The sequence below is a fragment of the Arachis stenosperma genome, chromosome 4 (assembly GCF_014773155.1).
Source record: "Arachis stenosperma cultivar V10309 chromosome 4, arast.V10309.gnm1.PFL2, whole genome shotgun sequence".
In the NCBI taxonomy this organism is placed as follows: domain Eukaryota; kingdom Viridiplantae; phylum Streptophyta; class Magnoliopsida; order Fabales; family Fabaceae; genus Arachis; species Arachis stenosperma.
In genome coordinates, this window is record NC_080380.1 from 129,356,305 (window position 1) to 129,428,393 (window position 72,089).

The 72,089-nt window shown below is 36.6% G+C and overlaps 2 protein-coding genes across 2 annotated transcripts; one reads left to right on the forward strand and one right to left on the reverse strand.

Moving 5' to 3' along the window:
- Positions 1 to 26,112: 26,112 nt before the first annotated feature.
- On the forward strand, positions 26,113 to 28,765 carry LOC130975500 (uncharacterized). Its single transcript, XM_057900291.1, has 3 exons — positions 26,113 to 26,725; positions 26,806 to 28,608; positions 28,713 to 28,765. The coding sequence occupies exons 1-3, from the start codon at positions 26,113 to 26,115 to the stop codon at positions 28,763 to 28,765; spliced, it is 2,469 nt and encodes an 822-aa protein (XP_057756274.1).
- A 13,032-nt stretch (positions 28,766 to 41,797) lies between these two features.
- Positions 41,798 to 49,959, reverse strand: LOC130975501 (phospholipid-transporting ATPase 1-like). The gene is made up of 8 exons (XM_057900292.1): positions 48,168 to 49,959; positions 46,096 to 46,441; positions 45,126 to 45,909; positions 44,882 to 45,005; positions 44,505 to 44,724; positions 43,752 to 44,210; positions 43,338 to 43,652; positions 41,798 to 42,186 (listed from the first exon to the last, which is right to left on the reverse strand). Exons 1-7 carry the CDS (start codon positions 49,957 to 49,959, stop codon positions 43,454 to 43,456), a joined length of 3,924 nt encoding a protein of 1,307 aa, XP_057756275.1. The 3' UTR covers positions 41,798 to 42,186; positions 43,338 to 43,453.
- Positions 49,960 to 72,089: the final 22,130 nt, after the last annotated feature.

Consider the following 72,089-nt stretch of genomic DNA (forward strand, 5'->3'; position numbering starts at 1 on the left):
AATCACAGTCAATCCCTGACAACGGCGCCAAAAACTTGGTGCGGTATTTCTAACCACAGATTAACCGGCAAGTGCACCGGGTCGTACCAAGTAATACCTTACATGAGTAAGGGTCGATCCCACGAGGATTGATGGATCAAGCAACAATGATTGATTGATTGATTGGCTTAGTTAGGCAACTAGAAAAGGGTTTTGAGATATTCAAAAAGTTTAAGTTCGAACTCAGAATATCAAAAGGAAAAATAAATAAGTTGGGAATAAAATATGGAGAAAATAGTTAAGGCTTCAGAGTTATCTATTTTTCCAAATTGATTTTTCTTACTAACTATTTTAATCATGTAGGATTTAATTTATGGCAAACTATATGTGACTAGACCCTGTAACACCCTACCATACAGAGTCTTATGCTTAAGTCATAATTCAGAGATGGCAAGGTATTACGACCTCTAAAATAAAAATTTAGTACGTATAGTAGTATGAATGATTGATTATAACTAGGAGCCTTTGTAGAAAAAGGGGTAAACAAAAATCGCAACTCAAAAGCGCAACACTCCGATCGATAACGTAACGAACAAGGATAACCAACGCGAGATTATATATATACAAAGGAGTGTCAAAAACAGGAATATCAAGACTCAAAATCCGGCTACAAAGATAACCGGTCCGAGCATAACAATATATACATATGATAAATAAGGAAAACCCCAAAGGAAACCCAAAGGGACACAAATACATAAAACCTATTCTCCAAAATCTCCCATAAGAGGAGTCATCACAGTTTGTATTATTTAATGGAGATAAAAGTATCTACGCAAAACATATAAACTAAACAGAGTCCCCAAGAACAAGGAATCTTCGCAAATCTAGAAGTCTCCAGCATGCCTCAGTGGGAAACCTCACGTCCTGCATCTGAAAACCACAAAATCCGCATGGGTGAGAACCAGAGGTCCCCAGCATGGTAACAGCTTCCACATATATAATACATAATAATAGAGGAAAGCCAAAGGCAATCCTAGAACTTCCTCCAGATAATATCAAGGCTTATAAACAAGCTAAACCATATAAGGGCATCTGACTAAAGATTCTTCAGTCTAACTAATACTTTCCTTTCCAATTCCTTCAAACCTCCCCTCCACCAGCAGGAGTATATTATAGCAAACACAGTTATATCAGACAAAGAATATACAAATAGGAGCAGTTAAGACATTTAGACAATTAGCAAGTAATATGCAGTCAAATAGGCAATCTCAAACAATTCACATAGTATGCATATGATGAATGCCTGTCCCTAGTGGCCGATGATATCATCTTGTCGGTTATAGAGCCAACCCGACAAGTCCTGGTCGCTAACCATTGGACTGTCCCTCTGTCGCGCATCCCCAACTCGAGTTACACTCGTTATAAACTTGATCATAAACATGATCCATATCCATCACCCTCACCGGTGAATGTTTCGGGGGCGAGCTCATCCGGGTCTTTCACAGTGCCCGGCCACACTTACGACATAGGGTCAACAGAGTATCAAGTCTCAACCTGAAGCACGTGGTGGCTAGCCACTGCTACTACCCAGGGAAACTCGTATCTCTGATAGTGGAAGTGAAATTCACAATTATCAATAATTCAGCATCAACATGCATGAATTCACATCCATGGATCAACATCCATATCAGCCATCCGGCTCACGGTTCAGTCCAGAACCAGCCAATATTCATAGCATACACAGCTATTCCGGCTCACGGTTAAATCCATAACCAGCCATTTCATTAACAATTACAGCCTTTTGGCCCCTGGCATAACAAGCACTTCCACCACCATCCTCCGCATCTCACATAATCATCTTGATCCTCATTGATCATTCATTTTTCCTGCTTCACTCGCAAGTTACCCACTAGCTCCTTTCTAATAGCTAGGAATGTCATAATGATTTAAGACATAAATGGTGAGATCGGAGGCTTAGAAGTATGAGATTTGGCTTTTAAAACTCAAAAATCAACTTTGGGATGAAAACAGGGCCACGCGTACGCGCACTCCACGCGCACGCGATGGGATCAAAAACTCTCGACGCGCAAGCGTCATGCACGCTAACGCGTGGATTACAAACTTGCCAATCGACGCGCACGCGTCAACCACGCGTACGCGCGGGTGTTCTCGTGCCCCAGGCACAACACTGGCACAGTTCTGGCATAACTCTCTGGAAAATGGCTGGGCATTGGGTGCAGCACAATCGGCGCGCCCGCGCACATCACGCGCACGCGTGGATGACGCTTTCTGGAAGATCGGCGCGTACGCGCCAGGTGCGCCCACGCGCAAAGGGTCATTCTGCTAAAAGTTTTCTAAGTTAAAAGTTGCAGAATTCACAGATTTAAACCCCAATCTTCCAACGGACATAACTTCCTCATTTTAAATCGTTTTTCACCTGTTCTTTGAACGGCATGGACATCCCGGATCCAATTTCATTTCTAAATAGATTTGGTACAAAACGGAGATCCGTAGTCCAAGTTATGTCCCATCAAAGTATGCCCAAAAACCATATTTTTATACAAAACCACAATATGCCATTTTCAAAACAAGCAATTTTCAACTCTTTTCAAAATCAACCAAAACATGCCATTTTCATCCCTTTTCTTTGAAATCAATCAAAATGTATCAAATTCAACATCAAGCCTCCTCAACTCACATTGACATTACCACAATTTACCAAAATCACTATCTCATCATTTTACCCCACTTCACCCAAGTGGCTCAAACTCAAACACATTGACATATCATATACTATTCCTCATGCCAATTCTCAACAACACCAATTCCAATAAATCATTATTGTACACAATCAACATCATACTCACCATCAACATGGTTCAACCCACAATTCAACCATAACTAATCATCAAGCATATATCACAACATGCATATTTCTCATACATCATACCACCAAGGCATCAATAATCATCATCACATATATGACCATCATATCTCAATCATTCAACAACATCACAATCAATGCCTATCTTAGGGCCTAGCCTAAGTATTTACCACATTACATATTAGATCGGGAAACCGAAACCATACCTTAGCCGATTTTCCCAAGCTCCACCGGAGCACTTCCAACCCACTCATCCACAAGCTCCCAAGGCCTCAACACCTCCAAGAACAGATTTTTCACCACCAAACCCTTTCCAAGCTTTTCCAAAGTCACCAATCAAGCTCCAATATCCACACATACACAACCTAAGCCACAACCATCATACCCATACACAACATCAAAACCCAAACATCATAAAATCACAAATTACACTAGGGTTGAGAATCTTACCACACCCAAGGTCCAAGGAGACAAGATTAACCTTCTCCTTCAAGAGAGTTGGGTCCTATAACATCAAAGAGCCCAAAATCTCAACATTTTTGCTCATAAAACTCGAAAACAAGGCTGGAATTTCGAAGAGCAAAACGTGGCTTACCTCAAGATTAATTGTATGGGTTTTGTAGAGCTTTCCGCGGTGAACGCGTGGCCACAAACGGAGCGGCAATCGGAGCCCTAGATCAAAAGTTATGGTGGTTTGAAGATCAAGTGAGAGAAAGAACTTGAGAGAGTGTTCTTCCCCCCCATGGCCTCCATTTTCAGCATGTGAGTTTGTTTAGTGAGGAGAGAGAATGCTGAAAACTAGGGTTTTGGTCTACTTATGTTGGGCCAAGGGCCCACTTTAGGTCCAATTGGCCCGTTTGGTCCAATCTTGGTCCGAATTCTATAAAATTGGTACCAAAATTCTCGTCTCAATCTCCTCTATCACATTTAGCCATAAAAATCACATTTTAGGCTTTCTAGAATAAATTCTAATTTATGGGTTAATTAGCCATTAATTAACCGGGTTTTACATTCTACCCACCTAATTGGGAATTTTGCCCACAAAATTCAAATGCAATTACCTGAGAATAAATGCGGATAGTCTGTTCGCATCTCCGACTCAAGTTCCCAAGTGTGTTCCTCAACACCGCCTCGACTCCAAGCCACTTTGACTAATGAAACCTCTTTTCCACGCAACCGTTTGATACTAGTATCATCAATTCTGACCGGAGCCACTGGAAGCGTCAAATCTTCCCTTAACTGAACCGACTCAGGTTCCAACACATGGCTAGCATTAGGAGTGTACTTCCGAAGCTGCGACACGTGAAACACGTCGTGCAGATTCGAAAGATGAGGTGGTAGAGCCATCCGATACGCCACCGGTCCAATTCTCTCCAGGATCTGAAATGGACCAATGTATCAAGGATTCAACTTCTTTGCTTTAATCGCCCTACCTACTCCTGTAGTCGGAGTAACCTTAAGGAAAACATGGTCTCCTTCCTCAAATTCTTAGGGCTTTCGCCTCTGATCGGCGTAACTCTTTTGACGACTCTGCGCCGTGAGCATCCTATCTCGAATTTTCTTGACTTGATCGGTGGTCTCAGCTATCATTTCCGGCCCCAACAAGCTTTTCTCTCCAGCCTCATACCAACATAGCGGAGATTGACATTTCCTCCCATACAAGGCCTCATACGGAGCCATTCCGATGCTCGCATGATAACTATTATTTATGCAAACTCCCTATCTCGAATTTTCTTGACTTGATCGGTGGTCTCAGCTCATTTCCGGCCCCAACAAGCTTTTCTCTCCAGCCTCATACCAACATAGCGGAGATTGACATTTCCTCCCATACAAGGCCTCATACGGAGCCATTCCGATGCTCGCATGATAACTATTATTGTATGCAAACTCCACCAATGGCATATACCGATCCCAACTCACCGGTTGGTCCAAAACACAAGCTGTTTGAGGATGGTAAGCCGTGCTCAAGTTTAATCGGGTTCCAAAAGCCTTCTGAAATGCACCCCAAAACCTTGAAGTGAAACGAGGATCTCTATCAGAGATTATAGTAGCAGGTACACCATGAAGTCTCACAATCTCCTTTATGTATAACCGTGCTAGCTCCTCAAGGGTGTAAGTCATACGAATGGCAAAAAGTGAGCTGAATTCGTCAGTCGGTCCACACACCCAAACAGCATCAAAACCAGCCCTAGTCCTTGGCATCCTGACACAAAGTCCATTGCATACTTTTCCACTTCCATTGTGGAATCTCTAAAGGTTGCAACATACCGGCACGCTTTTGATGTTCAATCTTTACCTTTTGACAAGTTAAGCACTTTGAAACATATTCCGCCACATCATTCTTCATACCCGGCCACCAAAACATCGCCTTCAAATCATGGTACATCTTAGTACTTCCCGGTGAATGGAGAATCCGCTTTTGTGTGCCTCCTTTAAGATATCTTGCCTCAAAGTGCCAACATCCGGCACAATGATTCTACCCTTGAATCTCCATAACCCATCTTTTTCTTCCGACACTCTCCACTGTTTTCCTTGCTCAATAGCCGGTAACACCTTCCATAAGGCTTCATCATTCTGATGAGCCTTTAGGAGTTCAGACTTAAAGTCACTTGAGATTTCTAATCTGCTCAAACATAAGGTTCCGGATACTTTTTGAGCACCAATTTTCAGACTCTCGAATCCCTTGAGCAACTTCTCCTCTTGAAGCATCATCCAAGCCGCATATAATGACTTCCGACTTAACGCATCCGCCACTACGTTCGCCTTTCCCGGATGGTAATGCAACTTGAAGTCGTAGTCCTTCAACAATTCCATCCACCTTCTCTGTCTCATATTAAACTCTTTCTGATCAAAGAGGTACTTCAAGCTCTTGTGATCAGAGAAAACTTGGAACTTAACCCCATAGAGATAATGCCTCCACACCTTCAAGGCAAACACAACCGCAGCGAGTTCCAAATCGTGCGTAGGGTAATTAACTTCATGAGGTCTCAACTGTCGTGAGGCATACGCCACCACATTACGATGTTGCATCAGCACGCACCCTAGACCCTTCAATGAGGCATCACAATACACCTCAAATGGCTCATTCGGCTCGGGTAACACTAACACAGGTGCAGTAGTCAACTTTTTCTTCAATGTTTGAAAGCTCTCCTCGCATTCAGGAGTCCAAACAAACGGAGTGTCTTTGCGGGTTGACTTTGTCATTGGCAAAGCTATCTGTGAAAAGCCCTTGATAAACCTTCGGTAATAGCCAACTAAACCCAGAAAACTCCTTATCTCTGTTACGGTGGTTGGTTGCTTCCAATCCATTACAGCCTCCACCTTAGTTGGATCTACGGCTATTCCCTTCTTACTCACCACATGCCCCAAAAACTTCACCTCACTCTTCCAAAACTCACACTTAGACAGTTTTGCATAGAGTTTCTTCTCCTTTAGAATCTGCAACACGGTCCTCAAGTGTTCCGCATGCTCTTCTTCAGTCTTGGAATAAATTAGTATGTCATCAATGAAGACAACAACGAATTTATCCAGAAACGGACGGAAAACTCTATTCATGTAATCCATGAATACCGCAGGAGCGTTCGTCAACCCAAAAGACATTACAGTGTACTCGTAATAACCATATCGAGTCCTAAAAGCGGTCTTAGGGATATCCTCACCCCTCACCCTTATCTGGTGATAACCGGATCGCAAATCGATCTTGGAGAAAACTCCAGCTCCTTGTAACTGATCCATGAGATCATCAATTCTCGGCAATGGGTACTTATTCTTTATTGTAACCTTGTTCAACTGCCTGTAATCCACACAGAGCCGCATACTCCTATCTTTCTTCTTCACCAGTAACACTGGAGCACCCCATGGAGAGACACTTGGCCGTATAAAATTCTTTCCCAACAAATCCTCTAACTGAGATTTTAGCTCGTTCATCTCTAACGATGACATCCTATAAGGAGCACTTGAGATTGGTCCCGCCCCGGGCACCAATTCAATAGCAAACTCAACCTCTCGGTTAGGTGAAAACTCATCAACATCATCGGGAAACACTTTCGGAAACTCACACACAACCGAAATCTGTTCCAACCTTTGATCATCTCCCGAAACGCCCGCGGTTAACAACATGATACCCTGACATTCGATTCCAGAACAGTTCACCATCATCGAATTCAAGTAGTAATTATTTACCACGACCGGCCCTTCGGTATCTTGCGGCATAAAGTACACCGACTTTGTAGAACAATCAAGCAGGACATGGTTCTTAGATAACCAATCCAATCCCAAGATAAGATCAAGACCGATCATCGGCAAGCAGACTAAATTATGAACAAAATCACGCTGCTTGAACCTAAAGGAAACTTCCGGGCATTCTAGCCTAGTTATCGTAGCTTCATGGGTAGCATTGTACACTTTTAGGTCATAACCTAAGGTTACAATCTTCAACCCTAACTCATGGGCTTTTTCAAATGAAATGAATGAATGTGATGCTCCCGAATCAAATAAAGCATTTAAAGTCTGACCAACTATTTCACAGTTACTTCGAATGAGTGTCTCAGATCCCTCAGCACCTATAGCTGAAGTGGTGAACACCCGACCAGTCTGTTGTGCTTTCCCAGCACCTTGTTTCTGCTTTTCCGGGCAGCTTGCGATCTTATGCCCTGCTTTTCCACAATTGTAGCACAAGTCCCATCCGGCCTTGCATGGTGCTCCCGAATGGTGACTCCCACATCTAGTACAAGCTTGATCATTCTGAGGCTGCTTCCTAAACTTCTTCCCTTGGGAGTTGTTGTTGTTGGGCCTCCTGAAAGAGCTTCCCCTCTTGAAAGACGGACCTCTAGGTGCAAAGCTCTTCCCTCGGTTCTGTGGGAATGATCCTTTGTGACTCCCTTTCTCAGCGGTTGCCCTTCTCACACACTCTTCAGCAACTCTACACTTGTTCACCAATTCGGAGAAAGTCCTAATCTCCATTGGCCCTACTGAACTGAAGATATCACTCTGGAGTCCTCCTTCATACTTAACACACTTCCATTCCTCATATTCTACCGGAGTCCCTTGGCACATACGAGAGAACCTGAACAGCTCCTCAAACTTGTCAGTATACTCTGATATGGACATAGTACCCTGCTTCAGCTGTAACAATTCAAGTTCCTAGCCGTCTAGCAGAAGTCGGAAAGTACTTCTTATAGAACTCTTCTTGAAAGACATTCCAGGTGATATAGTCATCACCCTGCTGCAGAAGACGTCGGATGCCTTGCCACCAATGCGACGCTTCACCGGTGAGCATATAAGTGGCAAACTCGACACGCTGTCCTTCAGGTACCACTTGTGCTTGTAATGCTCGCTCTATAGCCTGAAACCATGTATCAGCCTCAGTCGGACTAGTAGTCCCCTTGAACTTAGGCGGATTAACCTTCAAAAAGTTTGCCAGTGTCATCGGGCCTTGAACTCCACCTGCATCATTACCATGGTTGTTCATCTGTTGACCAAGAGCCTCAGCAGTGGCTTGCATAGCAGCAGCCATGTTCTCCAACGTAGCCATAAAGTTCACCGGGTCATTAGGGTTATTCTCCAGTGCACGAGCATTCGTACGACCTCTCACACTACCTCTACCGCGTCCACGAGGTGCCATCTGGTTCCTATACATACCAAACAATCGATATTAAGTTGATCAGTCTCAATATCGGAAGTCTAGTACTTCAAAGTCCCAAATGCATGCTCATGAACGTTTATGCCAATTATATCAAGCAGATATACTAATAGCACATAACACACACACACAGAAAATGCACAGAAGCATAGTCAGTCCATTCCTCAGGCTCTACAGGAACGAACTGCTCTGATACCATAATGTAACACCCTACCATACAGAGTCTTATGCTTAAGTCATAATTCAGAGATGGCAAGGTATTACGACCTCTAAAATAAAAATTTAGTACGTATAGTAGTATGAATGATTGATTATAACTAGGAGCCTTTGTAGAAAAAGGGGTAAACAAAAATCGCAACTCAAAAGCGCAACACTCCGATCGATAACGTAACGAACAAGGATAACCAACGCGAGATTATATATATACAAAGGAGTGTCAAAAACAGGAATATCAAGACTCAAAATCCGGCTACAAAGATAACCGGTCCGAGCATAACAATATATACATATGATAAATAAGGAAAACCCCAAAGGAAACCCAAAGGGACACAAATACATAAAACCTATTCTCCAAAATCTCCCATAAGAGGAGTCATCACAGTTTGTATTATTTAATGGAGATAAAAGTATCTAAGCAAAACATATAAACTAAACAGAGTCCCCAAGAACAAGGAATCTTCGCAAATCTAGAAGTCTCCAGCATGCCTCAGTGGGAAACCTCACGTCCTGCATCTGAAAACCACAAAATCCGCATGGGTGAGAACCAGAGGTCCCCAGCATGGTAACAGCTTCCACATATATAATACATAATAATAGAGGAAAGCCAAAGGCAATCCTAGAACTTCCTCCAGATAATATCAAGGCTTATAAACAAGCTAAACCATATAAGGGCATCTGACTAAAGATTCTTCAGTCTAACTAATACTTCCCTTTCCAATTCCTTCAAACCTCCCCTCCACCAGCAGGAGTATATTATAGCAAACACAGTTATATCAGACAAAGAATATACAAATAGGAGCAGTTAAGACATTTAGACAATTAGCAAGTAATATGCAGTCAAATAGGCAATCTCAAACAATTCACATAGTATGCATATGATGAATGCCTGTCCCTAGTGGCCGATGATATCATCTTGTCGGTTATAGAGCCAACCCGACAAGTCCTGGTCGCTAACCATTGGACTGTCCCTCTGTCGCGCATCCCCAACTCGAGTTACACTCGTTATAAACTTGATCATAAACATGATCCATATCCATCACCCTCACTGGTGAATGTTTCGGGGGCGAGCTCATCCGGGTCTTTCACAGTGCCCGGCCACACTTACGACATAGGGTCAACAGAGTATCAAGTCTCAACCTGAAGCACGTGGTGGCTAGCCACTGCTACTACCCAGGGAAACTCGTATCTCTGATAGTGGAAGTGAAATTCACAATTATCAATAATTCAGCATCAACATGCATGAATTCTCATCCATGGATCAACATCCATATCAGCCATCCGGCTCACGGTTCAGTCCAGAACCAGCCAATATTCATAGCATACACAGCTATTCCGGCTCATTGTTAAATCCATAACCAGCCATTTCATTAACAATTACAGCCTTTCGGCACATGGCATAACAAGCACTTCCACCACCATCCTCCGCATCTCACATAATCATCTTGATCCTCATTGATCATTCATTTTTCCCTTGCTTCACTCGCAAGTTACCTCATTCACTAGCCCCTTTCTAATAGCTAGGCATGTCATAATGATTTAAGACATAAATGGTAAGATCGGAGGCTTAGAAGTATGAGATTTGGCTTTTAAAACTCAAAAATCAACTTTGGGATGAAAACAGGGCCACGCGTACGCGCACTCCACGCGCACGCGTGGATGGCCTCAAAAACTCATCGACGCGCAAGCGTCATGCACGCTAACGCGTGGATTACAAACTTGCCAATCGACGCGCACGCGTCAACCACGCGTACGCGTGGGTGTTCTCGTGCCTCAGGCACAACACTGGCACAGTTCTGGCATAACTCTCTGGAAAATGGCTGGGCATTGGGTGCAGCACAATCGGCGTGCCCGCGCACATCACGCGCACGCGTGGATGGCGCTTTCTGGAAGATCGGCGCGTACGCGCCAGGTGCGCCCACGCGCAAGGAGTCATTCTGCTAAAAGTTTTCTAAGTTAAAAGTTGCAGAATTCACAGATTTAAACCCCAATCTTCCAACGGACATAACTTCCTCATTTTAAATCGTTTTTCACCCGTTCTTTGAACGGCATGGACATCCCGGATCCAATTTCATTTCTAAACAGATTTGGTACAAAACGGAGATCCGTAGTCCAAGTTATGTCCCATCAAAGTATGCCCAAAAACCATATTTTCATACAAAACCACAATATGCCATTTTCAAAACAAGCCATTTTCAACTCTTTTCAAAATCAACCAAAACATGCCATTTTCATCCCTTTTCTTTGAAATCAATCAAAATGTATCAAATTCAACATCAAGCCTCCTCAACTCACACATTGACACATTACCACAATTTACCAAAATCACTATCTCATCATTTTACCCACTTCACCCAAGTGGCTCAAATTCAAACATATTGACATATCATAAACTATTCCTCATGCCAATTCTCAACAACACCAATTCCAATAAATCATTATTGTACACAATCAACATCATACTCACCATCAACATGGTTCAACCCACAATTCAACCATAACCAATCATCAAGCATATATCACAACATGCATATTTCTCATACATCATACCACCAAGGCATCAATAATCATCATCACATATATGACCACATCATATATCTCAATCATTCAACAACATCAACAATTCAATGCCTATCTTAGGGCCTCTAGCCTAAGTATTTCCTACCACATTACATATTAGATACGGGAAACCGAAACCATACCTTAGCCGATTTTCCCAAGCTCCACCGGAGCACTTCCAAACCACTTATCCACAAGCTCCCAAGGCCTCAACACCTCCAAAAACAGATTTTTCACCACCAAACCCTTTCCAAGCTTTTCAAAGTCACCAATCAAGCTCCAATATCCACACATACACAACCTAAGCCACAACCATCATACCCATACACAACATCTCAAAACCCAAACATCATAAAATCACAAATTACACTAGGGTTGAGAATCTTACCACACCCAAGGTCCAAGGAGACAAGATTAACCTTCTCCTTCAAGAGAGTTGGGTCCTATAACATCAAAGAGCCCAAAATCTCAACATTTTTGCTCATAAAACTCGAAAACAAGGCTGGAATTTCGAAGAGCAAAACGTGGCTTACCTCAAGATTAATTGTATGGATTTTGTAGAGCTTTCCGCGGTGAACGCGTGGCCACAAACGGAGCGGCAATCGGAGCTCTAGATCAAAAGTTATGGTGGTTTGAAGATCAAGTGAGAGAAAGAACTTGAGAGAGTGTTCTTCCCCCCATGGCCTCCATTTTCAGCATGTGAGTGTGTTTAGTGAGGAGAGAGAATGCTGAAAACTAGGGTTTTGGTCTAGTTATGTTGGGCCAAGGGCCCACTTTGGGTCCAATTGGCCCGATTTGGCCCGTTTGGTCCAATCTTGGTCCGAATTCTATAAAATTGGTACCAAAATTCTCGTCTCAGTCTCCTCTATCACATTTAGCCATAAAAATCACATTTTAGGCTTTCTAGAATAAATTCTAATTTATGGGTTAATTAGCCGTTAATTAACCGGGTTTTACAGACCCTAATTCCTTAGACCTTCCTAGTCTCCTCTAAAATTTATTAACTGCCAATTCTTTGGTCAATTAATTCCAATTAGAAACTGCATGATCAAATTCCAGTTTATATGTCACAAAAACTCTAATTACCCAAAAATAAAAGGATTATATGTCACATATCCCGTTAAATCCAGATAATTAAAATTTAGGAGAATATGTTTTCAAGCTGTTGTTCAAGTAAAGAGCTTTTCCAAGTTTTACAAGAACTCAAATAGAAAGAGAGTCATACTTCCGTTCCACCCAAATTCATAAAATAAAGAGCGAAAACAATTCTTAAATTATAAATCCATACATAAATTAAAATAGAAAAAGCAATAAAATCAATCCATACAAATGGACAGAGCTCCTAACCTTAACAATGAAGGATTAGTTACTCATGGAATGCGAAATGTAAATTTGTATAGAATTGGAATAGAATTCCCTAATAGAATCCCCCTAATGTGATCTGCTAATAGAAGAGAAGTCTCTCCTTTTTATAACTAATCCTAATTAATTTAAAATCTAATTTTTAAAATTAAAATAATATCTTTTTCTATTTTCAAATTCAAATTTGAATTTAAATCAGAATTCATTAACTACTCCGCGTCTTGTAACGTGGGGACCACTTGGCTTCACTAGATCTGCGCCTAACTTGGGTGCTAAAATGGGGCCCAGAAATCACCCCCAGCGTTTTCTGCGTTTTCTGCACGTGGCGCATGTCACGCGTACGCGTCAGTCACGCGTACGCGTCGATGGTCTTTTCTGCGAGTCACGCAGGCGCGTCGCTGAGCAAATCTTCAATTCACGTATGTGCGTCAGTCACGCGTACGCGTCGCCATGGAAAGCTCCAAATCACGCGTACGCGTCAGGCACGTGTGCGCGTCGCTCCTTGCTACCATCTCCTTTGTTTCTTGTGCTGTAGAAACTCCATCAAATTCCGCCAAATGCTATCTAAAATAGACAATATTGCAAAAGACTCAAAGTAGCATCCATATTGGCTAAAAGATAATTAATTCTTTATTAAATTCAACAAATTAGATGCAAATTCACTAGGAAAAGATAGAAAAGATGCTCACGCATCAGGTTTGTTGTGCGGGAAGTGGGCTGTGCGTGTGTTCTTCTGGAGGAAATTGAAAGGGGAATAAAAAATTTACTAAGTGTTAAAATTTGCCCTATATACATTAGGCATCACTTTTAAAACGCACCTAAAATATAATAAATAAGTTACTCTTTAAAAGCGTTCTCTTTGATACGAAAATTGAATCCATAGATATCAACCTACGGTTACGTTTTATAAGTGATTTCTATAATACCTAAGGCTACACTTTTTAAATGATGCCACAATTGTGTATCTTTTTCTCTTATAAAAAGGCAACACAGAGAAAAGCGTAGCCTATTTATAGAATAGACTACGCTTTTCAAATGTAACTTAAAAAAATGTGGCTGAATGAATATTTTTCTTGTAGTATTTGGACATATTTCTTGTATATAGAGTGCAATTCTATAATATTCATTTCTTCTTGTGATACAATATCCAAATTAACAAGATCTTGTTTGTATATCGCGTCTGCATGATAAAAAATATAGTTAAGGATTTTTAATATAACAACTAAACTATTTGAATTTTGAAAGGGATTGCATACATCATTATACCAAGTTGCATATATTTTTTAAAAACCAATATATTTTTGTTCATTTTAGCATTTTGGTTTTTACTTTGATTGAATGTTACTTATTTTGATTAACTTTAAATCAATTAAGCCAATATATAGCATGACACAAATTTAAAGTTAGAAAACTAGTGATTGTGACTTGAAAAAAAAAAGAAAAAAAAAAAGAAAAACAAAAATATGTTCATTTTTGTGGCAATTTATATTAACAACTGCAAAAAAGTTTATGGTTTGTGTGCAATATTTAGGGCGGTTGCCAACCCACCGTAATAGAGGCAAAAAATTTCATTTTGGAATATAGCGACAATTATCCGCTGTTAAATGCTGATTTGTAACAATTATTCCAGTGGTTAAGAAAACTGTCACTATTCATTTTGCGAAGGTCGAAACCGCGGTATCCAACTTAAAAATTGTTGCTATCTAACAGGATCCCTATAGTGTATGCAGGTGTTATCAAAATTAAAGTTACATTTTTTCATATTTTGGTAATACTTTTTTAAGTAATACTTTTTAAAAATCTTTATTTAACTATAAAAAAAACGTTACTTTAATTTTATCAATATTTTTAAAATATTGTAATTACCGTAACATAGTTAAACTAGAATGAGCATATATATATATATATATATATATATATATATATATATATATATATATATATTAAGAATAAAAATATGTATCTCAAACCTCTTTATATTTTCATTATATATAATAAATAGTAAATACAAAAATAATATAGCTCATCATTTTAAAGTGTGTAAAGGATATAATCTGCCCAAGTTTGACTCGTTATAATAATTATTTTACAAAAACTGTTTGAGAAAGACACAAATATAAGAGAGATCAAACAATTATACAATGTCACCTAATTATTTTTATATAGAAATATAAATTAACAATTTTCTTTTAAATTTTCTCTCCTTTGTTTAATAGAGCAAAAATTAGATATAGTGAAATAGTAAATAAGTAGCTCGAACTGTTCAGAAAAAAGCTAGTATCAAATTTTTAGAAGCAAATGTTTTAACTAGAAAAACGAAACAAAATATTTAAGACAAAAATAATACGTTTTAAATATTAAGAATAAAATTAAAATTTAACTAAATATTAAAAAAATTAAAATAATACTTTAGTCCAAATTTTATTATTGCTATTATTGAGTTTATTCAAAAAAAAAATTTTTTTTAAACCAAAAGCTAAGCCTTATAACCTATAGAGTTATAGGCCTTCATTTTAGAAATGATTTCTTTACTTAAACCCAATGGTAAATCTAGAAATCTTATAAAGAGGGGTCGAAAATAAAAAAAAAAATGTCATATTAAAACTAAAAAATTTAATAAGAAAAATAATTATATATTTAATATTATTTTATTAAATTAATTTACTTTAATATTATAAAAAATAAAATTTAATCTAATTTATTTTTATGTATATATTTTTTTATTACATTCAATTAAAAATTATTATAAAAACTAAAGTATTTTTATATAATAATAAATAGAAAAATTACAAAGGAAAAAAATTAAAAGAACAAAAGAAAATAAATTTAAAATGCATGATTGGGATTTAAACTCATGTTTTAAAATATAAAATGTCTCCCTTTAATTATTAAACTAGAAAATATATTGTTAAAATTTTTAATTATTATATTAAATATATTTCAAGTTTTGAAAATTTAAGAGGGCTAGGGTCCATGCTGGTCCCTAAATCCGCCTCTGCTTAAACCCTAAACTCTCAACTTTTAACTGAGTCTCTGGCTAATAATTATTGGAGTAAAACGACTATGTATATCTAGCGTACTTAAACCTTATTAGAACAGAAGCTAATATCTTAGATAGCCCTATAATAATAATAATAATAATAATAATAATAATAATAATAATAATAATAATAATAATAATAATAATAATTTACAATTTTCTTAATAAAACAAAAAGGAACTTAATTTATAAACACAGACTCAAAAATGAAACCCTATCCCTCTTTAGATCCGTTGTTGATTATAAAACAATATATTTGGTAACTGTGGTGACATGCACCGAGTGATTTAATTAATATACAAATATATAATATTCTATTAAGCAAGTGCTATATAAGCATAGCCATAGGATAATATGTATTTGACATAACTTGATATTAATTGAATTAATATTTAATTCTCTTATACCTTAGAAGAGTAAATTCAAACTTGCGCAAAATCCATGGCCACTGCACATGGTCTTCGGAGTCCAATGTTGTCACGTGCACTCTGTCCATAAAAGGTTCCTGTATTTACATGTGCATTACTTCTAATTAATTATTACCTTTATTGTACTAGTTTATATTATTATATATCACTCCAATTGCATATTTCACAATCAATTTAACTATGTATTTTTTGAAAATGGTAGAATATTTAGTTTTTTATTATAATAATTATGAAAAATAAAATAAATATATTTAAAAATTATAAATAAATTTAATATTTTTTTAAAATTAAATATATATTTAAAATACAAACTAAATAAAACTAAAATTTAAATTTTAAATTTTAAATTTCTATTTCATATTTAATATATTTAATTATTAATATATTACAATTTAAATATACATCTAAAAATTAAATTAATTTAAAATTTAAAATTTTGATTTTAAAATTCTAAAATAAACCTTAAACCATCTCATTATTAACTAATACCATACAAAACTCTGAAAGAAGCAGAGCAATCACATTCACGGCATTTTTCTAAACCCAATGGTGCACGCTGTCTGTGGTTTGTTATCCTCCTCTGCCGCTGTTCATCCGCGCCCCCTTCCTCCTCGGCGCTCAACCTTGACGTCGCCTTCATCCTCTTCGGCGCTCATCCACAACGCCGCCTTCCTCTTCCTTGGCGCTCATCTTTGTCGCCGCCTTCCTCTTCCTCGTCGCTATTCGTCCGCATCAGCGTCTCCATTTGGATGGGTCTTTGTTCATAGAGTTTTTTTTTGTGCATTCTCTGACCCCATTAATTTTCTTATTATTCTGTATAATATTTTTTTTTAATTAAAAATCGAATAAAATGTCCTGAAGAGATTCTCATATATATTGTAATGTTAAATTATTTTTGCATGTGTAATTTTTGTATTTTAGAAGTGTTTACGTTTTCACTTAATTTTGGGTGTGTTTACGTGAGTTTTAGTTATCTGCAATAAAATAATATGTGAGTTTTATTGTTGCCTGATTGTTCTATTCTCATATTTGTGTTGAAGATTAATTTGTTTTTATTAGTGATGTTTGTTGATTATCAGTTATTTGGTATGCAAGCTTGTAATTTAGATTGTGTAAACGTATAATTTTGTATGTGTAATATTATAAATTTTGGATGTGTAATAAAAATAAATTTTTAATGTGTAATAGAAATAAATTTGAAGCAACACCTTTGAATTGAAATGAACTATCTTAAATTAAAATGAAAGACCAGGCTTTTGAATCGAAATGAATTACCTTGACTTAAAATCAAGGAGTGTCTTGTACAAGAGAAGGAAATAGAAAAAAATCGTGTTACAGAGAGAGAAGAAATGTAAAAAAAGGAAACAATAATTAACTATGAAGTGGATAAGAAGTTAAAGAAATTTTAGTTTTTAAAATTTAAATTAATCTTAATTATTAATATGTATCTAAAAAATAGAAATATATTTTAATTAAAAAATAATTAAATAATATTAAAGACTAAACAAAAACTGAATTTTATTATACAAATAGCATTTTTCTTTCGCAATCCATCTTTTCTTTATCCAGATATAGAATCAGACATTAGATCTCCTTCACGTGTATAAGGGAGAAAAGAATTGCTTGGTAATGTAAATAAATTATTTTAACATTAGGAAAAATAGGAATAATCAATATTGGTTTCACCATGGTTGAAGCCTTGAAGGTGAATCTTATTCACTTCACAAAACAAAATTGAGAAAAAGAAAGTCAAGAGTGTACTGAAAAATTAATACGGCATTTTTTCAATCAATCCAAACATATAAATCAAGACTTTGGTAGCTGGCGGTATGAATTCAATAAACAGTAAATGTGAACACAAAGTTTGCTGACTGGAATTCGGGTTGTAAGTCAACTGACCAAACCATATGCATTCGGTTTAATATAGCACCTCTCATACATATATACATAGCCATCGTTTCTAGAATAATATGATCATATACTAAAAAATATGAAGTGAAGCTATTTGAGTATTTATAAGATACCAATAAGGTCTAAAGATATAAAATAAAAGTTTGTTTATTGTGCAAATCTCAATCCAAAAAGCAAGTATCAACATGAAATATTATACTTGTGTTACAAAAAAAAAATATTTCCTAAATTCTAAACGTGTTCTCAAAGTCAATAAGATGCATAGTATTAAAATTCAGTCACAACTCATGCAGGCACTACTCTTAAAGATTCTACTAGCCACTTGGAATGGTATGCATATGTTGAATATAAAAGTATCATTCTATTAAATTTCAGTCTTTTTCACTCTCACTTATTAATGATCATTATTTGACACATGACAATGTTGATAAAAAAAAATTTGACTGCTACAGATAGCATACTTGAGAGCAAAATTTGAACTTTGCTCCGATATTATCCACCTGATTAGTCAACTAAAATTTGCTTCTAGAAATAAATGTTTAGCTTAATAATGATGTTTGTATTAATTTCTGCAACAGTTTGTCGGAGCTTCAATGGGCACTTCAAATCTTAAGATTCCCCCTAAAAACCCTTCAAATTTTGATAACAATCCTCCTCCTCCTTCGAGTTTCTCCCTGGCGGAACGTTAAAACAATACTAGATAAAGAATAGGAGGAGGAAACTTGCTTATAATAACCATCATATGAATCATGTTTTTCAAGATTGGAAACAAGAGGTGGCTTTAATCTTGGCATTATCATTATCATGTGTAGATCCTGGATGGTAAACCTTATAACAGGAGATGTGATTTGTATAGCTTCGGCATCTGCTTGTGGGAAAGTTATTGCTGCGACATGCCTTATCCAAATCTAAGCTTTGCTGATATATCGTCTGCAGTTGTTCATCAAGATAGTTCATAAGATGAACTGTCTAAAGAACAATTTACAACAGCATGTTTGCCTATGGCTATGATTCACCCATTTCCCGTTGATTCTGAGATGTTGTCCAAGTGGTATGGCAAACATCATGAAAAGATGCTGGGATGCGAATCCAAACACACGTCTGGAAATGAACGCGCCATGAACTTGGGTTTCGTTTGTTTGTTACCTTAACCAGCAATGGACAGAGACATAAAGACATAACAGTACATAAACATGAACATATACAAAATTTTTATCTTGTTTGGCAATATTATACATATGACAGTACACTAGTATAAACAAATTTATCAAAATCACAAATTTATCCTCACCAATAATATCATTGTATCTACAACTACCACTATCTACAGCCACCATCATCATTTACTATCACCATCATTACCACTATCAGGTTTATCATCTTTATTATCATTTATAGTTATCAAAAAATCATTGATAAATTTTTTAATAATAATCATTTATCTCAAAAAAATCAAAAGAAAAAAAAAAGACAAAGGCAATAATCACAGTAACATTAATCAAAATTTTAAAAAAATCACAGGAGAATAAAAAAGATGAGAGAGACGGTGAGAGAAAGGGCAGAGAAAGTGCTGCGATTTTCTGGGTCATGAGTGTTGGATGACGACATTGACTTGTTGTGTCGAGAGGGTTGGACGGTGCTGTGACTCTGTGTCGTGAGGGATGGACGGCGAGGACAATAGATCTGGACGAGTGACAGCAGCGATACAGAGGCGGCGCAGATCCGAGAAATGCGACGACAAAAGAGCGTGGATGATACACAAATTTAAGAACACAACAAAGAAGAATGCGGCGATGGAGAGAGAGGACCGTCGGAGGAGGGAGGTATGGCGGCGGCGACGGGATCTATGACAGAAAAAAAGAATCCGAAGAGAGGTAGAAGACTGACGGAGTAGGAAGAGAGAGTACAGAAAGGGGTTATGATAGGGTTAAGGTAGGGATAAGGCTGGAATTTTTTAAATTAACTAAGGATAAAAGTAAAAAAAAAAGTTGTGTCTCAATGTCTCAACTTTAAAGAGAGACATTAAAAACATGTACTCTGTGTGTATATGTGTACCACCGCCGTATCCATTCAAAATTCGTGTCTCAGCAAACAAACAGTGAACGTGTACCATTGTGTTTATGTACCAGTGTCCATGTTTAAGCAAACAAACACAACCTTAGAGACCCTCAGCAAAAGCTATAATTTTGGAGCATGCACTCAGTAAGGACGGAAAGGTGAACTTATCAGGTAAAACGCCCATCTCCGTCATGTGAATGTAGAGCAAGATAGCTTGGTCCCATCAACCAAGTAATCATAGTTTAGATTTTATTATGTTTTAATTAAAATTCTAGAGAGAAACTCCAACTTCTCTCTAGGAATTCTAGGGTTCTTTGTTCGATGAAATACTTTTCTTAGTTTTAGAGTAAAATCCTACATTCTTGGCTTGGGATTGAGAATTTAGGTGACATTGAGTAGTCATTGGTGTCTGATATTAATTGGTGATTTAGGGTTGTTAGTTGATTTTATTTTGACTAACGCTATCTTTTCACTAAGTCTAAGTAATGAATTGGTTAACATTTGTGGAGTGAGATCAATTATGCCTATTTGACTTTTTCCAATATTTAGGGGATTGACTAAGTAGGATTAAATCTTTATAATTGTCATGTTTGTGGTCAATGACAAGGATAGTGATCCTTGACTGTCAATCCTTATCAAGATCTTTTTAACATTTAAATTTTCTTTTCTTTACTTTAATTGCTTTTAGTTTAATTTCTCTTACCATTATATATTATTACTCTTTAATTTCTTGCTATTTAAATTCTTGTTTATTGCTATCAAAATTTCGATCTCTCATAACCAATGATACGCACACCCAACTGTAATTCTGTAGGAGAACGACCCAAAATTTAAAACTCTTGGTATTTGATTTGAATTGTGACAATTTATTAAACTTTGATAGGATTATTTTCTGGTTTAGAACTATACTTATAACGAATTCGAGTTTTAACTTATGCATTTCTAAACTGGTATCTCGTCTCCATCAAGCTTTTGGCCTCGTTGCCGGAGAGTTGTAATGTGTGCTTGTTATTGGCTATTATAAATATGTAAATAGTGTGAATAACTTATTTTTTGCTTGATTTCCTATTTTGCTAGTAGTTAGGAGTTTGTTTTTCTTTACTTTTTGATATCCTTTATTTTTATTTTCTCTTTTTCTATGAATTCTCATCCTTGTTACTTTGAGTATGGTTGTGACAATTTTGTAGGAAATGGTGATTTCAATAATAATTTGCACCAAGGAGTGAATTATCAATTGAGGGAGGAGGCTCACACTCAAGACCAATCTTCATGGAATCAACCTCCTCCATCCTACTATGATCATGTCTCATCCTATAATGCATATCAACCAAATGACTATGGTGACCCTTGCTGTGGTTATGAACCTCAACCACCATATTCCTATGAACCTTATCCTCAAATTATCCTTAACCATAATACCCTCAAGTCCTATATATTTTACCACCAAACAACTCCATGAGATCCAAATTCATATCTACTATACCACCAACTTTATGAACCTCATAAACAACTACCCTTTGAACCACCACCATTTCAACATCAATATTTTCATAACCCTCTTGAACCATCACCTCCTTATATCCAACCTCAATATTCCTACCTTAATGACCCACCTCCCTTACACCATGACTTCCTCCAATATGACAAACCTTCTTTTCCACTACAATTCTCAATGGACGAAGCTCTCCAATCATTAATCCAACAACAAAAAGAGCTTCGATCTATTTTTCAAAAAAAATTCCAAAAAAGGCAAAGGAACTTCATGGTTACCTTAGCCAAAGCCTTAACCCGCTTAGTTTCATTACGTTCGTATCACAATCAAAGCATTTTTGTGGATGAATGTGAAGAATCAATCGAAGAGAGGAGTGGGAAAGAAAGTTTAGAGTCTCAGGTGAAAGAAAAGGAGTTGATGAGTGAGGTGCAACAAGCAGAGGATGTTGAAGAGGAGAAAGTGAATGATTCATTGCTAAAAGGTTAGAATGTTGAGTGCATTGAATTCGACGGATTGGTTGAAGATTTAGGAGAAGTTGAGCAAGGAACGAGCTTTACCATTGATAATGATTCTGCACCAACTAGTGACGTTGATGATCTTGTTGAACCTTCTTTCATTCGATGTAAAACCAATATTAAGGAGAAACGTGCACAACCTCAGAAATATACTTTGATCAATGAAGATGATATGGAAGAAGTTGATGAGCAAGAGATGGAATTTGAAGAAGTCAATAACCAAGAGATGGAGATAATCATAGAAGAGTCAAAGGGGGTAGGAACAACCATGATGCATCCATTGAAAATCTCCTTTCTCAAGTTACCATTGTGTAAAATACAAGTTAAATGGGTAAGCGTCTCATACTTTAAATTTTTTGGCTCAGATCAACATGCTTTGTTAGAAACGAATTGTCAACTTAAAACTCTTCTTGGAGTGCTAAGCAAGAAAGAATTGGATGTCGAGTGGCAATGTGAAACAAGATTCACTAAGGATAGCATATCAAGACTCGGAGTCCAAAGATGGTCCAAGGCTAAATTCATGGATTTCGAAATAGGATTTTGAGCTTAAAGGAGAATTCAAGATTTGTATCATCCAAATAGAAGTTTGAAGAGCAACAACAAAGTGGGTGGACAACCAAGATTTGGGACCGCGAAATACAATTCACCAATCAATAATTTCGGGAGCTCATTGCTTGGTTAACAACCCTTCCTGATTTGGTTCATATGACCTGGGATCCCATAGAGTATTTGAAGTCTAAGCATTGGTAGAGATTTAAGGATGAATTCAAGCATAAGTTATCATGACAAGAATATTACCAATTGTCGAACGTAAAGACTTTAAACAAAAAGTGCTAGGTAGGAGACACTCTACCATGGTATAACTTTCCTAAAATCATTTCTTTTTATTATTCTTGTACATATTTCTCTTTATTATGTCATAATTTGGTAGATTTTCAATATGAATTGAATGTTTGAATAGTTGAAATAATTTTAAAAAATTGAAAAAATATTATTAATTTAGAGTTTAATTTGTTTTTGGAATGTAAATATTTAGGTTAAGAAGCCTTGTTCATGCTTAGGTTGTTTTTGTTTGAAAAAAATAATTTGTTCATAATTTTTTTTATTTAATTATCCTTTTTTATTAGATTTATTAGAATTTTTAGTTAATTTGGTTATTTTGGAGTTGAATTTGGTTTTAGGATGTTAAAATCTAGTTTAGAAAATCCTTTTTGGGCTTAGTTTGCTTAAGTTTAAAAAAATAAAAAATAAAAAAGGGGGATGAATGTCACCCCAAAAGAAAATTTTGAAAAATAAATGCATATGTGATGTGAATTGAGAAAATACATGAGTGTATGAAAAGTGAAAAATGGGTAGTTAAGTTTTGCATTAGAATTGAATAGGTAGTTGTAGGTTAGGTGGGAGTTAAACTAATCAAAGATTCAAATTCTTAGTCCACTTGACCAAACACATCTTCACATTTATCCTATTCTTATTATAACCCTTAAAAGTTCTCATGATATTTATATGCATACATTGAATATTTTGTTGATTATTAGAAGAAGAACAAGTCTTAGAAAGTAAGATTAAAAGAGAATTGAGTGAATCAATCCTAAACACTTGAACGATTGGAGAATATACACATCTGGTGAGGGGTTCGATTGCTCAATTCTATGTTCTCTTTTCTCTTAAAATCTATTCTTGCAAGTTTATAAAATTTTCTAGGGCTCAAATAATGGTTGGGATTGAATTGACTATTATTGCTTTTTTTTTTTCTCTAAGCTTATTTGTGTTTTTGGAAATTGATTTATTTTGAACAAGTAGATAGAATTAGGTAGAATAGTTTGTAGATATGTTGCAATTAATAAATGTTGACATTCCTTAATCTTGTCTCTCTTGATGTATAGTATGAGGGCATGCTTTGGGTTAAGTGTAGGAGAATTGATAAATCAATATTTTACGATAATGTTTTGCTTGAAAAGAGTAGAATTTATCAACTTATCTTATATTTATTCATTTAAAATGCATACTTTTGTGAATTTCTTTCTAATTGTGCTTAATTGTTAAAAACATACTTTTTATGCTTTAAATTACTAAATTTTATTCACTTTTATCGTATTCGATATCTTGATATGTTTGTTTGAGTGATTTAAGGTTTAGAAGGAAATGATGACTTGAAAAGATGAAAAAAAAAAGCATGCAAAGTCGAGGATTCATGAAGAAATATTTGGCAAAACTCCAAGTCGTGCATATGTGGATACCATGCATACGCATCAGTTCAGGTTCGTGCATTCGTGGCATGTGTGCGTACGCATGAGTTGCAACACATGACTAGCTTAAAAGAACACATGGCATGCGACTTCAAGCCCATTTTGGACCCAATCTAACTCGTTTTTGAAGCATTTGAAACATGGATAAAGGGGGATCAACCAAGTAGTCTTAACTTAGGTTTTTTTTTTATCATGTTTTAGTTAAAATTCTAGAGAGAGAAGTTGGGGTTCGTAATTTAATTTCTCTCTAGTTTTAGGTTTTGATCTTGTTTATGTTTAGTTTTCTTTATATTTTCTTGTTCTACCATCTTAGTTTACCTACTTTTTATTGTTAGTTTTTTGTTTTTGCTATTTTTAGTTTATGAACACTCGTTGAATTTCTAATTTTCTTTAATACAATTTAATCTTTTTCATATTTATTGATATTCATTTGAGTTGTTATTATTGTTTTCCTGTCTTGATTATTTATGGATTTTATTATTATTGCAATTTATGATATTTTACTTTTATGCCTTCTAAGTGTTCGATTAAATGTCTTCCTTAGTTTTAGAATAGAATTCTGAATTCTTGGCTTGAGATTGAGAACTTAGATGACCTTGAGTTATTGAAGCCTTATCCTTAGTCCTTATTCCCCGGGCTTTTTATTCTAATTACCTTAGGGTTTTTGTCCGATATTGATTGGTGATTTAGGGTTGTTAGTTAATTTTATTTCCACTAACGCTATCTTTTCGCTAAGTCTAATTAGTGAGTTGGTTAGAATTTGTGGATTAAAATCAATTATACCTATTTGACTTTTTTCAATGTTTAGGAGTTAACTAAGTGTAATTAACTCTTCATAATTGTTATGTTTGTGGTCAGGGATACAGATAGTGATCCTTTACTCTCAATCCATGTCAAGATTTTTTTAGCATTTGAATTTTCTTTTTTTTGCCTTAATTATTTTTAGTTTAATTTCTCTTATCATTTATATATTATTGTTCTTCAATTTCTTGCTATTTAAATTCTTATTTATTGCTATCAAAATTTCAATCTCTTATAATCAATGATACACACACCTAACTTAATTCTATGAGAAAATGACTGTAATTTAAAATTCTTGGTATTTAATTTAAATTGTGATAATCTATTAAATTTTGATAGAGTTATTTATAAGACTATACTTATAACGAATTCAAATTTTAATTTGTGCATTTCTAAACCGGTATCTCGCCTCTATATATAGTGATCTTTTTATGTATCCATTTTATCTATATGCATATCATTTTCACTTGAACAAGGGCAATAACTCCAACTTTATATTGTATTATTATTCAATAGATGCATATATAGGCTCATTAATTAGAATATGGAAAAAAGTTTGGTGTATTATGAGAAAATGGAGTTATAGTGTGTATTACAAATATGTGGACGTGTCAGATGAAGGGGTAACACGCAGGGGGCGTGGTGCCTTCAACACGCAGGGGGCGTGGAGGCTACGTGGCACGCTCTGATTGAGCCACGTAAGCAGCACGCAGGGGGCGTGCTGAGTCAGCACGCAGGGGGCGTGCTGACGTGGCGGAAGCTGGTTGGCCCGTTTGCTGCACCACGTGGGGGGCGTGCTGCGTCAGCACGTGGGGGGCGTGCTGACGTGGCGGAAGCTGATTGGTCCAAGTGTGAACCACGTGGGGGGCGTGGTAAGTTCACCGCTCTATATAAGGTAGTGCTCGAGAGTGTTTTCCATACTGAGTGAGTGAGAGTTGAGTGTGTTGTGAGGATTCTTTGATGCTGTAGTTGGTGTAATGGAGGACACCGCAAATTTGGTGGTGTATCGTAATGGTGAGATAATACGTAATACTCATGAGGGAGTGAGGTTTGTGTCACAAAATTCGTTTTCGTTTGTGGTTCCATGCACGATGACGTTAATGGAGCTGCAGAACGGCCTATGTCAAAGCATGGAGAATGGTACGTTAATGAGAGTGAGCAGAATTCTGTACCGAAATCCGGTGGTGGTTTTTGGTGGCCTAATACAGTTTGATACCATTCCGATCACGGATGAAGCGAGTATGCAGAATATGTTTCAAATTCACCGGCAGACTTATATGAGACACCCACAGATTGAGTTGTATGTTGAGTTTGAAGCTGAGGAGCTAGAAGCGGTCCAAAATGATATAGATGTAAATGATGATATAGCTGCAGTGTACGAAGGTATGAATAGTGACAGCGAAGAGGACTTCGAAGCCACTTATGAAGCCGGCGATGAAGATGAGGATGGTGATGTGGGAGTTGAGGCAGCAGTGGAGAATGTAGTGGTTCGTCCCTCGAGCAGTCAACCGATGGGCGTTCCACCTTTTATGTGTGAGTTGGATCTCGACGCCATGCATGCCCCCGAGTTTCCGGAATATGCAAACAGAGGTACGTGTTGACTAAATACGAAGTTTTTGTTACTTTATACCTTGGAGTGTGCAATAAACGATGATTTCGGCTTTCTGTAGGTATTGCTGATCCTGAGGACGGAGAGTTCCGAATTGGAATGGAATACAGCTCTAGAAAGTCGGTCGTTGCAGCAATTAGAAGTTTCACTATATCTAGAGGAGTTGACTATGATGTGTTTGAGTCTGAGCCACAGACGTTCTATGCAAAATGCAAGATGTACGGGCGTGGATGTGACTGGCTTATCCGAGCCAGCTTGATACGGAGAAAAGGTTGTTGGGAGATACGCAGATACAACGGTAGGCACACGTGCACCATCGGCTCGATTTCACAAGATCATTCCAAGTTGGACTCAGATACAGTTGCTGAGGCTATAAGGCCCTTGGTCGAGTCGGACCCGTCCATCAAGGTGAAATCTATAATTGCAGAAGTCCAGTCAAGGTTCAACTATACCATCAGTTATCGAAAGGCTTGGTTGGCAAAGCAGAAGTCAGTTGCGCTCGTTTTCGGTGATTGGGAGAAATCCTACCAAGCATTGCCGTGGTGGCTCTCGGTCATGGTGCAGAAGATTCCTGGTTCAGTTGTCCAAATAGAAACACGACCACTCTACAACGGGAACGAGGAGGCACAAGGTGTAAAAATACTTCATCGTGTATTTTGGAGTTTCAATCCATGCATTAGGGCATTCAGGCATTGCAAGCCCCTGGTTCAGGTTGACGGCACACACCTATACGGAAAATACAAAGGTACACTTCTAGTCGCTGTTGCACAAGATGGGAACCAGAACATTGTGCCTATCGCCTTTGCCTTGGTGGAAGGTGAGACAGCTGATGCGTGGCACTTCTTCCTCAGGAATCTGCGAACGTATGTTGTTAGAAAAGACGGTGTGGGTATGATCTCAGACCGGCATGAGTCAATACGGGCAGCAGTTAATCATTCCGGTGGTGACTGGCAACCTCCAAGAGCATGGTGGATGTTTTGTATAAGACACATCGGCAGTAACTTCTTAAGGGCATTCAAAGTCCCTCACTTGCAGAAGCTTGTTGTCAATATAGGGTATTCAAGAACGGTGGAGGAGTACAATACCAACTATAAGAGGTTGGAAGAGCGAGGCGAGGCATATGCCAGGTGGTGTGATGCCATCGGACTCAGACATTGGGTATTGGCATTCGACGAGGGACATCGATGGGGCCATATGACAACAAACCTTGTGGAGTGTATTAACTCAGTGTTGAAGGGTGCCCGTAATCTACCAGTGTTGGCGCTAGTACGAGCAACATATTATAGGTTAAATGAACTCTTTACGCGGAAGAGTGCGGAGTCTCACGAACGCAAGCGTGCCGGATTTACGTACTCCGCATTTGCGCAACAGCGGATAGAAGCAAGTATGCAACAGGCTGGGAACATAGTTGTGCACCGCTTTGATAGAAGAAATGAGGTGTTTGAGGTGCGCGAAATGACTACTGGAAAGGTGTTAGTTGTTGATCTAGCGCGACGGACGTGTGACTGTGGGCACTTTCAGGTTGAACGAATACCATGTCGCCATGTTATTGCTTGCTGTGCTAACCAGCATCTTGATTGGCAGTTGTATGTGCATGATGTGTACAAGATGACGGAAGTTCGTAAGGTTTATAGGTTTGAGTTCGCACCCTTAGGAGATCCTGAGACATGGCCTGCTTATGAGGGACCCACATTGGTCGCTAATCCCGCACAGAGGCGGACGTCTAAAGGCAGGCCCAAACTGACCCGATACCTGAATGAAATGGACTCACGTGACATGCGTGGTCCTCGGATATGCCGTCTCTGTGGGGCTCAGGGTCATAGTCGGAGTAGGTGTCCGCAGCGTGCTGGACCGAGTGGTGCTGGTTCGTAGTTTAGTTTACTCATGTTTGTACTTTACAGTTGCATTTCGTCAGTTAGTGCTTGTATTATCATTCGTGTTTGTACTTTGTTATTTGTATTTTTTCAGATGAAGTCTATCCATTGATATCTAACTGTCTGCTTAATATTGTCATTAACTGATTTTATTAAGTTAATATACAAAAAATGGAAGTACAGGTTACATAAGTTACCAAATCAAACATTAAACACGAATTACATTATACAAAAAAAGGAACTACAGGTTACATAAGTTACCAAAGCAAACAATAAACACGAATTACATTATACAAAAAAAGGAACTACAGGTTACATAAGTTACCAAAGCAAACATTAAACACGAATTACATTATACAAAAAAAGGAACTACAGGTTACATAAGTTACCAAAGCAAACATTAAACTCGAATTACATTAAATTAACTCTGAAAATGAAATCTAGATAACCTAAACCGAAGCTCACTTCTTTCCACCAAAGTACCTCAGTCCCTTACCCATAATGCCCAGACTGAACCGCGATGGATTATACCTATCAGGTGGATTTCGCTCCGTCCGTAGGTCATATGGGTGACCTCGGACTGAGTCATCCACCCCCGGAGCTCCCGAACCACCTGCGTCTGTCGGAGCGGCCGAACCACCTGCATCTGTCGGAGCGGATGATCCAGGGTTGAACGTGTCAACAACTGTGTATGCCCGCTGACGATGCATAAAACCACTATCACATGATGCACTCGCTGACGTGCGGTCGGAAGTATGACCCTGCACACCATGAGCCGTATCTACCGATGCCCTACGTGGATCAGCTGACGCCGACAGTGAAGGGATACCACTGAAATCTGACCAGCCACCCAAACCAGCCTCTCCGCCACTGGAGAAGTCAAACCAATCTGTACCGGAAGGAATGGTAAGTACGGGATCATCATGATGGCCGGACGGACCGTGGTCACTGTGCTGAGAATGGTGGCTGCTCTGAGCGTGGGGGGTGTGCTCAGAGTGGTGATACTGTGGACTGGCCTGAGAGTGATGGCTACCATGACTGTAGGCCGGTGGCTGTGGTATATAATAAGGAATCGGCTCAAACACTGCATGCTGTGGGGCAGGTGGCTGTGGTATATAATAAGGAATCGGCTCAAACACTGCATGCTGTGGGGGAGGTGGCTGTGGGGCAGGTGGATGTGGATGATGAGGAACATAGGCTGTCAATCTCAACAGATGTCCATAGGAGCGTACGTACCAATCCCGATACTCTACCGTCGGGGAAAAATCCCAGGTCGGATGGGGGTGCCGATCCCGCAGTCGACTGTGTCGCCTGTTGGCCCACTCCTCTATCCATCCCCCATGCAAAACTGTCCAGTCATGTAGCTGCACTCCACGTAGAACGATGCAATGCTGATCAACTGGAATATCTCTAACTGCCCCCGGGAGAGGTTGTGCATATCCATACTGACGCATCACTCTGTCCGCAGGGTGCCACTCGACACACTCGAATGACAACAACGGAGCAACGATGTCACACACCTCAAGATGGGGATATAACTCGTCCGGAACGATCAATCCGTGATACGGCCGCCACTCAAACTGCCATAGTATTATTGGCATATTAGAACCCTAACAATAATGGATTGAAAAACGGAACAGCTAAAATATAACTAATTACCTCTTGCATGTAGTCTATGTCATGCCTGAATGTCTCTACGGTCTTCGATAACCACGTTGTAGTCCATTCCGAATGACTCCACCTGACACATTATTAATCGAAAAAATTTAAATAAAACAGCATATGTCAAACATGCATCATGAATATAACACAAGACTAAAATAAGACTTATTACCTCATGGCAACTGGTATCTGGGCGGGTGGAAGGGTTTGTCTCGGTACGGGAGCAAGAAACGGCATTCGCTCCCATGCCCAAATAAACAATAGATTCAGAGGGCCATCCATCTCCTTAGTATCATATCGTGATGCACGGCATAGTGCTCTGTAAAGATGAGCGAGACAAGCTGACCCCCAACTGTAAGTATGGATCTGCTCGAAATCGCGAAGCAATGGTAAATACTTGGCATGTGCATATGCGGTCGACTTGTCCGTGAATAGGGTCGACCCTAACAAACAGAATATATGACATCTGACGTATCTCCTCATGGACTCCTCAGTATTCAACGGCTCTGCATCTCTAATACGTCGAACCCAAGCCAACTTTATATAGGACTTCGCATTATGACTGACTGATGGCTCACGACCGAATATTGCTATGCCCTGATTTTGAACAAACTCGCTGCTACTATCTGTCCATCCACTGACTGGCTCTCCATCAATGGGTAGCCCGAATATATGAGCAACGTCCTCTAATGTCACTGTTACCTCACCGATTGGCAATACAAAGCTATGGGTTTCAGGCCTCCACCTTTCAACCAGAGCAGCTAACATGGGGTGAAATCCTCTTATGACTCCAATTCTGGAGACGTGGTAGAATCCCGTGGCGCGCAAGTGGTTCTCCACAATCGGATTCCACGTCTGTGGTGGATCCAGTTTACGCACCAACAAATTCCTGTTAGGCTGCATTAACAAAATTACATGTTACATTAATTAAATAATAATGCTTATAATATTATAATAATATATATTATACGGTAACAATAATATAATAATATATATATGTATTCTACATAATAATAAATAATATATATCATAAAAAAATATTAATATTATAAATAACATAATAATATTATAAATAATATAATAATATAACGATATTATAAATAATATTCTAATCATATAATAATATTATAAACAATATAATAATAAATATATATTATACTTTACGATGATAACTCATACTGTTATAATATATTATTATTTTTTATACATTTTACATATTTAATTTATTATAATATTTACTTACTAAATTCTTTAATAACAATACAGTATAATATAATTTAGTTACTAAATATATTATTATTATTATTATTATTATTATTATTTTATAAAAAAAAATTATTATATTCTTAAAATATTCAAAAATATACAGAATAATATTTGTAGCACCAAAATATTTATGTATCATAAACAAAATACATAAAAAATAAAATAATTTAAATACATCAAAAAAAAATTTATTTACTTACATAAACGGGATGATCGAGATAGTTGATAATATGTTCTTCAGGGACTAGATAATTACGTACCATTTTTTTTCTAATCCTCTAAATTAATACTCTTATTATTTCCACACATAATCTTAACTCACTACTACTTACTATACCCTCCTTACTAATACAACTAAACTCACTTCTTTCTCTCCTTCTCCCGTGTAACACTTTCCCTCTCTCACTTTCAGGTTTGATTTCCCCCCCCCCCCCTCTTTCACTTTAAGCTTTGATATTATGAATGAAGAGAAGCCCCTCCTGCATGCATATATATACATACATGGACTGCTACCGCTGCTTCCCGGGGTGGGGGGCTGTCTCCTGCATGCAGACAGGACGCAACACGCCCCCCGCGTGGTTGCCTTGGGACTCCGCGCATCTGACTTCCCTGACGTACCACGCCCCCGGCGTGATGAGTCACCACGCCCCCTGGCGTGCTGCCACCTCAGCCACCACGCCCCCCGCGTGCTGCCACCTGGCCTATCCACCTCAGCCACCACGCCCCTGGCGTGCTGCCAGCTGCAACTCCTGCTGCGCCACCACGCCCCCGGCGTGCTGTCACCTGTTTCTCCCGCTCAGCCACCACGCCCCCGGCGTGTTGTGGGTGAGCTCCACCCTCCGGTAATTTTCCTCCTAGGCCAATATTCTGCCAATTCACCATCTCTTCTTCCATACAAAAAATAATTTCCACTATCAGGTTTATCATCTTTATTATCATTTATAATTATCAAAAAATCATTGATAAATTTTTTAATAATAATCATTTATCTCAAAAAAATCAAAAGAAAAAAAAAAGACAAAGGCAATAATCACAGTAACATTAATCAAAATTTTAAAAAAATCACAGGAGAATAAAAAAGATGAGAGAGACGGTGAGAGAAAGGGCAGAGAAAGTGCTGCGATTTTCTGGGTCATGAGTGTTGGATGACGACATTGACTTGTTGTGTCGAGAGGGTTGGACGGTGCTGTGACTCTGTGTCGTGAGGGATGGACGGCGAGGACAATAGATCTGGACGAGTGACAGCAGCGATACAGAGGCGGCGCAGATCCGAGAAATGCGACGACAAAAGAGCGTGGATGATACACAAATTTAAGAACACAACAAAGAAGAATGCGGCGATGGAGAGAGAGGACCGTCGGAGGAGGGAGGTATGGCGGCGGCGACGGGATCTATGACAGAAAAAAAGAATCCGAAGAGAGGTAGAAGACTGACGGAGTAGGAAGAGAGAGTACAGAAAGGGGTTATGATAGGGTTAAGGTAGGGATAAGGCTGGAATTTTTTAAATTAACTAAGGATAAAAGTAAAAAAAAAAGTTGTGTCTCAATGTCTCAACTTTAAAGAGAGACATTAAAAACATGTACTCTGTGTGTATATGTGTACCACCGCCGTATCCATTCAAAATTCGTGTCTCAGCAAACAAACAGTGAACGTGTACCATTGTGTTTATGTACCAGTGTCCATGTTTAAGCAAACAAACACAACCTTAAAGACCCTCAGCAAAAGCTATAATTTTGGAGCATGCACTCAGTAAGGACGGAAAGGTGAACTTATCAGGTAAAACGCCCATCTCCGTCATGTGAATGTAGAGCAAGATAGCTTGGTCCCATCAACCAAGTAATCATAGTTTAGATTTTATTATGTTTAATTAAAATTCTAGAGAGAAACTCCAACTTCTCTCTAGGAATTCTAGGGTTCTTTGTTCGATGAAATACTTTTCTTAGTTTTAGAGTAAAATCCTACATTCTTGGCTTGGGATTGAGAATTTAGGTGACATTGAGTAGTCATTGGTGTCTGATATTAATTGGTGATTTAGGGTTGTTAGTTGATTTATTTTGACTAACGCTATCTTTTCACTAAGTCTAAGTAATGAATTGGTTAACATTTGTGGAGTGAGATCAATTATGCCTATTTGACTTTTTCCAATATTTAGGGGATTGACTAAGTAGGATTAAATCTTTATAATTGTCATGTTTGTGGTCAATGACAAGGATAGTGATCCTTGACTGTCAATCCTTATCAAGATCTTTTTAACATTTAAATTTCTTTCTTTACTTTAATTGCTTTTAGTTTAATTTCTCTTACCATTATATATTATTACTCTTTAATTTCTTGCTATTTAAATTCTTGTTTATTGCTATCAAAATTTCGATCTCTCATAACCAATGATACGCACACCCAACTGTAATTCTGTAGGAGAACGACCCAAAATTTAAACTCTTGGTATTTGATTTGAATTGTGACAATTTATTAAACTTTGATAGGATTATTTTCTGGTTTAGAACTATACTTATAACGAATTCGAGTTTTAACTTATGCATTTCTAAACTGGTATCTCGTCTCCATCAAGCTTTTGGCCTCGTTGCCGGAGAGTTGTAATGTGTGCTTGTTATTGGCTATTATAAATATGTAAATAGTGTGAATAACTTATTTTTTGCTTGATTTCCTATTTTGCTAGTAGTTAGGAGTTTGTTTTTCTTTACTTTTTGATATCCTTTATTTTTATTTTCTCTTTTTCTATGAATTCTCATCCTTGTTACTTTGAGTATGGTTGTGACAATTTTGTAGGAAATGGTGATTTCAATAATAATTTGCACCAAGGAGTGAATTATCAATTGAGGGAGGAGGCTCACACTCAAGACCAATCTTCATGGAATCAACCTCCTCCATCCTACTATGATCATGTCTCATCCTATAATGCATATCAACCAAATGACTATGGTGACCCTTGCTGTGGTTATGAACCTCAACCACCATATTCCTATGAACCTTATCCTCAAAATTATCCTTAACCATAATACCCTCAAGTCCTATATATTTTACCACCAAACAACTCCATGAGATCCAAATTCATATCTACTATACCACCAACTTTATGAACCTCATAAACAACTACCCTTTGAACCACCACCATTTCAACATCAATATTTTCATAACCCTCTTGAACCATCACCTCCTTATATCCAACCTCAATATTCCTACCTTAATGACCCACCTCCCTTACACCATGACTTCCTCCAATATGACAAACCTTCTTTTCCACTACAATTCTCAATGGACGAAGCTCTCCAATCATTAATCCAACAACAAAAAGAGCTTCGATCTATTTTTCAAAAAAAATTCCAAAAAAGGCAAAGGAACTTCATGGTTACCTTAGCCAAAGCCTTAACCCGCTTAGTTTCATTACGTTCGTATCACAATCAAAGCATTTTTGTGGATGAATGTGAAGAATCAATCGAAGAGAGGAGTGGGAAAGAAAGTTTAGAGTCTCAGGTGAAAGAAAAGGAGTTGATGAGTGAGGTGCAACAAGCAGAGGATGTTGAAGAGGAGAAAGTGAATGATTCATTGCTAAAAGGTTAGAATGTTGAGTGCATTGAATTCGACGGATTGGTTGAAGATTAGGAGAAGTTGAGCAAGGAACGAGCTTTACCATTGATAATGATTCTGCACCAACTAGTGACGTTGATGATCTTGTTGAACCTTCTTTCATTCGATGTGAAACCAATATTAAGGAGAAACGTGCACAACCTCAGAAATATACTTTGATCAATGAAGATGATATGGAAGAAGTTGATGAGCAAGAGATGGAATTTGAAGAAGTCAATAACCAAGAGATGGAGATAATCATAGAAGAGTCAAAGGGGGTAGGAACAACCATGATGCATCCATTGAAAATCTCCTTTCTCAAGTTACCATTGTGTAAAATACAAGTTAAATGGGTAAGCGTCTCATACTTTAAATTTTTTGGCTCAGATCAACATGCTTTGTTAGAAACGAATTGTCAACTTAAAACTCTTCTTGGAGTGCTAAGCAAGAAAGAATTGGATGTCGAGTGGCAATGTGAAACAAGATTCACTAAGGATAGCATATCAAGACTCGGAGTCCAAAGATGGTCCAAGGCTAAATTCATGGATTTCGAAATAGGATTTTGAGCTTAAAGGAGAATTCAAGATTTGTATCATCCAAATAGAAGTTTGAAGAGCAACAACAAAGTGGGTGGACAACCAAGATTTGGGACCGCGAAATACAATTCACCAATCAATAATTTCGGGAGCTCATTGCTTGGTTAACAACCCTTCCTGATTTGGTTCATATGACCTGGGATCCCATAGAGTATTTGAAGTCTAAGCATTGGTAGAGATTTAAGGATGAATTCAAGCATAAGTTATCATGACAAGAATATTACCAATTGTCGAACGTAAAGACTTTAAACAAAAAAGTGCTAGGTAGGAGACACTCTACCATGGTATAACTTTCCTAAAATCATTTCTTTTTATTATTCTTGTACATATTTCTCTTTATTATGTCATAATTTGGTAGATTTTCAATATGAATTGAATGTTTGAATAGTTGAAATAATTTTAAAAAATTTAAAAAATATTATTAATTTAGAGTTTAATTTGTTTTTGGAATGTAAATATTTAGGTTAAGAAGCCTTGTTCATGCTTAGGTTGTTTTTGTTTGAAAAAAATAATTTGTTCATAATTTTTTTTATTTAATTATCCTTTTTTATTAGATTTATTAGAATTTTTAGTTAATTTGGTTATTTTGGAGTTGAATTTGGTTTTAGGATGTTAAAATCTAGTTTAGAAAATCCTTTTTGGGCTTAGTTTGCTTAAGTTTAAAAAAATAAAAAATAAAAAAGGGGGATGAATGTAGGATAATGGAGGATACGGAATGAATGCTCTTCGATGCTAGCTAGGTGTGGACGGTTCCTCACAAACTGAATTGCTTTCTCGAGTTGCTGTTGCCGAAGCTGAGCTTGAAGAGCTCGGAGTAAAGCCCTTCTCTTTCTTTAGGAGCATAAGAAGATGAATCCGAAAAGAAGAAGCTATTTCCGGGTATGAGGCAAAGCCAGAAGTGGTTTATCCAGGCTGGTTGAACCCCCGAAAGAAGCACCAATAGCATAAATAGCTATCATGGTTGCGGGTCCCTCAATGCCTTTTTCAAGCAAGCCTAGCCGATTGAACTACAACGGCCGAATGCGGACTTGATAGTAAGTAATGACTGCTTGCTTTCTTGTTGTCACCCCAAAAGAAAATTTTGAAAAATAAATGCATATGTGATGTGAATTGAGAAAATACATGAGTGTATGAAAAGTGAAAAATGGGTAGTTAAGTTTTGCATTAGAATTGAATAGGTAGTTGTAGGTTAGGTGGGAGTTAAACTAATCAAAGATTCAAATTCTTAGTCCACTTGACCAAACACATCTTCACATTTATCCTATTCTTATTATAACCCTTAAAAGTTCTCATGATATTTATATGCATACATTGAATATTTTGTTGATTATTAGAAGAAGAACAAGTCTTAGAAAGTAAGATTAAAAGAGAATTGAGTGAATCAATCCTAAACACTTGAAGATTGGAGAATACACATCTGGTGAGGGGTTCGATTGCTCAATTCTATGTTCTCTTTTCTCTAAAATCTATTCTTGCAAGTTTATAAAATTTTCTAGGGCTCAAATAATGGTTGGGATTGAATTGACTATTATTGCTTTTTTTTTTTTCTCTAAGCTTATTGTGTTTTTGGAAATTGATTATTTTGAACAAGTAGATAGATTAGGTAGAATAGTTTGTAGATATGTTGCAATTAATAATGTTGACATTCCTTAATCTTGTCTCTCTTGATGTATAGTATGAGGGCATGCTTTGGGTTAAGTGTAGGAGAATTGATAAATCAATATTTTACGATAATGTTTTGCTTGAAAAGAGTAGAATTTATCAACTTATCTTATATTTATTCATTTAAAATGCATACTTTTGTGAATTTCTTTCTAATTGTGCTTAATTGTTAAAAATACTTTTTATGCTTTAAATACTAAATTTTATTCACTTTTATCGTATTCGATATCTTGATATTTTGTTTGAGTGATTTAAGGTTTAGAAGGAAATGATGACTTGAAAAGATGAAAAAAAAAGCATGCAAAGTCGAGGATTCATGAAGAAATATTTGGCAACACTCCAAGTCGTGCATATGTGGATACCATGCATACGCATCAGTTTAATTTCTCTCTAGTTTTAGGTTTTGATCTTGTTTATGTTTAGTTTTCTTTATATTTTCTTGTTCTACCATCTTAGTTTACCTACTTTTTATTGTTAGTTTTTTGTTTTTGCTATTTTTAGTTTATGAACACCGTTGAATTTCTAATTTTCTTTAATACAATTTAATCTTTTTCATATTTATTGATATTCATTTGAGTTGTTATTATTGTTTTCCTGTCTTGATTATTTGTGGATTTTATTATTGCAATTTATGATATTTTACTTTTATGCCTTCTAAGTGTTCGATTAAATGTCTTCCTTAGTTTTAGAATAGAATTCTGAATTCTTGGCTTGAGATTGAGAACTTAGATGACCTTGAGTTATTGAAGCCTTATCCTTAGTCCTTATTCCCCGGGCTTTTTATTCTAATTACCTTAGGGTTTTTGTCCGATATTGATTGGTGATTTAGGGTTGTTAGTTAATTTTATTTCCACTACGCTATCTTTTCGCTAAGTCTAATTAGTGAGTTGGTTAGAATTTGTGATTAAAATCAATTATACCTATTTGACTTTTTTCAATGTTTAGGAGTTAACTAAGTGTAATTAACTCTTCATAATTGTTATGTTTGTGGTCAGGGATACAGATAGATCCTTTACTCTCAATCCATGTCAAGATTTTTTTAGCATTTGAATTTTCTTTTTTTTGCCTTAATTATTTTTAGTTTAATTTCTCTTATCATTATATTATTGTTCTTCAATTTCTTGCTATTTAAATTCTTATTTATTGCTATCAAAATTTCAATCTCTTATATCAATGATACACACACCTAACTTAATTCTATGAGAAAATGACTGTAATTTAAAATTCTTGGTATTTAATTTAAATTGTGATAATCTATTAAATTTTGATAGAGTTATTTATAAGACTATACTTATAACGAATTCAAATTTTAATTTGTACATTTCTAAACCGGTATCTCGCCTCTATATATAGTGATCTTTTTATGTATCCATTTTATCTATATGCATATCATTTTCACTTGAACAAGGGCAATAACTCCAACTTTATATTGTATTATTATTCAATAGATGCATATATATGTACCATATATGATTATTGATTTTTGGCATGTTGTCACTAAATTAAAATTGGTTCCATGCTGTTTTGAATTTCCATGCATAGCAAGCACCAAGAAGTTTCCAAAGTGCTCATTAAATTCACCAACAATTTAATAAACAATGTACAAATAATATGAATTAATAGAGTTAAAAGAATAAATTTAATTAATAGCATTAAATTAGAATGTAGTGTATTTTTATTTGATTAGTGATTATTTATATTGTTTAAAATAATTATTGTTTACCTAGTATTTTCCATTCAGAATGTGGTATCCAAAGGCCATGCAACAGAAAGACAATAGTAAATGTCACAACTCCCATTCACTCCATCAATGAAGTCTCAAATACTATGCTGACTTCTATTGCACCATTTGTATTATGTATATTTGGTTAACAACTAAATATGTCTGAATTATTTTGTTGCTTATTAAAATAATTTTAAATTTTGTTATTAACAAAAATATCATTTAAATAGTTTAAAAATGTGATAAAAATACGTAATTGTAAACTGAAACGCTTTACGTTAACAAAAAAAGAAAGTAAAATAGCAAACAACTTTCTATGAGACAAATAAAATTTTAACATTGGCAAGTGAGTCACATCATACTTTTTTATTAATAGAACAAGTTTTTTTTATCATAGTTAAACATTTTTATCACGTTTTTATATTATTTAAAAATATTTTTGTTAATAATAAAATTTAAATATATTTTTGTCATCAGCACTAAAATCATTCAGTACATTTTTAATAGTTTATCCATGTCGTTATACATCATTTATGATCAAATTCAAAGCATTAGGATAGGGAATTACAAAAGAAAACAATATTTCAATTTGAATTAGATGATGTTTTGTTAGTTCCTTAGAAGATTGAATTAATATCAATGAACTGACATCATTCTATCAATTAGCCTTCCCTAAGAAAACATGGATGGATAAATAAATAAATGAATGAATAATGTGGCTAATCCTAAATTCAGTTTTTGGATTAGCCACATAAATATCGTCAACTCTGCCTCAAGGGCCTTTAATATCCAACAAACTTTTCCATAATAAATGCTATGTATAACTTGGTATTATTTTTAATAATTGTCAAACTAGATGAGTTACCCTACTAAAATATAATTAATTCCATACCCATTAGTAATTTGTCCCACAGATTAACCACTTGCATTAAATTATAATTGTTAACCATTTTAATGTAATAAAAGTTAATTATATAACCATTTATACAATAGAATGACATGTACTAGTATAATACAATATATATTGAATGTCAAACTAGATGAGATACCTCCTAAATATAATTAATCACAATAATAGTTTATCCCTTAGATCAACCACATGAATAAAATTATACAATTAATAATCACTTCCGCAATAACATAACTAATAACCATTTAACAAATCTAATTTACCACCAAATCATGTGGAGTAAGCATTGACTTTTTTGAAAGGGTTATCTGTTGGTTACTTGGTTACAGTAAACTAAGGATAGCAAGTTACTAAGTATTTAGAGCAATTTTAATGGTAAAAGAATTTGGAATCTCATTCATTATGTGTTAGTAAAAGACGAGGGTTTATCGTTGAAGTAAATAAAAACAGAGTTTTTTTAAAGTTATAAAAACCCTGTTGAGAGATTCGTTTTCTTTCGATTTAACCAATAATATATAAATATTTATTTAAATAAATAATATTTTGTTAATAAAATTAATACTTTATATACATATATGAGGTGGCAGTTACATGTATTAACTTTATATATATATTATACTTTACGTATATAATTAATTATTATAATTATTAATAAATTAAATATGATTTAATTATTTAATATAATTATTTAAATATTTAAATAACTATATTAAATAATTAAATAAATTATATTTTTATTTAATTAATAATTTATATTAATTATTTAAATCATAATTAATATAAATAATTATATTAAATTAATATTAAATATTATTTGTACTATTATATTAAATTTAATTAATTAAATTTGTTTACATAAAAAATTAATTTTAATTTTTTACACATTATAAAATAATTTTTTGGTGAGTTGTTTATTTTTATTTATAAAATTTGAAATGCTAACTACATTACAAAATTAACTGTTATTATATTACTATTATTATTAATAAATTAATATTTTGTTATTCTATATATACTATTTACATATACTTCTATTCCCACACTTTCTTCTACTCTTCTTTATCTTCTTTCAAAGTTTATGAAATCAAAGTTCTACTGCTATTATTTTTTGTTTGACAAAATGGATTCAAACAAACTCAACTCTTTTTTCAATTACTTACAAAGCTTTTCTCAAACTCCAAATACCCAACAATCTCAAACTTCAAACTCTCAAATTCCAAATCAAAAGTTCATACTACCAAATACATTTCAAAATCCAAATCCACAAAATCTTCCTAATTTTAATTTTCAAACTCCTTATAATAATCAATTTTCTATGTTCCAACCACAAAATCAAAATTCACAAACATCACATTTTTCATTTTCATCCATATTTAACCCCTCTATAAAAAATGTTACTCCAACATCCTTACCGTTTTCAATTCAATTCAGTGCATATGTTAGTAGCTCTTCTAATCCATCCCCTCAAACTCCGATACAATTTAGTCCAAATTCGCAATATTCAGATTTTACCAATCCTCGTGAATTAGATGTTATCGACCTCAATAAAGATGACATTCAAAATTGTAGATAAAATAATATTTAACACTAACAATGGGAAGAGAATAAGATGTTAATCAGTGCATGATTAAATATTTTCACCCACCCAATAATTGATACCGACCAAAATAGAGACTAAAATTAATTCCTCCTAATGGAGAAGAGAGAGATACTTTGAATTTCTATTTACTGTTTATGACGCAAAAACTGATATAAAATTATTTTTTATAACAAGTGGGCATAAATATGAACTGGGATGAATTCCCCATCGAAGATGGTCTTATGTGAAATTACTTTTTTCTTCTTTCCATTAAAGCTTGATATTTTTTTGTACAGAACTATTGTACAGTTGATTACACTCTAATTTATCTCTACCACAAACATTCCCCTCTATAGAGACAAGTGGAAAACACCATATATGGGCATATGCCCCACCATTAAAAATTCCACACCCCCCATATCAAATTACTAGATAAAAATCTGAGACTGAGTTTCTTCCCGGATTGGAGGCTTGGCATGGCTTTGATCCGTAACTTGTCATGCGCTTCCCTGCGAAATCCTTGGCTACTACGTAAGGATGCCGAGCATTTGTCTCGCGTTAATGCAATCTTCTTTTGCAACGAATCTGGGGATGACCAATAGATTAGTACCAAGGGCAATTCAAATCTAATGCATTGAAAGAATAAATCATTCATTACACTGCATCCACTTACATAAGAGTGAAAATAGGAAATGAAAATAAAATACGAGATCTTATAGTTCACTTTTTCCTCGAAATTTTCTTAAAACAGGAAATAATTTGACGAACCAAACAGGCCCTAAGACATCAAGGTATTGGCAAATGAGTCCAAACACTAAACTGCCAAGTGAACTACTTTCAAGCTCTGCCAAGTTCTATAGAAAACTGGCCAACAAATCCAGAATGGATTCATTGTTAACAAATTTTAACCAAGATCTCATAAGCCAGTGAAAAATAAATTGAATGACAAATTTAAATAAAACACTGAAGGAAGCTAACAAACGAGGGAACACAAGTAGTATGTTAGGACCCTTGGCTAGTTACTCGAATCTTTAGTTAGATCGTTACTCTGACACTTTTCTTTTTTGGACAGTAAAATTTCATTGATAAAAAACTGAAAGCCTAACCTTTTACACAGATTTATCATTACAAAGCACTGTTCTATACTAAACCAATAGTTTTAAACAAATGAAAAACTAACTATACAGCATTAAATCACTTCAGATTATGTAGCATTCTGCTTCACACTACTAGCTGGCACTCTGATCTGTTCTTTTTTTTTTTTTTTTTTTTTGTCAAATGGATTGGATAGCCCCAATCCTAGGCATCACCCACTTACACACATCACACACAACACACTCACACACATACACTACATGGGTTCTTTTTTCCACCAGTGGGATTTGAACCTGGATGTGGTTGTTTGGGAGGCATATAAGATGCCCCTTAAAACCAAGCCTCCAAAGTAGTATCTTTTCTGATTTCTCCCAACAAATCCATAAAGACGTATCGGATGCTATTGATATAAGCACAAGGACCATATTATCTCTAAATTCTAAAACCTGCTATGGAAGGTATGTCATATTACCCTCAACGAATCTGACTGCTTCACTCATGAGTCACTACATTTTCTTGTGACAATCTAGAATTTAAGTTATTCTTGGTCTTGGGTGTAACCAAACTATATTTTAAAGGAAATATCATTCAAAAACACCTATACTAATAATAGAGGGGGAAGAGAGAAATCGCATGCTTACCAGATCACCTATACAACCAACTGCCATCAGAATGCATTGTGATGACAAATGCAAGGGAAGCCATTTTAGTTAGGATTTCCTTAGTTTCTGTCAGCAACACAAGACACTAACACCGGTTAACTGGAAACTTGTTGCCTCGACTGCACATGATTATGTCGTTTTCTCAGTAGCTCAGCTTCTCTGGCTATCTGGATATCTGAAGGCCAAAAGATTTGGCAAACAACTTTGCAAGTAAAGCGAGGGAGCAGCGCTACGATAATTATAAGCAAAATGGTTATCCAATATGTAGGGGACACTGCCAGCTGATAAATAGTCCTGCATTAATTTAGAGACATGTTACCTACTACTTATTATGTCAAATGGTATTGATTCGCTATAACAAAATTCTCATAGGAAGAAACATATGTAACTAACCAGTAATTGGGAAAGACAGGTATTGAATCCAAGACTATCATGCAACCATATGTAATGATTATTGATCCCCATACAGCAGCATGAGTAATTAATACCCAACGGTTGATGTCCATGGCCAGGTGTACATTCACAAGAATAACAACCGCAATTGTCCACAAACTGCCCATGCTCCATATATCAATCGCACTATCCTTGTATGTGAACAAAGGAGTGTAGAAGAGAACAAGGCTCTGCCATACTGTGTCAATCATTGTGATCCAGAATAAGTGCAAATTGTATGCCTCTTGCCTGTGACCAGCAGTGTACAGCTTCGGATACTTCAAGAGTGTCCTATGGCTCAAGTCTTTGTCCAGAATACCAACAAAAATGGTAGGTACAGATGTGTATATCACAGAATAGAATACACTACTCCAATCTGTCAACGCAGATGTTGTAGAAAAAGCAGTGCATAATATATACCTACAGACAAGGAAGATAAAAGATCAGAATGTATAAAATTTCATGCAATCTGCAAGTACGATTAAAATCCAACATCCAAAATATGGAGGGAAAAAAAGGCTTTTGACAGTAGTCATAGCTATTGTATGCAGAAAAACAAAATGTTGCTAGTTTAACTTCATGTCCAGATGCTTAGAGATCCGAAAAGTTAAAAAGAAAGAACACCATCCACAAACAAAAGAGGAACTCAATTTGTAATTTCCCCAAATAGAAAGAAAGAAAGAAAGAAAGAAAGAAAGAAAGAAAGAAACATACCAGAATAACATCAATACAAAGACAGCATTGCGGTAAAAGTTGTACAGAATTAAGTAAGCCACACGCTGATAATTCCAGTGCCCATGAACCAGGAGTAATTTTTTCAAGAACTGAAATTGCCCCATTGCAAAATCTGACGCCATCACCGCTTGGCGCCCTTCCTGCCCACATATTCCAACACCAACATCTGCCATTTGGATCATCGACACATCATTGGCCCCTGTCAAAAGCATTTAATAAGAGAATATGCATCATAAGTTTGTATCAATTGCATCTTGCTTCAAAAGTACGTAATCTGGTTAGACTAGCAGAAGTTAACGATCCAAAGAAAAAAGATAATACATAGGACAATTTCATATTGTTACAAAAGAGCTTACCATCACCAATTGCCAGTGTCATATCATCGGTGCGGCTCTTTATCAAAGCAACAATTCCAGCTTTCTGCAAAGGAGCAACACGGCAGCACAAGACAACCCTACAGGAAGTTGCCAGGTCGAAAAGCTGTTGTCAAAAAAAAAACAAAAGAAACCAGTAAATATTACCCTGAAATTTTGTTTAACAAACCCAATCAAAAACATCAGTGTGATATTCTAAACAAATACTGAGGAAGGATACACTTGCCTCTGACTCTAATTCCTTCTCCAAAATATAAACCAAACTGTTCCCATCAATTATGAGTGCCAATGGAGCAGTAGTTCCTTCTTCCTGTCCTGGATTCCACTTAGGCAAACTCAATGACTTCGAACCATTGGGAATATCAAGATCACCAAGTCCAGCATTGGATTTTCGTTTCCGATTCTGATTACTTGAAGACCTCACGCCATATTTAGCTTTAGCATCACCCAAAAGATTACGACAATCAGCCTCTGAAGTGCCATTTATAATAATCTGTTGCATATCTGCAGTGAGAAGTTTGCAAGAGAGACCAATTGAAATTGCTGTCTCCTGCTTATCACCAGTAAGAACCCAGACCTTGATTCCAGCTTGCCGCAGGGACTCAATGGCTTCTGGTACACCCTCTTGCAGCTTGTCCTCAATTCCCGTTGCTCCAAGTAGCTTTAAGTTGCATTCTATAAACGCTGCTGTTTGACGTAGTTTAGCAGCTCTTTCATGCAAAGAAGTGCTGGCCTCTTCATACATGCTTTGCCACTCTTCAAGTTCAGCATCTGAAAGATCTCTAGATGCAACTACAAGAGTGCGCAGACCTAGTGAAGAATATTCATTCAGATGACTCTGTGTTACATCTCGTATGGTATTGTGGCTCTCACTGTCATTTGCTAAAATGCTAAACATTGTAGTATCAGCACCTTTGACCAACACCTTTACAACGTTGTTGGGAAAACGAATAACAACAGACATCCTCTTGCGCACACTATCAAACTCGTGTAGGCCCAATACGTCCAATCTATAAAGCAGAGAGAAAATGAAGTTACGGAATAAGCTAAATATGGGCCACACACAAAGTACAAACCTGAAGTTACTGAACTAGATTATCCAATGTACCGAATAAATTTTTGCTAATAATGCATATCACCATTCTATATAAAGTAAATAACGTTTAACCCCTTGCAATAAGGAAGTAGCTATCTACCTGAGCTTCTCACCATTGACGTCGATAACAATGTGTCCGGATGTTCGCTCAAAAAGGGTATATCCATATGCAGAAGCAGCAGAGACTAGAGCTTGTTCATCAGGGGATTCTCCCTGGTACTCAATACCTTCCATATCTTCATCTGATTCACTTGTTCCAGGACTGGAGAATGTACCACCAGTAGGAATAGGGATCACAGTATTGCAAGCTGCCAATGTAAGAAAAAATTCATGTGCAGCAATTCTGTCATCTCCATCTGATTCGCTCTGCAACACTGTCAGCAGTTCAGAATCAACTCTGATTTCAGATTTGAGCTTCCATCTCCGTCTAGGAATAACAGGTGCAGCTGAAGGAAAAAAGTATTGTGATATATTGGCACTGGAAAATTTGTTGATGCATCATAAACTTATAATGATTTCTGATGGGAACAGACAACAGAGTAGCTGAAATCCTCTTACTTAGATAAAGAACATAACTGAATCATTAAGTTCATAGTAGAAAAATGATCAAAGAGCATACAAATCTAATCAAATGATACACACAAGAAATTGTAGAGGGTAAAGGAAAACAACAGCTGACTCATAGAGTATGTTTGGAATAGTAAGAATTAGAATTCTTTCAACAATTAGAATTCTTTTCTTTGATTTGGAACATCATAATGCATAAATTCCAATCCTAGTGAGAATTCTAAATCTCTCATTCAACCCAAATACAATCCACATTTAGAAATCCAATATGTTGATATTTGCAATTAAAACTGAAATATCAAAAATAACCCTGCTACAATTTAATATTCCAAGTAAACCCTTTATTTTAAGTCTCAACCATTAACCCTTTCTCCCTTCAAAGTGACCTTCTTCTGTCGCCTCATCCATCTTCATCGTCAATGTCATCGCCGTCCTCATCATCACTGGCATCACAACCCACTACTTGCCCCTCAATGTTGTGATCGACCCAGAAATCACAATCAATGTTTCCAAGAGAAGAATGAATGAACAATTGAGAAAGGAAGCAAGAACTTATATGTGGGTCTTAAGTTGGGGTGTCATTGTTTTGGCTGTGATTCAATATTAGGTTACCATGATTTTGTTCTGTATGTTCCATCTCCATTTGCGTATAATATGTTATCAATTACTCCACAAATAATGAGAGAACGAGAGAGAGAGAGAGGGAGAATAACTTAATTTCTCGAAACATAAAAAGGAAAAGTTTGATGGAAGTGGGTGGGGGTATTGGAAGTGTGGAAAGAAGCTTTTGTGGCAAAGGCAAAGAAGACAACATATTAAAAGGAACTGAGGTTTACATATTTTAAGATGGTAAATATTGAGGATAAGATAGTAATGTTAAACATATTCTAAACATTCACTTTCATTTCAATTCTTTTTATTCCAAGTTTAAGAATTGGTGTGAGGATTCTCAAGAATTCAATTCAGTTCTATCTCATTATAGTTTCAAAACACCCTCATATAGTAAGCTCTTCCCCTAACAATAACTATGGAGCCTCAGGTTCTCACAACACTCTGTTTACAACCACCAACTATCACTTGTGGAGCAAAACAACCATTATCATAAAACAAGGCAGTAATTCATTTCTGACACTTAGAAAACAAAAATTCATCACAATCTCAGGCACATAAATGCACAACTTTTTGAGTTGCTTACAGAGAGTCACAGAGACATAAACACAAACACGTAAGAGGCACAGACACAATCCTAAGGCTATAAACAACAACAGAACCAAACCTACTGGTGAGGCTAGCCAGCCAAACCGAAACAATTTCTCTAATTAATATAAACAAACAAATAATGTATAAATAAATCAACTAGTGGGAAGAGAAAATGGAACTGTTTTGGTCCCATAATTATGATGATATAATAATAAATAATAAAGCAAAGTGGTAATTTCCAAAAATAAAAGGGTAAAGAGAGCATTATGTCAGAAAATATCGCGAGTTAGCCTTTCAGTAACAAGGACGTCAAACAACATTAGCATGATAAGAGATGATCCCACAGCACAACCTAATTAAGGTTTCTGATCTTAAATAATGATCTCAAGAAGAGAGACTGAATACCTGTATCATCAGCCACGACCAACGAGTTCCCGTAATTCTTCCCATATACACTAGCTCTCTGGAATTCCATTTTGTTTTCGGTTAGTGTTCCTGTCTTGTCTGAAAATACATAGCGTATTTGACCCAAATCTTCATTTATATTTAATGACCTACACTGAAACCTTGATCCAGAGTTAGCATCATACATATCCCCATCTTCAATCATGAAGTATGACTGGCCCAAACGAACCAATTCCATCGTGATGTAAAGAGATATTGGTATCATTATCTGAAACACTATAATGGAACTCAGGAAGGAGAAAAATGCCTCCATTGGTATCCCATAATACTTGTATCTCTTTCTATTATCTGGCCCATTGTTGAAGTATCGTTTTCTGTAGTAAGGCAAGGTATCAAGCTGGCTGTTGTGCCGCACCAGCCAAAGACACATCCCAATGGCCACAACTAAACACATGATGAAAAGAAAAATTGACAACCAAAGGGTTTCTCTGTTCATGTAACTTTCAAGTTTGCTTCTCTTAGAAGGAGAAGGTGTGCTGTTCATCATTGCTTTTGTGTCTTGTCCAGCATAAACCACAACACCAATGATCCAATCTGTGTTCTTCAGTTGGCAACCACGCAGAACAATGTTAGACTGGCTAAGCGAAAACTTAAGTCCGTTGAACTCCATGTTTGCCGTGAACTCATAAATATTCCGGTTAGGCTGCTCGCATCTGATAACCCCAGAAACACGACAAGCTTCCGAAGAAACTGCAGCAGTTGTTTCCAGCTTAGCATACCTAGTCTTCAAATTCGACTCTCCATCCAAATTCATTGTCTGAATATAGGCAAGCCCACTTTGATCACTTGTCCCCAGCAAGACCATGTCAGCTGGAATCGTCTCATCAGCAAAGATCTTAACAACCTCACCAGCTTGTATATTCTTCCACTTCTTCGGCCGGAAATCATCATGCTGAAGCACCAATGATTCCCGGTTGTTCTCATTGCGATCCGACCTGTGCCGCCGCCAGTCTTCATATCCGTCCTTAATAGCAGTGACGCAGAGCACAAACAACAGCGGGAAGAGTGACACAGTCCTCCCAAATACGGCCAAGGGAGGAAGCTGATTGAGAGCCGCAATAGCAAGGAAATACAAATAAGCAACCCTATGAAACTGAATAAAAAGATTCTTAGGCAAGAAGGTAACAATTGTGTATTTACTAGTCCTGATCTCATTCCCCGGCAACTCACACTTATCATCAGTCCTCTTAGGATCATTAATATATATCAACCTAGCACTATCATCATGCAACAAAGCATCATCAAACTGCACGCTGCTCTTGTGCCTAACCCTCTGAGGCTTACTATAATTATTGTGATTACTACTCAACCTATTATCATGATGAACTACATGCTGTTGTGAAGAAGAACCTGAGATTTCAAAGGGCACACTAGTGCTACTACTATTGGTGGTGGCATCATGCAGTTCCATTGCACCCCACGATACCCCTCGCACCCTCTCCTTCGTGGAGCATTCCAAAGGGTGCGTGTGGTGTTTGTGGGGCAAATGGGACTCACCAAAGTTGAAATCTTTCTCTGTCCCAAAAGTGAAATTGGTCTCAACTGCTGAATGGAAGCTAGCTTCACTAGCTAAATCATAGTCTTTGTCTTCCGTCAGATCAAGACCTGTTTTATGATGAGATTCAGAAGCATCGTCAAATACAGAGGAAGCTATGGATCCTGATTTCTTCGGGCGGTGTTGAATCAGTGGAGGAAGATCTGAATCAGAGAGAAGTGGTTGATTAGAACTCATATAATGTACAAATCCTCCAATCACATTGGAAGAAGAAGAAGAAGAAGAAGAAGAAAAAGAAGAAGAAGAATCACGTTTTGTGCTGTTGTAGTTAGAACATGCCCATCATGGAATCAAACCAATGCTCATCAAAATCGAAACTTTAGTGAAACCCACGGGGCATTTCGCGATCTAGAAGAAGCTGAAACACAGCACCCAAAAAATCGAAGAAACCCTGTCGGAAAGGAAAGGGGAAAAAGTGTCAGTAGCTGGATTTCTAGAACTTTAACTGAATTGCAAGGATAATACTTAACCAAAAATCCATACTTCTTCACTAATTAAAAAGGAGGCATTATGAAAACAATAATAATAAACCCTAATTGAGAGGGTGTACCTGTGAAATTGAAGTGAGGAAAAGAAGGATCTCGAAGAAGAAGGAGATGATAGGATCTGGGATGTAGAGAGAGAAAAGAGAGCTTTTTTTTTTGTAGTGGTCGTAGATGTGGGTAGCGTTGTGTTGTGTTGTGTGTTTCAGGTGAGTTTTAGGGAGAGAGAGAGATGAATCATGATGATTGAATTGATGGCATTGTTTGCATTGGGAGAGAGAGAGAGAGAGAGAGGCACGAAGAGCGAGAAAATCGGAAGGGGTGGTGAGAAAATTGACAGTGGAGAGAGAAAGTGAAGAAGAGAGAGAAGGGAACGGTGAACCACCAAATGCTTCCTTTTTTACTTTGTTAGGACCACCACGCAGTCCCAACCCAACCCAATGGCCAATGCCTAGACGCACACTACTACTACACTACACACACCACTTTCTTCTCTTTTTCTTTTTTCATTTTTCTTTTTTGGCCAAATTTTATATATTTTTCCTACTTTCCGACAATGGTATCTAACTGAGTTATTTTAATAATTAAGTTCGATCAAATTAGTTAAATAATTTATTGATATAATAAAAATTAATTAAAAAAAGAGAAAATGCATAAAAAAAATATTAATTGAATTTGATTACAAAAGTATTTTAGTACTTTTTTCACGTCTAATAACAACAATAACAATAAAGAGTAATTTAAAATATAATTAAAAATACTTTTTTTACATCTAATAACAACAATAACAATAAAGAATAATTTAAAATATAATTTTAAAAAACAAAAAAAAACTATGTGAAAAAAGAGGTGGAACAAAATGAAAGAGAGTTAAAAAGAGAAAAGGAAGGCGATAACAAAGGTTATAGAGTTGGAGTACGCCACAGAGATGATGACGTAACAGAGAAAGTGAAAAAAGTGAAAAACGAACATGACAATAGAAGAATCGATGCAGTAGAGGAAGGGGAAAAAGAGGAAGACAAAGCAGATGATGAGGCGGAAGAGGTGGTAGAGGTTAAGAAGAGGAAGATGACGGCGAATGCGGAGGTAGAGGAGGCAATATAGCAACAGATCTTAGGTAGATCCAGGAGCAATGAAGGTAGATGCAAAAAGCGAGCATTGGGGTGAACAAATCCAAATCTGATTTACAATATTTATCTGTATTCGATCTGAATCTTGATTCGATTTGCAGGTTTATCAGATCGGATCTAATCTATATGCAGATAAATAGAATTAGATATCGAATTTTAGGGTTGTATTCGCAAATTTAATTAAATAGTAAAAATATTATAAATAAATAAAAATATAGTGTTATTTTGCACTGGTGCAATTTTATTATGTTATAATGTTTATATGTAGGGGTGTTTACAGTGTGATTTGGATCGATTTTGAAGAAAAATTCTGATCAGAAATATATAATTCATTACAATTTGGATTAGCTTGTTTTGATTTTATTTTAGAGTAAAGTATCATTTTTATCCCTAACGTTTGGGATAAGTCACAAAGTTCTCTCTAACATTTGAAATGTCTTACTTATATCCCTAACGTTTCTAATTCGTATCAATGTTGTCCTACTGTCAAATTGGGTAACATTTTAGTAACGTCGTTACATACGTGTATTTGTTTATTGTTACAATTGCCAGCAAAGCTGATTGACCTAGCCAAAACCCAGAATCCACCCCCACCCAATACAGCACAACAAACCCAACTCCACCCTAGACCTAGACGGATGCCTAATTCTTCAGCCACCATGCTGTGGTGCTGCTGAATGCTTTCAATCCGCCTCCACACTTGAAGACTCTGTCGGCTTCACTGTTGCTTTCTGCTCTTCGCAAAGGAGAGAGCATGACGACGCCATGTTAGACTACAGCTTACTATGCCAGTCACCACCGCAGCACGCCTAACCTCCGCTGTCTCCGCTTCAACTCGCCATGCCAATCGATGCCGCATTTTCTGAGTCATCAGTTTGAATGGGACCAACTTCATCCACAACCTTTTTTTTTCTTTTCCAAATTGACTCATTTTCCTATTATTTCTATTAACAACGGCTCTTGATGAAGTTCCAATTGCTTCTTCATAATTGCTGGACTCTTCAAACCCTGGTGGAAAAGGTGGCTTGTAAAGACTATCTTCTGCAAACTCATGAGTTAGAAGACGAATCATCAACACCTGCTATTATAGAGGAAGCATTCATCTTCATGGCATTCCTTGTACGAGATTTTTTGGACACAGCAGACTTTGTAGACATGTTAAATCTGAAATTTGCATGATTGGAAGTGGGCATTGCATGTTTGGTTGTTGTATTACACATCATTGGTTGTGCAATTTTTATTACAATAGGCTTGGTGTTACTGGTATTGAAAACAGTAGATTTTAAGGCTTTGTTATTCATAGCAGTAGGCTTGAGGACAGTGGGTTTTGAGGCAGTAGGCTTCAAATTAGTAGTAGTGGGGATAGTTGACTTTGGATGAAGGTTGACAATGGGTGTAGTTGATTTCATTTCCGTGGTGGCATCAACAGCAGGGAAATCGAACTTGGATTTGGTCTTCAGTGCAGCGGAATTGAAAAAAATCTTGGGCTTTTGTGCAGTGGGTTTGGGCTGGAGGTTAGACTCATGTGTAGTGGCGTTGGACTCGAAGTTAGGCTCAGGTGCAGTAGAACTGAGCTCGAAGTTGGGCTTAGGTGCAATGGGACTGAGCTGGGGGTTTGGCTTAGGTATTGTGGGACTAGGCTCAAGTGATGTCTCTTGTATGTTTGGATCACACAACTGACTTAAAATAGTCCTACCATCCTTAACTAATATAACCTCTGGTTCACTCTCACCTCCTCCACCAACATCTTCACTATCTTCAAACGATTCTATAACATCTATAAACTTAGGCTCAGAAGGACCATGCTCAAAGTAAATGTGAATGACATTGTTATTGGCATGGCAATGCCTGATCATATCTCTTAAATCTTAGTCAAATTCCAACCTCCTCAACCCAAACTCTAACCCTTCGTTGATCCAGATATCTGGTCGCATCAGCTTTGTCTTGAAGTAACCAATCACATCAAAGACATCTAGGTCATCTTCATCTACCTGAATCCATTTATCAATCAAGTTGCTTGTGTAGATAACCCTACCATCAACGACTGTCTCAAATTTTTCCATGGTGAAAAATGAGTGTCATGCGATCACTCATCTGGAAAAACATAAAAGCCCAATATAGAACCATCAATGTTTCCTTATTAAATAACCATGTTCTAGAAAATAAAAAAAATTACCTTAAAATTTCACCAATTAAACAACAAGCATACACTCACAACTACAATAACACATCAGCATCTTATGAGGATGATGCAAACTAAGTTATACTCATAACATGTTTTCAAAAAGTTATCCTAAATCCTAACAGATTCTTCTAATACAAATGGTGCAGTAAAACAAAAATGTATGGATAATGACATGAAGCTCTCCCTACATTACTCATCCACCACACATTCCATCAACATAACACAAGAAAGAAACAATACGAAACGAAAATCCTTACTTGTCACATCAATAATGTGCGATAATGGTGCTTCGTCGATAAAACAGTTCACTGAACAGAGAGAGAGAGAGAGAGAGAGAGAGAGAGAGAGAGAGAGAGAGAGAGAGAGAGAGAGAGAGAGCCACGAATGAGTGCCGACGACACTCAGCATGTGTTTTCTTATGGGAGACGAAGGGACTTGACGGAAGAGAAGAACTTCTCTGAATTTTTGGTGGAAAACATAGAATAATGGAGAGGAGGACCATTTTCAATATGTTTATTTTTAGGAAGAGGAAATCAAATAGTGTCATTTTCGCTTCAAATCCATGAAACGACGTCGTTTTGGTGTAACCCAGGTGGCAGCCAACACGGCAATTAACAGCTTACATTGACATCTCAGTAACGCCAATTTACAAAGGACTAATAGGGAATCACATTTTGTAATGTTCAGGACTTATTTAGTAACTTTTTAAAGTCAATGGTATATTTGAATCGCGATTAGAATTTTGGGCACCAAATTGGACATTTCTTCTAATAAAATTGTCCAATAAAATAATTTTAATTACATTATCATATTGTCTAATTTATTAAGATTATCCAAAAACATTAATTCTTATTTCTAATAACATGTACTAACAAATATAATTAATAAATTTATCAAAAAATTATAATTTCTGTTAATACACAAATTAATATAATTAATCAAATTATCTATAAAAATAATTCTAATTTTAATTCACATACCAACTAAAAAAATTAGAAAAGTTACCCAAACACATTATTTCTAATTTCTACTAACATACTAACTAATAAAATTAATAAAATTATCTGAAAAAAATTTCTAACTTCCACTAACATATTAGCTAATACAATAATTAAATTTACCATAATAGAGACTATAAGTTGGATTAACATACAAACTAACTAATATTTTCCTTTTTCTTTACAAAACAATAGTCCATTAACATGCTAACTAGTATTACTTTTAAAAATTATCAAAAGAAATTAGGATAAAATACACTAATAAACCATTTCAGCCTTAAAATTACTTCAATATTTTATTTTGATTCGTTACAAGCATATCCTGAATGATTCTATATGAATCGAATCAATTAGATTTGATTTATACGTTTTCAATATAAATTGAATCAATTGGATTCGATTTAATATGTATATGTTGTAACAGTAGTAAATCGAAGGGTTAAGTACGATTTTGGTTCCTATAGTTTGGGCCAAAAAATTTTTCATCCCCAACTTTTTTTTGCATACAAAATCGTCTCTAAAATTCAATATAATTTTAAAATCATCCTTTTGGATAGATTAATCTTTTAAATGACAAAAATATGCTTTCTCTCTTCTCACCACCATCATCATCTACTCTTCACACCGTTACCATTACCACCACCGCTAAACACCTATTTCTCTCCTCACATCCACCACCCCACTTACTACCTCCCCATCACCATCTGTTTATGAATCCAACAAAAAAATCCAACATTCAACAATAATTTCAAATAAATCAAAACTAAAATAGCAATTCATCACAAAAACCATCATCATTAACAAGAAACAAGAAAATCATCATCATCATCATCATCTAAACAAATACTAACAAGAAAATTAGACATTAACAAGAACAACAAATATCTCGTTCTTCCTCCAATTTCTCACCAAAATCAAAGAATCAAGAAAAGCAATAACAATCCATATTCGAAAGTTTGGGTTTGTGATGAAGGGGAAGGGAGGGAAGAGAATTAGGGAATTAGGGTTTCTCTGTTAACTCACTCATGTTCTTCAAAAGTTTGGATGGTGAAGGACAAGGAGGGAAGGGAGGCGTGGCGGTGATGTTGGAAACACGAGGAACACACCCACCTCCACCACCTCCCCGATGACGACGACGAACACGAGGGGAGAGCAAGGGTCAGGCGCGCCGCGTGGAGGCGAGGGCGAGTCTCACTTTAGCTATCTTGTGGTGGTTTGACAATTAAATGAACATTGGTTTAATTAACCCTAAATAACAGGATTGTTCTGAATTTCTGTAGTCATGCTGAACCTTTTTATGCATAACCTTGCAACAATACTCCTTCTCTCACTTTGATATTTTATTTAGTGGCAAGTTTTTAAGAATTCTTTATTAAATGAATTAGGATACTTTGTCTGGATACTTTAAAGTTGAAAATAACATATTAGAAGACAGAGTGGGCAGCTGTTTTCAAGCATATTTTAGTGTATAAGAAAATTCAAGTTTTCTATTAATGTGCATTTTGGGTACATGGTGATTTTATAATGCTCTTTTATGTAAGTTTTGAGCTATACATGGATGTGAGATTCATATTTGATACTTAATTGTATACTATGAAGTCCGGTATTTTAATTATAATTTTTCTTTCACTTTGCTGTTTAGTGAAGTCCCGTAGTTATACATGATCCCATGTCCCTTTTTAGATGTCTGTTTTGGATTTGTATTTTATCCTTATTCGCTAGTATTAATTATGATTATTTTTCTGGACTTGTCTACCGTTGATAATTGGCAAATATTCACCTTAGTATCACAAATACGTATCACTACATGTAGCTTTTTTAAGATTTCTATCTTTTTATAACATAAAGATAGGAGACATCATGTGTACAACAAAACTTCTTTTTCAACCACATTTTGATAAACATATTACTCTTATTAACTGACCAATAACTAATCCAGACATGATATAAAAAGCCTCCAAAATGTAAAAGCCTCCAAAACTTCTCACAACATTAGTGCTTGAAAATACAACTACCATGAAAGTAAACACTTAACCATTACCTAGAATCATGCATTAACTAAAACATAAAGACCCATACTTAAGACATAACATACATGAAAAATAAAGGAAAGTCTAGTTGACATATATGATAGCAATTAATAGGAGTGCATGATTTGGCCTGAGTCAGCGCCTATAGTTTAGATCAAAATCTAAACCACGTAGAGCCCATTTGAGTGCAAACTGACTGACTTTACACTAACAGCTTCATTCCATGTGCGATGGACCAAGTGTTTCCTGATCTGATGCATATATTTCAACCTTGATAGAAGGATATTTGTCCTTTCACCATTGTTTGAAGTTCCAAATCCAGTCCTTTCAACATTATCGTTTATTTGAATAAGGGCATGATACGAAGCTTTTACATCCTTAGAAATTATGTCCTCAGAAAACTTTCTCTGTTGCAGTGAAAATATGATGATCGCTGCAAGATTTGAATTGTTGAGACCTTCCCACCCTATCCAATAAACAACGCCTTTTTGCATAATTGGATTTGGGCCCAACTTATAAACGTCACTTTGGAATGTTCCAGAGTGAACCCAGTCTCTCTGAATGGAATTAAATAGTGTCTACTTCATATTCTTTTCAGAATAGTGCCACTTATACATGTGCACTATACGATACTCAGTCTGATCCTACAAGATCCGAAAGCATATAGTGACACTGCATGGCAGCAGTGTTTGCTAGCTTCATCGGATATGTATCTGATATCCCTAGTGAAGGGATTTCAGATAATGATCCTTGAGTTAAGGCCACCATAAGATAACCTTATGCAAAGGTTACCATGATCATCTCCTACCAATGAATAGTAGCCAAAGTGATTAATCTGCATTGGTACACCGAAATGAAACTAGCAACCAATTTCAATATCAGCTCTCACAAATCACTGTGAGTTCTCGTTCGTAGGCGGATACCTGATACCAATAATAACATTCCTATCGTTGTCCTTGTTTTCTCTGAAATTTTGCTTCACAAATAAAGGTGTTAACAACCAGTAACTCCAAACTCGGTTCAAAGACTTACATCTGCTAACAGTCTTAAGATGTGACTTGACAAATATCTTCTACAACAGTTCATCACCAAGATATGGGAGGTCGAACTTCTTAGGAGATACGTCACTCATTCTAAAAAAACTCAGCTAGTTTCTTTGTAGCATTAGAATTGAAAATTTGGTTGGTGTCTCCATCTTCGGTGTAATTTCCTATTTATATGCGTGGGTTTAAAGGTATAGTCTGGAAGAATATGTATTTTTATGCTAAAACCCTGATGAAGGTAATGGGCTTATTAATCATGACCTAGTCTATTTGAAAAAATCAAAAGTGCTTTCGTCTTTCCACAGGAGCTTTTAGGTTTTTGATTCCACAATTTAGTATAAGTTATGTGTTGTCAACTTCATCATAGTGAATGACCAAAATTATTATAATTTTTAATGCCTTTACATACTCTCTTATTATAGAATCTTTGGATTACTCTTAATGGTGAATCATGAATTTTTTAGCCGTAATTTATATGTTTATACACCTAGTGATTTTTCAATTAGTTTGGTTTTGTATCTTTTTTAACTCCCAAGGCTAGGTCCTTAGGTCTAACTTACTTGCCCAATTAACTATTTCTATCTCCATCACAAAATAAGATAGTAAAGTGTATTTGCCTATTTGGAATTCCGTAAATAAGAAAAAAGAAAAGCCATAACCATTTAGAGCAAAAAATAGTCATATCATTTCGTATTTATATTTTCTTAGTATCAATCGCGAAGCACATGCGTCCGTGACACAACAAGGCCCTTGTAACCGTTACACCTGTTCCACTTTTTTCCTTCATCCAACAGCATCTCAAGACCAACCATTTGCCCAATTTATATGTTTATACTCCTTTTGAAACTATTTTCAATTAGTGGTATTAAATATATCTTCTTATTTTATTTTCCTCTAGATGACCCTTTTTTAATAAACCTCATACAAAACATATATTTTAAATTTGATAAAAACTGACATCCTTTTTTAATGTGTTATTTCCTAACAATAATAAACTAAATAAGGGCAATCTATAAGTGCAAAAAAAACAAAGATATTATTTTTTTGTATGACATTTGCTCTGACTTCATAAGTTTTATATGCTTTTTCGATGTATTACTAAGTTCATGGTTATCAAACTCGCGAGTTAACTCGTAAACTCGTACGAGTTTACGAGTTTAGGTAGTGGAATCGAGTTGACTCGGACACAAACTCGTTTCTGGGTAAACTCGGGTAGACTCGGCTAGACTCGGACAGAATCGCTCAAACTCGCGAGTTTACTAGCGAGTCAGCGAGTTTGAATTGGGTACCCATTTTCGCCAAAACGGCGTCGTTTTGGGCCCAAAAAAAAAAAACAAAAACAACTACAGCTAACCAAACCACTAACCCAGTAACCCTAATTCGAAAACGGCGCCCTCACTCTCCACCACCACCAAGCCCTCACTCTCTTCTTCTTCTCCGACGTTTGCTGAGGCCGCCACCATCCACCGGCACCGTTGTCTGCGCCGCCACGCAGAGGGCGGATGGATCCCTCATCCCTCGCCTGTCGCCTCGCCTAACCACTACCAGTTTTCCTCGTGGAGTCGTGGTATATCGCCAACACCGCCCACCAGCCCACCACCCCCATCGTTCATGTCCTAATGTCCTGAACTGGTGAAGGCTCTTCGTGCCACAGCCTACATCGCCGACACCAGCCCACCACCCACGTCGGAGAACTCGATGATTCACAGCACGCTGTTCATCACCGCCCCTGTTCTGCGTTCGTCGGCCGTCGCCCCTGTTCTGCGATCTACTTCCAATTTTACTTCTGCTTCACTGCGTTTGCCTCCCGACCTCCCCTGTTCGTCGCCCCTGTTCTGCACTGCCGATCTACTTCAATTCTGTCCCTGTTCTCAAAGGTAATTTTTTTAAACGAATTCAAATATTAACAAATTTGGTCTGAATTTTGCAATTTTGGTTATGAACTTCTGATATTAACTTTTTAAAATTTTTTTAGTTTAGTTTAAATCATACACAAAATTGGTTAATGAGATTTGATATGATGGAAAAAAATTAAACTGATGCTGCTTCATGCTTTAATAATCTGAATTTGTTATCTGGGTTGTTGAATTTAGTTGTGGTATGAATTCTGCAATTTTGGTTCCGAACTTCTGATATTAGTTTAGTTTAAATCATACACAGAATTGGTTAATGAGATTTGATATGATAGAAAAAAAATTAAACTGATGTTGCTTCATGCTTTAATAAGTTAGTAATGTATCAAAAGAACTAAAATGTGTGGTTTACTACTTTATTGGTTGTCTGGTTTAAAATTTTTTTTTCTAAACTACTGATATGTGATATCAATAGATAATACTAGGTTGATTGGTTCTGGATTAGTGGACTTGTCAGTTGTTAGACGTTAATGTTAAACTGTTAGTTACTTAGTTAGTGATTTTTTTTGTTAATGAATCTGAATATCTGACTGAAACTCTGAAATGTTAGTGTTAGTTTAGTTAGTATTAATTATGAATAATTCAACTTTGATAGTGGATCACTTGGCAATTGAAGGCTGAAATCTGAATGTTATTTATCAACTGAATCTGAATTTGAAATCTGAATTTAGTTAGTGGATAATCTGAAACTGAATTTGTTATTTGGGTTGTTGATTTTTAGGGATAAAAATACAAAATGTCTGAGAATGTTTCTGATGAAGATGGTGAAGATGGTGAAGATGATGATGTTGATGCCATAGAAGATGAAGAAATTGGAGTATTTGAGTTTTCGACTTTATTTTGTTGTTTTCTTTTGTTTTTTGGTTGTGTCTTAACTCTTATGAAGTTTTGATTGTGTGATTGTGTGTTTTATGTTGAACTAGATACATACTTGTGAAGGATTTAAATGTGTGATCTAGAGCACTTGTTGTAACTTGTAAATTTGTAATTGTAGTATTATGTTAATTTATTATGTGTTTTGATGTTGAAATTGTTAAGTTTGAATGTCTATATCTGAGTAAATATATATATTATACATGATATATATTTTTTTTATAAAAAATGTATAACAGGTAAACTCGTACGAGTCTACGAGTCGAGTCTACGAGTCGAGTCTAGGTCAGCTCCACGAGTTTACCTAGACTCGCGAGTTTGACAACCTTGACTAAGTTGACTATTTTCTGACAACCAAAGAATTATAAGTATATTAGTAGCACACTGATGAGCGGATAATTTATACGCTTTTTGGCATTGTTTTTAGGTAGTTTTTAGTAAGTTCAAGCTACTTTTAGGGATGTTTTCATTAGTTTTTATGTTAAATTCACATTTCTGGACTTTACTATGAGTTTGTGTGTTTTTCTGTGATTTCAGGTAAATTCTGACTGAAATTGAGGGATTTGAGCAAAACTCTGAAAAAGGCTGACAAAAGGACTGCTGATGCTGTTGGATTCTGACCTCCCTGCACTCGAATTGGATTTTCTGGAGCTGCAGAACTCTAAATGGCGCGCTCTCAACGGCGTTGCAAAGTAGACATCCAGGGCTTTCCAGTAATATATAATAGTCCATACTTTATTCGAAGAATGACGACGTAACTTGGCGTTGAACGCCAAGTACATGCTGCTGTCTGGAGTTAAACGCCAGAAAAACGTCATGATCCGGAGTTGAACGCCCAAAACACATCATAACTCGAAATTCAACTCCAAGAGAAGCCTCAGCTCGTGGATAGATTAAGCTCAGCCCAAGCATACACCAAGTGGGCCCCGGAAGTGGATTTATGCATCAATTACTTACTCATGTAAACCCTAGTAGCTAGTCTAGTATATATAGGACATTTATCTATCGTATTAGGGATTATCTTTTGACAGTTTAATCTCTTTGAATATTCAGTCACTTGATCATGGAGAGGGCTGGCCATTCGGCCATGCCTGAACCTCTTTCACTTATGTATTTTTAACGGTGGAGTTTCTGCACACCATAGATTAAGGGTGTGGAGCTCTGCTGTACCTCAAGTATTAATGAAGTTCTATTTTCTTTTATTCAAATCTCTCTTATTCTTATTCCAAGATATTCATTCGTACTCAAGAACATGATGAAGGTGATGAGTAAATAACCCTCATTATCATTCTCACTTATGAACGCGCGTAATTGACAACCACTTCCGTTCTACATGCAACCAAGCTTGAATGTGTATCTCTTAGATTCCCCAACAGAATCTTCGTGGTATAAGCTAGATAGATGGCGGCATTTATGAGGATCCGGAAAGTCTCACCTTGTCTGTGGTATTCCGAGTAGGATCCTGGGAATCCGGAAAGTCTCACCTTATCTGTGGTATTCCGAGTAGGATTCCGGTAATGAATGACTGTGACGTGCTTCAGACTTGCAAGTGCTGGGCGTTAGTGACAAACGCAAAAGAATCAAGGGATTCTATTCCAGTATGAGTAAGAACCAACCAGTGATTAGCCGTACTGTGACAGAGTGCGTGAGCATTAGTTTTCACTGCGAGGATGGGATGTAGCCATCAACCATGGGTGATGCCTCCAGACGATTAGCCATGCGAGTGACAGCCGCAGAGGACCATTTTCCCGAGAGGATTGAAAGTAGCCACCGCTGATGGTGAACCCCTATACACAGCTTGCCATGGAAAGGAGTAAGAAGGATTGAGTTGAAGTAGGAGAACAGCAGGCGTCCTTGAGCCATACAGCATCTTCATATACTTAACTGAAATTCCTATGCCAATGAATCTACATAAGTATTCTATCCCTTTTATTATTTCTATTTTATTATTTCTATTTTCGAAAACCATAAACAATGTTTAATCCGCCTAACTGAGATTTACAAGGTGACCATAGCTTGCTTCATACCAACAATCTCTGTGGATTCGACCCTTACTCACGTAAGGTTTATTACTTGGACGACCCAGTACACTTGCTGGTTAGTTGAACGGAGTTGTGAATGAACAAGAGACACAATAGTTTTTGTGTACATACCAAAGAGCCAAATTCAAGCATGATCACAATTTCGTCCACCAAGTTTTTGGCGCCGTTGCCGGGGATTGTTCGAGTATGGACAACTGACGGTTCATCTTGTTGCTCAGATTAGGTAATTTTCTTTTCAAAAATCTTTTTCAAAATTTTTATTTATTATTTTTGTTTTTCTAAAGTATATTTTCGAAAAAAATTAATAAAAATTCAAAAAAATTAGAAAATCATAAAAACTAAAAATATTTTGAGTTTCTTGTTTGAGTCTTGAGTCAATTTTTAAGTTTGGTGTCAATTGCATGCTTTAAAAATTTTTCTTGCATTTTTTTTCGAAAATCCCATGCATTCATAGTGTTCTTCATGATCTTCAAGTTGTTCTTGATAAGTCTTCTTGTTTGATCTTGATGTTTTCTTGTTTTGTGTCTTTTCTTGTTTTTCATGTGCATTTTTGCATTCATATTTTTCATGCATTAAAGATTTCTAAGTTTGGTGTCTTGCATGTTTTCTTTGCATCAAAAATTTTTCAAAAATATGTTCTTGATGTTCATCATGATCTTCAAAGTGTTCTTGGTGTTCATCGTGACATTCATAGCATTCTTGCATGCATTCATTGTTTTGATCCAAAAATTTCATGCATAAAGTATTTTTGTTGTTTTTCTCTTTCATAATTAAAAATTCAAAAATCAAAAAAATATCTTTTCCTTATTTCCCTCCAAATTTTCGAAATTTTGGGTTGACTTGGTCAAAAATTTTCAAAATTAGTTGTTTCTTACAAGTCAAGTCAAAATTTCAATTTTAAAAAATCTTATCTTTTCAAAATCTTTTTCAAAAATCATATCTTTTTCATTTTTTCTCTATTTTTTGAAAATTTCAGAAATATTTTTCAAATTATTTTCAAAATCTTTTTCTTATCTTTTATATCTAATTTTCGAAAATTCACTAATAATTAATGTGATTGGTTCAAAAATTTGAAGTTTGTTACTTTCTTGTTAAAAAAGGTTCAATCTTTAAGTTCTAGAATCTTATTTTGTAGTTTCTTGTTAGTGAAGTAAATAATTTCAAAAATCTTTGAATTAAATCTTTTTTATCTTTTATTTGATCTTTTTCAAAAATTTTATCTTTTTCAAAATTTAATTTTAAAATATCTCATCTAACTTCTTATCTTCTTATCTTTTTAAATTTTGATTTCAAATCTTTTTCAATCAACTAACTAACTTTTTGTTTGTTTCTTATCTTTTTCAAAACCACCTAACTACTTCTCCCTCTTCTATTTTCGAAAATATCTCTTCTCCTTTTCAAAAATTATTTTTAATTAATTAATTATTTCATGTTTTAATTTTAATTACAATTTATCTCTACTTTTTGAAAATCACTAACCCTTTTTCAAAAATTTTTTCGAAATCTCTCTTCTCTTTTCTTCTTCTATTTAATTATTTAATTACTAACACTTCTCTTCACCTCTCTTCATCCAAAATCCGAATCTCCTTCTTCATTCTTCTACCCCCTTCTTTTTCTACTAACATAAAGGAATCTCTATACTGTGACATAGAGGATTCCTCTTTCTTTTCTTGTGTTCTTCTCTTTCATATGAGCAGGAACAGGGATAACAGCACTCTTGTTGAAATTGATCCAGAACCTGAAAGGACTCTGAAGAGAAAATTAAGAGAAACTAAATTACAACAATCCAGAAGCAACCTTTTAGAAATTTTCGAACAAGAGAAAGAGATGGCAGCCGAAAATAATAATAATAATGCTAGGAGAATGCTTGGTGACTTCACAAAGCCAACGTCCAAGTTTGATGGAAGAAGCATCTCCATTCCTGCCATTGGAGCCAATAACTTTGAGCTTAAGCCTCAACTAGTTGCTTTAATGCAACAAAACTGCAAGTTTTATGGGCTTCCATCTGAAGATCCTTATCAGTTTTTAACTGAATTCTTGCAGATCTGTGAGACTGTAAAGACGAATGGAGTTGATCCTGAAGTCTACAGACTCATGCTTTTCCCTTTTGCTGTAAGAGACAGAGCTAGAGTATGGTTGGATTCACAACCCAAGGATAGCCTGGACTCATGGGATAAGCTTGTCACTGCCTTCTTGGATAAATTCTTTCCTCCTCAAAAGCTGAGCAAGCTGAGAGTGGATGTTCAAACCTTCAAACAAAAAGATGGTGAATCCCTCTATGAAGCTTGGGAAAGATACAAGCAGCTGACCAAAAGATGTCCATCTGACATGTTTTCAGAATGGACCATATTGGATATATTCTATTATGGTCTCTCTGAATTTTCGAAAATGTCATTGGACCATTCTGCAGGTGGATCTATTCACCTGAAGAAAACGGCTGAAGAGGCTCAAGAACTCATTGACATGGTTGCAAACAACCAGTTCATGTACACCTCTGAGAGGAATTCCGTGAATAATGGGGTACCTCAGAAGAAAGGAGTTCTTGAAATTGATGCTCTGAATGCCATATTGGCTCAGAACAAAATGTTGACTCAACAGGTCAACATAATCTCTCAAAATCTGAATGGATTGCAACATGCATTCAACAGTACTAGAGAGGCAGCTTCTGAAGAAGCCTATGATCTTGAAAACCCTACCATGGCAGAGGTTAATTACATGGGTGAACCTTATGGAAACACCTATAACTCATCATGGAGAAATCATCCAAATTTCTCATGGAAGGATCAACAAAAACCTCAACAAGGTTTTAACAATGGTGGACGTACAAGGCTGGGCAATAGCAAGCCATATCCATCATCTTCTCAGCAACAGACAGAGAATTCGGAACAAAACAATTCTAATTTAGCCAATATAGTTTCTGATCTGTCAAAGGCCACCTTTAGTTTCATGAATGAAACAAGATCCTCTATTAGAAATCTGGAGGCACAAGTGGGCCAGCTGAGTAAGAAAGTCATTGAAACTCCTCCCAGTATTCTCCCAAGCAATACAGAAGAGAATCCAAAAGGAGAGTGCAAAGCCATTGACATAGTCAATATGGCCGAATGCACAAGGGAGGAGGAGGACGAAAATCCTAGTGAGAAAGACCTCCTGGGACGTCCCTCAAGCAAGAAGGAGTTTCCTATTAAGGACCCAAAGGAGTCTGAGGCTCATATAGAGACCATAGAGATTCCCTTAAACCTCCTTCTGCCATTCATGAGCTCTGAAGACTATTCTTCCTCTGAAGAGGATGAAGATGTAACTGGAGAGCAAGTTGCTCAATACTTAGGAGCTATCATGAAGCTGAATGCCAAGCTGTTTGGTAATGAGACTTGGGAAAGTGAACCTCCCTTGCTCATTAGTGAACTAGATACTTGGATTCAGAGAACTTTACCTCAAAAGAAGCAAGACCCTGGCAAGTTCTCAATACCTTGTACCATTGGCACCATGAGCTTTGAAAAAGCTCTATGTGACCTGGGGTCTGGGATAAATCTTATGCCACTCTCTGTAATGGAGAAGCTGGGGATCATTGAGGTACAACCTGCCCTGTTCTCATTACAATTGGCAGACAAGTCCATGAGACAAGCTTATGGAATAGTAGAGGACGTTCTAGTAAAGGTTGAAGGCCTTTACATCCCTACTGATTTCATAATCCTAGACACTAGGAAGGAAGATGATGAATGCATCATCCTAGGAAGACCTTTCCTAGCCACAGCAGGAGCTGTGATAGATGTCAACAGAGGTGAGTTAGTCCTTCAATTGAATGGGGACTACCTTGTGTTTAAGGCACATGGCCATCCCTCTGTGACAGAAGAGAGTAAGCATGAAGAGCTTCTCTCAGTTCAGAGTCAAGAAAAGCCCACACAGTCAAACTCTAAGTTTGGTGTTGTGAGGCCACAACCAAACTCTAAGTTTGGTGTTCATACCCCATATCCAAACTCTACGTTTGGTGTTGGGACCACACTTAAATTGACCTGATCACCTTGTGGCTCCATGAGAGCCACTGTCAAGCTATTGACATTAAAGAAGCGCTTGTTGGGAGGCAACCCAATTTTATTTATCTAATTTTATTTTATTTTGTTTCTTTGTTATTTTTGTGTTTTATTAGGTACATGATCATGAGGAGTCACGAAAAAATCAAAAAAAAATTAAAAACAGAGTCAAAAACAGAAAAAAAAAATTTTTCACCCTGGAGGTAGCGCAGACTGGCGTTCAACGCCAGTAAGGTGCATCTGGCTGGCGTTCAACGCCAGAACAGAGCACCATTCTGGCGCTGAACGCCAGAAACAAGCAATAACCTGGCGTTAAACGCCAGGAACATGCACAGAGAGGACAAACTGGCGCTGAACGCCAGAAACAAGCATGAAACTGGCGTTCAACGCCAGAAACATGCATTACATGGGCGTTGAACGCCCAGAACATGCACCAATGGGCGTTTGAACGCCAGAATGATGCATGAAGGCATGTTACATGCCTATATGGTGAAGGAATGGTATTTGTTTTCACCTCAGGATCTGTGGACCCTACAGGATCCTCACCTCAGGATCTGTGGACCCCACAGGATCCCCACCTACCATATTCCCATCTTACCTTTTAATCCTAATCACACTCTCATAATCCAAAATCTCATTTCACCCTTCCCCATATCACACTTCCCAAAAACCTTCACCAATCACCTCAAACCCTCTTCCCAATTACCCCATTCACCATTCACATCAACCTCCTCTTCCCCATAAACCCCACCTACCCTCATAAAATTCAAATTCAATTTCCCACCCATTCCCACCCAAATGGCCGAACACCCACCCTCCCTCTCCCTATAAATAACCTTCCATTCTTCTTCATTTTCACACAACAAAAACCCCTTCTTCTCCCATATAGCCGAACCTTCTCTCTCCCTCTTTACCATATTCTCTTCTTCTTCTTCTACTTTTCTTTTCTTTCTTGCTCGAGGACGAGCAAATTTTAAGTTTGGTGTGGTAAAAAGCATAAGCTTTTTGTTTTTTCCATTACCATCAATGGCACCTAAGATCGGAGTTTCCTCAAGAAAAGGGAAAGGGAAAGCAAAAGCTTCCACCTCCGAGTCATGGGAGATGGAAAGATTCATCTCCAAGAGCCATCAAGACCACTTCTATGATGTTGTGGCAAAGAAAAAGGTGATCCCTGAGGTCCCTTTCAAGCTCAAGAAGAATGAGTATCCGGAGATCCGACATGAGATTCAAAGAAGAGGTTGGGAAGTCATAACCAACCCCATGCAACAAGTTGGAACATTGATGGTTCAAGAGTTCTATGCTAATGCATGGATCACTAGGAACCATGATCAAAGTATGAACCCGAATCCAAAGAACTATATCACAATGGTTAGGGGGAAATACTTGGATTTTAGTCCGGAGAATGTGAGGTTGGCGTTTCACTTACCCATGATGCAAGGTGATGAACGCCCCTACATAAGAAGGGTCAACTTCAATCAAAGGTTGGACCAAGTCCTAATGGACATATGTGTGGAAGGCGCCCAATGGAGAATAGACTCCAAAGGCAAACCGGTCCAACTAAGAAGACTGGACCTCAAGCCTGTAGCTAGAGGATGGTTGGAGTTCATCCAAAGATCCATCATCCCTACAAGCAACCGATCTGAAGTTACTGTGGATCGGGCCATCATGATCCATAGTATCATGATTGGAGAGGAAGTAGAAGTTCATGAGGTCATCTCCAATGAACTCTACAAAATAGCCGACAAGCCTTCACCCATGGCACGGCTAGCCTTCCCTCACCTCATTTGCCATCTATGTTACTCAGCTGGAGTTATCATAGAAGGAGATGTCTCCATTGAAGAAGACAAGCCCATCACCAAGAAAAGGATGGAGCAAGCTAGAGAAGCTCCTCACGGCCCTCAAGAAGTGCATGAGGAAGCTCATCATCAACAAATTCCTGAGATGCCTCAGGGAATGCACTTTCCTCCCAACAACTATTGGGAGCAACTTAATACCTCCTTAGAAGATTTGAGCCACAATGTGGGACAATTAAGAGTGGAACATCATGAGCACTCCATCATTCTCCAAGAAATAAGAGAAGATCAAAGAGCAATGAGGGAGGAGCAACAAAGGCAAGAAAGGGACATAGAAGAGCTAAAGAACATCATTGGTCCTTCAAGAAGAAGACGCCACTAGAGGTGGATTCATTCCTTGTTCTTTATTTCCTTCTGTTTTCGGTTTTTAGTATTGTGTTTATCCATGTTTTGTGTCTTTATTTCATGATCACTAGTGTGTAACCATGCCTTAAAGCTATAAATAAAATCCATTACTCCTTCACCTTTCTTAAAAGAAAAATGTTTTAATTCAAAAGAACAAGAAGTACATAAATTTCGAATTTATTATTGAATTTAATTTAATTATATTAATGTGGTGACAATACTTTTTGTTTTCTGAATGAATGATTGAACAGTGCATATGTCTTTTGATATTGTTGTTTATGAGTGTTAAAATTGTTGGCTCTTGAAAGAATGATGAACAAAGAGAAATGTTATTGATAATCTGAAAAAATTTATGAAATTGATTCTTGAAGCAAGAAAAAGCAGTGAAAAAAAAATGGCTAAAAAGAGTATATAGAAAAAGAAGGAGCAGTAGAAAAAGCCAATAGCCCTTAAAACCAAAAGGCAAGGGTAAAAAGGATCCAAGGCTTTAAGCATCAATGGATAGGAGGGCCCAAGGAAATAAAATCCAGGCCTAAGCGGCTAAATCAAGCTGTCCCTAACCATGTGCTTGTGTCATGAAGGTCCAAGCAAAAAACTTGAGACTAAGTGGTTAAAGTCGTGATCCAAGGCAAAAGAGTGTGCTTAAGAGCTCTGGACACCACTAAATGGGGACTCTAGCAAAGCTAAGTCACAATCTGAAAAGGTTCACCCAGTTATGTGTCTGTGGCATTTATGTATCCGGTGGTAATACTGGAAAACAAAGTGCTTAGGGCCACGGCCAAGACTCATAAGTAGCTGTGTTCAAGAATCAACATGCTTAACTAAGAAAGTCAATAACACTATCCCAAATTCTAAGTTCTCCAGAGACGCCAATCCCTCTAAACTACAAAGGAAAAAGTGAGATGCCAAAACTGTTCAGAAGCAAAAAGCTACAAGTCCCGCTCATTTAATTATAATTAATATTCATTGATATTTCTGAATTTATAGTATATTCTCTTCTTTTTATCCTATTTGATTTTCAGTTGCTTGGGGACAAGCAACAATTTAAGTTTGGTGTTGTGATGAGCGGATAATTTATACGCTTTTTGGCATTGTTTTTAGGTAGTTTTTAGTAAGTTCAAGCTACTTTTAGGGATGTTTTCATTAGTTTTTATGTTAAATTCACATTTCTGGACTTTACTATGAGTTTGTGTGTTTTTCTGTGATTTCAGATAAATTCTGACTGAAATTGAGGGATTTGAGCAAAACTCTGAAAAAGGCTGACAAAAGGACTGCTGATGCTGTTGGATTCTGACCTCCCTGCACTCGAATTGGATTTTCTGGAGCTGCAGAACTCTAAATGGCGCGCTCTCAACGGCGTTGGAAAGTAGACATCCAGGGCTTTCCAGCAATATATAATAGTCCATACTTTATTCGAAGAATGATGACGTAACTTGGCGTTGAACGCCAAGTACATGCTGCTGTCTGGAGTTAAACGCCAGAAAAACGTCATGATCCGGAGTTGAACGCCCAAAACACATCATAACTCGAAATTCAACTCCAAGAGAAGCCTCAGCTCGTGGATAGATCAAGCTCAGCCCAAGCATACACCAAGTGGGCCCCGGAAGTGGATTTATGCATCAATTACTTACTCATGTAAATCCTAGTAGCTAGTCTAGTATATATAGGACATTTATCTATCGTATTAGGGATGATCTTTTGACAGTTTAATCTCTTTGAATATTCAGTCACTTGATCATGGAGAGGGCTGGCCATTCGGCCATGCCTGAACCTCTTTCACTTATGTATTTTTAACGGTGGAGTTTCTGCACACCATAGATTAAGGGTGTGGAGCTCTGCTGTACCTCAAGTATTAATGAAGTTCTATTTTCTTTTATTCAAATCTCTCTTATTCTTATTCCAAGATATTCATTCGTACTCAAAAACATGATGAAGGTGATGAGTAAATAACCCTCATTATCATTCTCACTTATGAACGCGCGTGATTGACAACCACTTCCGTTCTACATGCAACCAAGCTTGAATGTGTATCTCTTAGATTCCCCAACAGAATCTTCGTGGTATAAGCTAGATAGATGGCGGCATTTATGAGGATCCGGAAAGTCTCACCTTGTCTGTGGTATTCCGAGTAGGATCCTGGGAATCCGGAAAGTCTCACCTTGTCTGTGGTATTCCGAGTAGGATTCCGGTAATGAATGACTGTGACGTGCTTCAGACTTGCAAGTGCTGGGCGTTAGTGACAAACGCAAAAGAATCAAGGGATTCTATTCCAGTATGAGTAAGAACCAACCAGTGATTAGCCGTACTGTGACAGAGTGCGTGAGCATTAGTTTTCACTGCGAGGATGGGATGTAGCCATCAACCATGGGTGATGCCTCCAGACGATTAGCCATGCGAGTGACAGCCGCAGAGGACCATTTTCCCGAGAGGATTGAAAGTAGCCACCGCTGATGGTGAATCCCTATACACAGCTTGCCATGGAAAGGAGTAAGAAGGATTGAGTTGAAGTAGGAGAACAGCAGGCGTCCTTGAGCCATACAGCATCTTCATATACTTAACTGAAATTCCTATGCCAATGAATCTACATAAGTATTCTATCCCTTTTATTATTTCTATTTTATTATTTCTATTTTCGAAAACCATAAACAATGTTTAATCCGCCTAACTGAGATTTACAAGGTGACCATAGCTTGCTTCATACCAACAATCTCTGTGGATTCGACCCTTACTCACGTAAGGTTTATTACTTGGACGACCCAGTACACTTGCTGGTTAGTTGAACGGAGTTGTGAATGAACAAGAGACACAATAGTTTTTGTGTACATACCAAAGAGCCAAATTCAAGCATGATCACAATTTCGTCCACCACACACATCCCAATATTATTAAAAAAGTAAACTTGTTTTTACCAATACCTCATTTTAAAAATATGTTATTCATGTTCCATTAAAATCAATTGCATAGATTACGTAATATCCTTAGACAAATATCCTTATTTGTATTTAAATTGGCTCCAAACTCAATTTTTCTCCTTTGAAAATCTCAACGTTTTGGATGGTGAATGAACGATGTGTTCTAGACTTCTGGATATAGCTTTATTGTTGCTGATTTTATATTTAAAAAATACAGACAATAAAAGATCACATAATAATATGGCAAGATATGTTGGATTAGAATCAAGTAATAAATATATGTTATTTTATCATTTTAAAATATTTAAAATTTCTTATTACACCCATCACTCTCTTGAAAATATATTTTAAAATTCATAATAGAATAATTTTAAATAAAACAAAGAATAAAATTTTTTTAAACCCATTCATCTGATTCATCTATAATTTTGCACCAACTTTGATATAAAAATATTTTACAAAAAGAATATTAC

Bases quoted from the DNA above. Each gene is read 5' to 3' on its own strand.
- LOC130975500 (XM_057900291.1), top strand. From the start codon at position 26,113: ATGGAGGACACCGCAAATTTGGTGGTGTATCGTAATGGTGAGATAATA. The intron at 26,726-26,805 runs GTACGTGTTGAC...GGCTTTCTGTAG, and splicing joins TCCGGAATATGCAAACAGAG to GTATTGCTGATCCTGAGGAC. The intron at 28,609-28,712 runs GTTCGTAGTTTA...GTATTTTTTCAG, and splicing joins TGCTGGACCGAGTGGTGCTG to ATGAAGTCTATCCATTGATA.
- LOC130975501 (XM_057900292.1), bottom strand. From the start codon at position 49,959: ATGAGTTCTAATCAACCACTTCTCTCTGATTCAGATCTTCCTCCACTG. The intron at 44,211-44,504 runs GTATGTTTCTTT...CCTTGTCTGTAG, and splicing joins TTTGTATTGATGTTATTCTG to GTATATATTATGCACTGCTT. The intron at 43,653-43,751 runs GTTAGTTACATA...AAATTAATGCAG, and splicing joins CCTGTCTTTCCCAATTACTG to GACTATTTATCAGCTGGCAG.